The sequence below is a fragment of the Ischnura elegans genome, assembly GCF_921293095.1.
Source record: "Ischnura elegans chromosome 13 unlocalized genomic scaffold, ioIscEleg1.1 SUPER_13_unloc_1, whole genome shotgun sequence".
Taxonomy (NCBI): domain Eukaryota; kingdom Metazoa; phylum Arthropoda; class Insecta; order Odonata; family Coenagrionidae; genus Ischnura; species Ischnura elegans.
In genome coordinates this window covers 12896253-12968341 of record NW_025791657.1, presented here as the reverse complement: position 1 = coordinate 12968341, position 72089 = coordinate 12896253, and the positions used below count along the sequence as shown (strand labels likewise).

Sequence of the window (72089 nt, the reverse complement as noted above, 5' to 3'; positions counted from 1 at the left end):
TTGTACGCCATCCAGGCTGCTTTGTAACTGCTTTAGAATTGGCAATGGAACTGATTTGTACCACTTGCCCACCCGTGGAACTGATTTGTACACCATCCAGACTGCTTTGTAACTGCTTTAGAATTGGCAATGGAACTGATTTGTACCACTCACCCACCCGTAGAACTGATTTGTACACCATTCAGACCGCTTTGTAACTGCTTTAGAATTGGCAATGGAACTGATTTGTACCACTCACCCACCCGTGGAACTGATTTGTACACCATCCAGGCTGCTTTGTAACTGCATTAGAATTAGCAATGGAACTGATTTGTACCACTCACTCACCTGTGGAACTGATTTGTACACCATCCAGGCTGCTTTGTAACTGCTTTAGAATTGGCAATGGAACTGATTTGTACCACTCACCCACCCGTGGAACTGATTTGTGCACCATCCACACTGCGCTGTAACTATTTTGGAATTGGCAAATCGAACTGATTTGTACACCACCCAAACTGCTTTTTAACTACTCTGGAATTGGCAATGAAACTGATTTGCACACCATAAAAACTGCTTTGTGGCAGGTTTGGATGCCTTACGGAGTTGCCTTGGAATCAATGCTGAAAATAATTTCTACATCTATGGAACTCATTTCTGTCTAAATTAACTATATTATTGTACCAGATGTAGAAATAACCTGATAGTATACAATACAAACAATCCACATACAAAGCTATTAACAAATATTCTTACTTCCTATAATACTTTTTTTTAACAAATGGTATTTACAAAGAAATTTGAGATCCTATTTAAAGTCCACACAAGCCAGAGTAAGATTCACCACTCAATCTCTTCCAATGCTAATATTAGAAAGAAATCTGCTAAAGGGCCAAAATGCTTGGATCACTTTATCTTAGGGAAATGGAGCTTGGGTCCTTAATTGATAGCTTTCTCGGTCAAAATTACAAACTAAAAATTCCATTGCATTAGCATAACTATGGGGGGAGGGAAGATAGCTCCCCCACCCCAAAAGCCTCAGAAATTTTAAAAACTATTGCCTGAATTAGACACCCAATAACTGTATCTGCTTTAAGTTAAATTTGAAGTTCCAAAATTATGCAAAAAGCATTTCTAGGCATGTTATTGTTCAAAAATTTTCCTGGACTCCTTGTTGCCTGTGGGGGTAGCCCCGCCAGTTCTCCCCAAAGAATATTCCTATTAACGCCACCTGTCCGTACCTGTGGCATACTGCCGTTGTACTTCAAGAGTTGTCGTGAGAAAAGGAAAGATTCTAAGATGTATCAAGTTGAGTATCATGAACACTTCCAAAGGACACCCAGATATAACTTCATACATTCCCCAATGAACTAAATGTAATACGTCATTTAACCATCTTGCCAAAAATTTACTTGAGACAGCGTTGAGAATAAGGTAAGAATATTCCGTGATTGACCAATGAAAATTTAAAAATATGGATCTAGAAATCGTATCATTGCAACTTTTAAAAATAAGAATCAAATTGGAAAGCACACTTCTCATTTAATACTACAAAAATTAAGCGGTGCTACGATAAAGTTTAGTGAGAAAAGGACAATAAGAAAATTACTTTTGACTAAATTTTTTATTGCCCAAACAGGGAAAAAGTACCAAAAACAACACTCATACTATTTTAAAAACCCTCGCAATGCATTAAAGTAAAGAACAATAATAAACACACACAGAAACCTTCAAAAATAATTACATGCAGTGATATACTGCCCCAGTGGACACATTTTGATACTCATGGCCTCCAACCATAGTTGAGGAAGGCCTTCCGTATGACACGTCACTAATAAGAGGAGTGCTCATGTCCGAGATCATAAAAACAACAAGAAAAGTTATGAATCAAATTTTAAATCACAAAAGGACATTATACCAAGATGACAATAACTAAAACAACATCCAAGATTCAAAGTATGAGAAATCGACTTCCCGATGAGCCTTGCCCAATAGGGAAGGGGGACACTGGCCCCATAATTATGGGGGAATAAAATCAAACACGATCAACAAGTCGATTAAAATCTCAACGCAAGAAAAGCAGCCTCCCGTTAATAAGTCTACGACTTGAGAACGGGAGGGGTGGTGGAGGGTCTGTGGGGGCGTTGCCCCCAAATCCAGTGCTTGGGTCTGGAGGAATAGCCTTTGAAGCAGAGGTTGTAAATTTGTCCCAGTTCACTATTGGGGAGGGTAGAGCCATTGGATACGAGAGAGGTAATGAAATTGAAATTGGGAGATGGTCAGAAGAAAGTTGAGGAAGGGTTGTAGGCAAGAGGAATGGAGAGAGGTTTTTTGTTATAAAGAGATCTAGGATATCAGCTGAATGGTTGGGATCGGCAGATATGTGCGTGGGGTTTGGTGGTGAAAGAATAGTGAACGGGACAGTTAACTCTGCGTGGTGCAGGTCTCGTCCTCTAGAGTTTGTGCTGTTGCATCCCCAGGCAGCTTGCTTGCAATTAAGATCGCCGCCGATGATTGCGGTGTTCTTAAGGACAGTCTGTATGGCATTAAGATCTGTTCGGCTGATGCCGTGCTACTTTGGTGGGAGGTAGGCACTCCATACGTCATTGCTGGTGGTGAACTTCGACCCGACGAGTTCTAGTCTATCGGTGGTGGGGGATTGTAATGGAGTTTCTGGTAAAGTATTTTTGAAGTCGAGCATCTCACCGCCTCCTCCATTCCCTTCGGTTCGTTCCTTTCTTCTGATGATGTAATTCTGGACACTAAAGGCATCTCTCAGCTTGAGCCATGTTTCTTGTACGAGGAAGATGTCAGGTTGATTGCAATGCAGGAGATGTAGAAATTCTTGTATTTACGGCCGAAGACTGCCCGCGTTCCAGGACTGTATTCGTAGATTATGGACGATACTTGATTTATAAACCATTGAGGAGGATCATGGCACCTGCAATGACTTCTTCTATGAATATGTCCATTCTGGACTTGCTCTGCTCTGGGGCAATGATTGTTTTAATGATACCTGAGAGCCAGCCTTTCAGTGGATTTTCCAGGAATACTGGTAGCATTTGGGCCGAAGGCGGCTGGCTGTTTTGTGGCGGTTGTGGGTTGCGGCGGGGAAGATTTGCAGTAGGCGAGGATGTCGATGGTGCTGAGGGCATTGTTGCGGCAGAGGGTGCGGCCAGGGCCTGTGGAACTGTGGGCGGAGTGGTGGCTGGGCGGTTTGTTGTCCGTCGTTGCATCCAGGCATTTGTAGTAGGAGGTGGAGGAAAATTGATTTCGGTGTTAGCCGGAGCTGCAGGGGTTTCTTCGGTCGGAGTACTTTTCAGGTGCATCGCGAGAGCGAGTTCCTTGTATTGTGGGCAGCCTCTGTATCTGGAAATGTGCGCCCCAGCACAGTTTGCATATTTCCCCGGCTGGTCATTTGGCTTAGTGCAAGCTGAGTAGTGGTGCGGGCCTGCGCATTTAAAGCATTTGATGCTGAGTGCACATGCTTTATGTGAATGTCAAAAAGCTTGACATCTTCGGCATTGCATTGGTCCAGGGGCGGCTTTGTAAACTTCCACTTTGGCCGTGAGTCCAAGCATATGATTAATATTTGTTAAATTGGCTCGCTGTTCCGGGTTGTCGAGTCGACCTTTGAACATCGGCAGTGGTTTCATTTGAATTGGCGGCAGTTTGGCATTGGGGTCGTTACGACGCATCTGAGTACGTTGGCGATATTCGTCCGGAGTAAGGTGCGACGTGTGTAGTTGATGCACGTGCTCTATGATGACGCCTTTGGATTTGTGCTCGTGGGCAATCAGATCAGGTGGTGAATCGGCGGGAAGTCCTCTGATTACGAAATGTTGTTTGTTGTCCTGCTTTAGTTGATAAGTAAAGTGTGGGATTTTATGTTCCGCGAGAATTTTGGCCGTGGCTCTGAAGTCGTCCACTCTCTGGCATTTGACCATAATATCCTTACTCCGGAGGGAAGCGACAGGAAGAAACTTGCAAGCCATTTTGGTTGCCATTTGGTCGTATCTGTGATAAATATTGGCGGGATTTTTGATTGGCTATCCCTATTGTTGGCGGCTTCTTCAGTGTCTTCGGTGGCGTCCTCCTCCATGTTGTCGTCTGTCGGGGCGATGGCTGTTAAGGGATTGGCGGTTTCAATGGACGGCTGCTGCGGCGGCGCGGAAACGGGAAGTTCCATTAGCGGAGTATTTCAGCGAACTCGCTTTTTGCCTACAGCGGGCGTTAATTCAGGCGGCGGCGGAGGTAGAGCTTGGGCTGCTTCTATCTGGCTTGCAAATAAAGCACGCAGGTCGGCTCTACGTTCACTAAGGAGCGCCAAAAAGCGCAGGTCCTGATCTATCGGCATAATGGCTACCGCGACGGGAGATTTTGGAGAGTCGAGGGACTCCATATTGTCGTGTTTGTTTGGGTGTTCGAGTGACATGTGTGTGTTACCTATTGCATGAGTGTAGTCCTAGCGAGGGGACCCGGCGGGTCCCCCTAGACGTTCAGTGAGGTTGCCCTCTGCCTTGGGGTTGCCGACCGAGAACGACCATGGTGTAGGAACGGTCAATGCGCCACCTGGGGACTGCACCCGCCTCCCCCAAGATGCCTTTGCCGAGTGTGTACCTGACGTGTGTATATATGTGTGTAAATAGGCCTCTGAGGGAGGCCAATGTTCTTTGTGATCTAGTGGTGAGTAAATTTACGCATAAATTGTGAGAAGGCCCTTAAGAGGGCCGATGAGCTTAAAAAGTTTGTCTTTTTACGAACCAGAAACCACGGAAGCCAGGGCGCTGTGCTTGTCTTCACGTCCGGGTGACGAGGCGATGGTTCCCAAGAAATTTTCAATTTCTTGAGAAAAGGTCCTCTTAGCGGCCTCTGCGGCCAATTTCCGTGAGGGCGCTCGACTCCTCTTGGTGTCCTGATGTCGTGGCGATGGTTTCTTGACTAAGACCAGAAGTCCCAAAATTGGTCCTTTTTAGGTCCTTGAAGGCCCTTTCAGGCTGGCGTCGTTAGTCCTCGGTTGGTGGCAGGAGACGTTCTCGACTGCCGGGGAGTTGGCCGGACAACGCTGTTAGGCGTCCTCAACGGCCGGGGAGTTGGCGCTGGTTGGCGTCGGTGCCGCGCTCAATGCCGCCGCAATGCTGGCTGACGCGGTGCGTCGTTGGCGTGTCAGAGGAATGACCAACTAGGCTATGACCAAGTAACCAGGTAGCTACCCAAGCTCTTATGGTGGAAAGCATTGGAGTCATTCTAGAGCATCGATGTTGAATGAATAGATCACTCACCGCAAGTGAGGATGTATCCGTTCTCCGGGGAACGGATTCGGATTTTCGCCCTTTGGGCTCTCAGCCGCTGTTGCTGGTTTGGATCGCGACTTCCCGCGTTGGTGATTAATTTACTGGGGAATTAATCTTTCTTCGGGGCTGGTGTTCGGCCAGGGTTGTTGATGATATCGGCCGCCGGTAGGTATCCCACCATTGCGGGACGTCGTTTGATAAGCTTTTGGTTGTGTTTACGGTGCTAAGGGCTGCTTTCTCGTAGAATTTGGCTGCTGCATCTTTCATCCTCCAGGTCAGGGTTGGCTCGTCAGTAAGCTCGTAGAGGTATTCATTTCCTAAGCGGAGAGGTATCTTCAAGATGGTTCTCAGTATATTTCGGGTGCGTATTTCACGCTTTTCGTTAGGGAGCCGGACCATATGGGTGAGGCGTAAAGGCTGCGGGGAATGATTATTGCCTTGTATATTTTGAGGCGGTCTTTGAGATTGATGTCCTCCGATGTCAGCAGAGTTCTGAGTTGAATATGGGCTGCATGTGTCTTCTGCAGAATCTTATCGATGTGGCGGTGATATCTGAGTTTCTCCTTTAGCTCGACTCCTAAGTATGAGGCGTGTTTCTTCCATGGGATGTTTTGTTTTAGAAGGCGTAGCTCTGGGACCTTGACGGGCTTCTTCCTTCCGCGGAACAACACTGTTTGCGTCTCTGCCGCGTTCAGTGCCGTTCGCCATTTGTTGCACCAATTTTCGGCCGATTTGAGGGCTGTCTGGAGTCGTTTTGCAGCGCCTGTCATGGGCCATGATTAGCTCAGAATTGCAGTGTCGTCTGCGTATAGGCTGACGGTGGTGTTCCAGCCATGATCTCGGGGGAAGTCTGAGGTGTAAATGGAGTACAGTAGGGGGGCCAGTACGGAGCCCTGTGGGACGCCGGCTTCTATTGGGCGTTCGGATGCTGGTTCTCCTCTCCAGGAGACTCTGAATGTCCGGGAGTCCAGGAAGCTGCGGAGGAGTTTTTGCTGCCAATCAGGGAAGCCGAGGTTCTGAAGCTTCCAAATGAGGCCGCTGTGCTAAACATTGTCAAATGCCTTAGACACATCTAAAAATGCTGCCGCACACACCTGTTTGGTATTTAGAGCGTTAGCAATGAAGGTTGTCGCGTGAAGTAGGGCATGTTGCGTAGAGTGTTCTCTCCTGAACCCAAATTGGAAGGATGGCAGGATGTTTTTATCCGTTAGGAACTTAAGTATATGTGGCAGCATTAGCCTCTCTAGGATTTTTCCCAGATTGTCTAAGAGATATTGGCCTGTAGCTTTCAACTTTTCAGGGCGGCTTTCCGGGTTTAGGCAGACATATAATCTTCGCCTTCTTCCGTGCTGCCGGGATGTAGCCAAGTCGGAGGCAGGCAGCGAATATGACTGCTAAGAAAGATGCGGCGCCGATGGGAAGTTGCTTCAGGTGCTCGTGTCGGATATCGTCCGGTCCTAGCGATTTCTTGGAGAGCAGTGATTTTATGACCGCAATTACTTCCTGAGTGGGGATGGTTGGCGGTTGGTCTTCTGTTGCTGGCGGATGTGGTGTCTGCTCCGTGAGGAGTTGGAGATCCGCTGTATCGGGTGTTTGGGGGTTTGTCTTGAAGGCGTACTCTATGTAGTCCGCCGCTGCATCGGCTTTTTCCGCATCGCTGCAGGCCAGGCCGTTTAGGGTTTTTAATGGTGGAGTCCGGACGTGTTTGCTCTGCAGCGAGCGAGCCATTTTCTTGATGCTGCCATCTACTTGAGTCAGGGACGCAAGTTTGTTGCTTCAGGATTTCTGACGGAATTCACGAACTTCTGCCGCAAACTGTTCTTTTGAGGGATTGGTAGAGGCGTTTGGTGACGGGGTTTTGGTACTTTTGAAAACGCCTCCGGGCTGCGTTTTTCTTGTGGATTAGATTGGTTATGCTGGCGGGCAGGGAGAGGTAGTCGAGGACTTGGTGTCTGGTGAGAGGAATGCAGGTGTTTGCGGCAGAAGTAATGCGGTTGTTATCTGTGTGCCTGCTGCGTCAACTTGATCGGGTTCGTCCAGGTCTGGTTGTGAGGATGATAGTAAGTCGATAATATACTGGTGGTAAGCTGGCCAGTCAGCTTTGCAGAAGCTTCTGTGCATAGGTGGTGGCAGTCGGGTAGGTCTCATATGCAATAGGACCGGGAGATAGTCACTTTCCAGGGCTGTTGCGGTGTGACAGGAGAGGGACTTGTTTGTTTCCGTGAGTAGAAATATGTCCAAGACATCTGATTTTCCATTGGTGTGAAAGTGCGTCGGTTGCCTTGGATCAACCGCCCGGAGTTCCTTTTCATTTAACCAGTCTCGGAGTTTGTCTCCTCTTGCATTTGGAGAAACAGAATGCCAGGAGCCGTGTTTGGCACTGTAGTCGCCTCCAATCAGGGCCGGCATGTTGTTCGGGAATAAGGCCGCTTAGCTTCCTGCTGGGAAGGTTCGTCCTGGTCTGTGGTAGACCGTTGCAATCTGGAAGGGGCCAGACGGCGTGTCAAGTTTCACTGCCGTGACCTCGAGTGGGGCGGTGCCTTTGAGACTGACTTCGTTGCCTTTTAGGCCATCTTTAAGGAGAACGGCCGTTCCCCCTGCTGCGTAATATTCCGGTGGTGTGGGTTATCTGTCGTTCCTGATGGTTTTATATCCTGGAAGGCGCCAGTGTTTCCATGGTTGTAGTTTCGTTTCTGTGAGGAGAACGATGTCTACTGCGTGGGTTTTTAGAAATGTTAGCACGTCTGCGGATTTCCACTGCAAACCTCCATTTGCGTTCCACAGAGCTACTATGAGGCCGCCACCGCCAATTTTTCGAGCATCTTCGTTAGAAGGCTCGTCTGAAGCTGAAGTGGTTGCTGTGTCTGTAAGGATATCGCCAGCAGTTGTTTTAGTATGGAGCCGAGATCCAGGTTGTCTAGATCAGGAGTATTGCTTGTTTGAGGCGGAGGAGGTGCAGAGGCAGATGGTGGTTGGGCTGAGTCCTGGTTTGGGATGTTCACGTACAGTTGTTGGCGCTGGGTGTTTCTAGGGCGAGATGTTGGATTTGGCAGTCCGGTTCCACATGGGTTTTGACGGCCAAGGCTGGGGAATCGTTCCGCTGTCTTCTGCGGCGGGGCCTGTTGTGCATTTTATGTGGGTTTTGGAGCTTGGGGCTGCTCCTGGAGGGTTTTTCGTGGGCCTCGTTGCTTGCGCGTGTATTCGAGGTGCTTTTTGAACACGGGGCATTTACTTGACATGGCCGGGTGGTTGCCTTAACAGTTGCAGCATGTTGCCGGCTCTTCCTTGTCGAGAGTGCATTTTGAGCCATAGTGTTCTCCGGTGCATTTCCAGCATCGTTGAGCCGCCGTGCAGTAAGTGCTTGAGTGCCCGAACCTGTTGCAGTTGAAACACATCTACGGCCGGTCGTGTTGGTAGGGCTTTAGGTAGAATTTGACGAAGCCAATCTTTTTCAGTTTACATATGCGCTTCGCGGGCCACTCTTCAGTAGGACGGACGGTGAGCTGGTGCAGTTCTTTCTCTTCTCCGTTTCGTGCACGGATGGTTCGGTGGGATGTGACTGGGACCCCTTTTGTCTCGAAGAGTTCCCGTAGGTAATCTATGTCGAAGTCGGATTTCTAATGAGGAAGGAAGTTTGCTTTTCCTCCCTCAACTGCCAGCTGCTTGATTCGGATTCCTCCTTTTTAAGCAAGGCCATTACAGCGGCGTGGTCCTCTTGGGCATCGACAAGAATTCTGGTGAAGTTCTTTCTAATGTCTGCCGTGAATTCTCCTTTGATGACCGTTTAATCAGGGCCATTGATTGTCTTTAGTTTGATATACTGTATATCATAATCGCCGGTGGACGGCATCGGGTTGGTTTGCTCTTTGTTTCTGTGGCGGTTTCTGCAATGATTGGCGCTGCACTGTCATCACCTTGAGGCTGTATTGGCGTAAACCTGTTTGTGGTAGTCACAGGATGCTTTGATAGCAGGGTTGGAGGCGAGTTCGCACCCAATTTGCGGGATTTTGGCATGATGAAGGCCCCGGATTGTGGCTGACGGGGGCCTTAAGAGGGCCATTGATGACCCGCTTAGTGTATGGGACTCGTCCTTCTCCATTTCCTCAGTCAGAGAAGCGTTTGTGGCGTTTGAGGTCGTAAAGAGGGCCGATGATGAGGACCGTAAAAGGGCCGTTGAGGTTTCCTCCATTTCTAAGGAGTTTGGTGGGTCGGAGGATCCGAACGATGATGGCGCCGTGGCGCCTTGTCCATGGGGCAGGTTCTTGGCTGCCATTCGGCTGCTGTACATCGTCGGATGGCCGCCAAATGGTGTCTTGGTGTTGTAGCCAGTTGGCCGGGATGCAGCAGTTGTCGAGCCGGTGGATGGTGGGGCCGCCATGGAATCCACGTGGCCAGATGACTCGTTGGGGAGGGCAGGGAGGGCTGTTTGGGGCCTGACACCCTAACGAGGGGACCCGGCCGTGTCCCCCAGGTGTGCAATGAGTTAGACTCTAGTGCCTGGGGTAGCGGCCGAGACAACCTGGGGAGTCGCTATAGTGAAAAGGCACCACCCGGAGGTGATTACCGCAGTGACCGGGTTCGAAGGGTAGGTACGAGCCCAGTCAGCTGCGGCCCCCCGACCGCCCCTTTAGCGACGGGACTGTGTCGCGATGTCTCTGCTCCCGATGGAAGCGAGGTGCTGTGGCGTGGTGTGGTCCGTAAGCCGAAATCGTTGTCCAAGAAGTCAGGGTCAAGTCGGTGGCGAAGGTCCAGACGGGCAGAGTCGTAAGCGGAGGCGAAGTCCAAAGAGATCTGTGGCTTAGAGCAGATTAAGCTTCCAGTCTCTAAACCGTCGAATAGATCACTCGCGCTTTTTCTTCGGCATTTATCAAGTCAAGCCCCCCCTTATCGCGACTAAAATACAACTGTTGCCGTTTCACCTTGCGCAGAATTTTATGCCACACCATCTTATTTGTGAGTGTAACGAGTTGTGCACGGTTTTTTCGTGTAAGTGGCCATATGTGCGCCACGAACCAGATCTTCGGATATAACAAATAATTAATTAATTTAACCCTAGCCGTCAGGGGCAGGGAGACACAAGTATATTTACCAATATTAAACTTTATTGTCTTAAGGACCTCATCCCAATTATGCTCGAGCATGGCGGGGATTGGATTCTCCCACCACATACCGAGGATCTTGACTAGATCCTTCGTCACCATCCAGCAGGGATTAGACGGAGGGTGTCCCTTATAAGACACTTGCCTTAGTTTTCACGTGGTTAATTACCACTCCCCCCGCCGTGTACGCCTCGATTACTTCACGAGCAGTTTCCATCTGCTCGTGGTCGTCGATGAAAATAATAATGTCGTCGGCGTAAACAATTCCGGTAAACTTTGAGCCAAAACGCTCAATGCCAACCCCCGCCAGCTGTAATTAGGTAATTAGCAAGGTAATTAGCTCCTCAAAATTAGGCAAGGTAATTAGTTCCTCAAGTGCCGACCTGTAAAACCGGATGGTTTGATCCTTTTCTCTCCTCCACTGCCGGTATATCTTTTTTTTAAAAGAGTGACTTTTGGTTTAAAATAATTCTCCCACCATAAAACTACATCTTTGTCCGGGACGAAGGCGTCAGCCAGCTGAACAACCTTCGCCCGGATATTCTCATGACACTCGCTTATCGCAAGGAGTCGAGTGTCCGACCGCCAAAGACCTTTGACCTAAGCGACATGATTAGGGGAGGGGGAGGAAAGGGGAGTTCGATGATTAGGGCACAGTGGTCAGAAAGGAACATGGTATTAAAAAGGGGGTTCGGGGAAGAGGTTTGAGGGCTTTGGAAATGAAGATAAAATGTATTCTCGACGTGAGCGCGACGTTGGGCCCATGCGCGTAAATGGCACGTTAGCGGAATTTTTATAATTTAAAAAGGTGTCTCTTAAACATACAGAATCGATAAAAACTTTAAAAGCCCTGCTTGGAGGCTGCATACGAACGCGGGAAGATTGACGATCTTCGCCGCGATAGGTACAGTTAAAATCCCCCGCGAGAGTGGCTTTCCCTGTAAAAAAATGTAAGTACGGCAACAGTGTTTCATTTAAAAACAAATTCCTGTCCGCCCTCCGCTCAACATGCGCAGGAGCGTAGACGTTTACCACATGGACGTCGTGAACCTTAAGGGAGGTAATTCTCCCTGAGGGGTTGAATCTTACATTTAAAACTGGAAGCCCTGATTTAACTAGAATAGTTGTGCTCCGGCCCGGCCGATCACAGTTGGTGAAGGACCGGTAGAGGGGGCCAGGCCAAACGACCCCCTCCATATTCTCTTTCAGACAAGCAACATCTGCATTTTGAGATTTAATGAGATTGAATATTAAATTTATTTTAAGGGGGTTATGAACCCCCGCAATATTTAAAGACATGATGCGCATTTTCGGCTAGTGGGACTTACGTCGTCGGCGAAAGCGCTGATTTACGAACGCCGCTCTTCTTTTGTTTTCCCTCAACCTTCTTTTGGATGATCCCGAGCGGGATCGGCTGCAATGCGAACAATCGCTTGTCAGCCGTTCGTCCGTCTCGTCACCCTCACTCCGGCCCGACGATGGCTCCGCCTCGCCGGCGCTGCAACTTAGCCCCATGCGGCGAGGGTCGGCCACCCGGGACGGCGAGCGGGAGGGGGAAACTTTCAAATTATATGATGCATTTTTAAAAACAGAATAGAGTTTATCTGATAGATTATATGATGATAGCACAAACAGAAATGGTTTTAGTTATAAATTTTGTGAACTAATTAGTAAAAGTTGAAGCAAATATAAAATTTACATTCAAATATAGAAAAATTTTATATAAAAATAGAGTAAGCATTTACAGATAAGATGTATCACATCAAAAATCCTAAATGCTTTCTAATTTTACATCTATGCATGATTATATTTTCTAGGATGATTTTTGCCCACTTAAATTAATTTCTAACAGTTTTCCCATCATGCCTTCATTGTACCCACCATGAAATGCCTTGAATAGAACCAATCAATTTCTGAAACATCGCCAAGACGCTTTACATTATAAATAACCTTAGCCTCATGAGATCATAGGTAAAGGTGAGGTAGAGGCTCCCAACAATAGAAAGATAATATGTTTACGTGCATATGAGACTTGCTGGAGCAAGAATAATTTATTGCAGGTAAAAATAAATAAATTCAATATTCTTACCGTCTGCAAAGGGAAACTCCCTTACCTAAATAACTAATACTTCTCAGGTTATTCATTAAGTAGGGTTCATGGTAAACAGGACCTTGGGGTACTGTTTGATTCACATCTAACATTTCATATGCACATTGATTAGTAAATACAAAAAAAAGTGATTTGTAAAAGGGCTTGTGCCTGTAAAATAAATATTATTATTATTATTATTATTATTTGACAACGCATTCATGCATATACGCATTTTTCTATATTTTTTATAAACAAACTAATTTCCGGGTCTCTGGCACTTCATTCTTTAGCAGCAAATATTCAGGGATTTGTTTCTACACTTGAGGACCTTTCATATCCCCCATTATTGTAGATTAACAAAAGGTATGCTAAATTATCTTTTGATCGTTAATCGAAGGGCCTTTTTAGTTATTACTCGATTTATTGGCCACCGGCTGATATAAAATTTATATATTTCTCCAATTGTGTCACCAAGCGACTAATCTATTACCTAATTGAGTTAATCCTTATGAATTTATGCTATAAATATATCAGTCCACAAACATTTTCTCCCTAGATTCCTGCTGTTGTAGACAAAAGCCAAAGAGTGTCACTTTTAACTCTACAAAACTTAGACTACACCAGTCTTCGAATAAGAAAAATCGAAACGTACACACCTTGCAGCAACTTCTCGGCAAACTTTCTCTAAGAGCTGCGTTTGATTCTGAAAAAATCTTTATGAAAACACTGAATTCCGTCAGTTTCTTCAAACACAGTGGACACACGGTAGTGGGAAGGCCATCTCCCACAGCAATCTGAGATGTTAATAAACAAGTTACAGGTACGTCAACAGAATTCGGCATTATCTTGGAAAAAAATGAAGTAAGCAGCATTGTAAAGAAAATCGATAGCATTTAATGAGTAACTTACATCTTACATCCCGAAACTGTCGTCCGCAAAACATGTATCAACGCGGTGTAAACCCGGAAAACCATCACCAAATAACTAACCGCGGAAGTATCCGTAATAATTTAATCCACCTCTACGGGGAGGATATTTTCAAGAGTAGTAGAAGATTTGAGAAGCTGAGAAAGAAGAAATTCAAACTTCTGTCTTCTTTGGCTTTCCTCGAGAGATGCAGAGACTCGGATACGCTACCATCTTTTCTCAACATCAAGCATCCTATCCAGTCTAAGGAGGCGAAGAGAATTCTCCGCCGTGCGAGCTTTGCTCTACTGAGAGAACGAATGCAGTACACACGCAGTGCTCTCCACTTTTGTTCGACGGAACTCTACCACCTACACCTAGAGCTTAGCAGCAAATTGATACCAGAGGATTGGGAGACATCGGAGAGAATTACCTTCCAATCATCCTCCACCACCTTTACATCAATGAGAGAGAAGCAATTAAAGAAGTTCGAATATTTGGTGGAAAAACAACGTCCTTCACCCGAATCCACCTTCAATAAAACAGATAGTGTGGTTATAAATCTATCTCAAGTGAATCTTAGTGATTCCACAACCTCCATACTATCCAAAGGACTTAAATTTGCCATAGCACCTAGAAGTATACCGATGGAGGAAATAATCACTGGGGTAGAAAATGCTTTACGCAAGCTAAGGAAATCAGAGGCCGATGAAATCAGGGAAGAAGTCAGCCATATCATCAGGAAAGCGAGGCCTCCAAGACCCAATTTGACCAGGGCAGAGAGAGAGGCCATCTGTGAACTCAGGAAAATCGATGATTCACTGATATTGCCAGCTGACAAAGGGAACGCAACTGTGATCATCTCTGAAGAGGACTACCGAAAGAAGGTTTGCGGTTTGCTAGACGACCCCACCTACAAAGAACTTAACTCAGATCCTACGGCAAAAATCCAGAGGAACATCAAGGACCTCATGAAGCATTCGTCAATACCCTAAGAGGAGAGACGATCTCTGATCCAGTCGGCTCCTAAACCTCCACGACTTTATGGCCTGCCTAAGATTCACAAGGATGGGATACCACTCCGGCCTATCGTAAGTGCTATTGACTCACCGACACATAAGCTTGCAAAGTATCTTGCCCATAGCCTTCGGCCATTCTCGGGCCTAACTGCAATCTATGTGAAGAACTCCTTCCATTTCATCAATATTATAAAGGAATATAAGATTACGGAAGAGGATCTCCTTGTTAGTTTTGACGTGGTGTCTTTGTTCACCAAAATACCTATTGAAGATGCCATCGAAGTCATTAAGACTCTGACAGAAAAAGGCCTTCCGAAAGACATTCCGAAAATGGTGGAGTTTTGCCTTCGTAATTGCTTTTTCTCTTGGGGAGGGAAATTATATGAACAAACGGAAGGGGCATCCATGGGTTCTCCTTTATCACCTGTCGTCGAAGATCTTTATATGGAAGAATTTGAACGAAAAGCCCTGGATTCTTTCCCTATGAAGCCGAAACTCTTCGTGAGATATGTTGACGACACCTTCGTCATATGGCCTCATGGGACAGATAAACTGAAAAGATTCCTTGAACATCTTAATAGCCAAAATAATTCCATCCAGTTCACTATGGAAATGGAAGAAAATAACCAACTTCCCTTTTTGGACGTTCTCGTCAAGAAGAAATCAGATGGCACATTGGGACATTCAGTCTATCGTAAGGAAACGCATACTGATCGCTATTTGAATGCCAACTCACACCATCATCCCAGGCAAAAAGCATCAGTTATTAAAACTCTATATCATAGGGCATATTCCATATCGGATACAGATTCGCTCGCTAGAGAGAAACAACACCTCCTTACCACGCTCCAAGAAAATGGTTACGATCGGGTACCGATTCAAAAAATCGCGCGTAGGGAAGAAGAGAAAAGAGATGTGGCCTTGGACATTGCAAAGGAAGACCAGCAAAAGGCAAAGACACATGCTCTTTTGCCATACGTGGCTGGAACGTCGGAAAGAATTGCTAGAGTTCTCGCCAAACATGACGTTCTGACGCGATTTATAAGTTTGAAGAAGACCTCTGACCTCCTCCGGAGTGAAAAAGATCGTCATCCATCAGATATCTATGAAGGAGTGTATGAAGTAACGTGTTCCTGTGGTTTATCATACATCGGGAAAACATCTAGATCCCTCAAATGCAGAATAAATGAACATCTTAAGGCAACCGAAAAGAAAAATTTTCGTCTCTCTGCGGTTGCAGAGCATGCATGGTCGGAACCTGGGCACGTCATACTTTTCAAGGAATCGAAAATCATCGCCAGGGAAAATAAATATTTCCCTAGGCTGATAAGGGAGGCGATTGAAATAGCGAGTCACCCAAATAACTTCAATAGGGAAGACGGCTATCCTTTATCCTCATCTTTCAAACGGCTTTTCCAACAATGGAATTAAAAATCAACATCCGTCTGACTAGCTGTAAATAAATCAGGATCACAGATCTGCAAATCATTTGGACACGAAGACGGGAGCTGGAACGCGCCCGAAACTGTCGTCCGCAAAACATGTATCAACGCGGTGTAAACCCGGAAAACCATCACCAAGTTACCTGTAAAATAAATAGACTGCATGGTAAAGAGTATATTGTTATATATTAATATTTACAGCCAAATTTATTTCAAACGCGATACAATTCGCATGTTACACTTCCATCACTCCATCTTCGAGAGGGAGAGAAAACAAAAAATAATCTACCCAACAGAAAACAAGCAATGCCAACCTTTGCGATATGACAACATCCTCCCTCTAAGATTATAATACCCAGAAAAAGAAAACATAAATAACTTCCTGCTTACAATTCAAAACTTTGTTTTGGCTTCCTTACCCGATTACTTCTTCTGGGTGGTATACAAACATCTTTGTCACTAGGGGGTACAGACATCTCCTTATTGTCCACCTCAATTTTCTTATCAATATTTACATCAGTCACTGGTCTTTCAATTGGGAGAGTTTCATTTTCCCTTACAGCAACAGGGGCTGACATTACTACCATTCTGTCTGGCTCTCAATAGGGTTTTAAGATGATAATAATAATGTATCTATTTGCCCTAAGGACAAGTACTTTTGAAATATGCAAGATGTAAGACACGTCAAAATCATAAGTGTGTACATCCCACTCAGCACAAAGTGAATAATATGCACATATTATTCAAATTTTATGCGAATATTATGCCACCACAATGTTATAAATCGTGCATAAAATGTGCATATAAATGGTATAATGTCCTCATAAATTGCGAGATGTGCGCATAATATGCGGTATATATGCACTGATGACTGGTGATTCTTTTCTCTTTTCTCTCCATTCCGCCTTTTCAGGCACTATGAAGTGGTAGCATTGGTCTTTGTCCTGATTGCCAGGACTGTTGGTTAGCAGTACCAATGTGGCGGCTGGTTTTCTGCATCTCCCTTTGAGGAGATTGGCCTGCAATGGCGATCCCAAGGATTTAGTTTCGCCATTCCAAGAGCATCAATGTCATTAATTTCAGATGTTAAAGTTGACTCGTAGAACTGCTTCGCTGCTTCCTGGAATTTTTCTTCAAGCGGCTTCTCGTTGGTGGCCAGATATAGTAGGTCACTGCCGGCGAACTTGGGGATTCTGGTGATGCTCCGCAGTATTTTCCGGATCGTCTTGTCTAGTTTTCTGATCGGGCCTTAAAATGCCAGCCCGGACCAGATAGGAGAGACGCATGTGATGGCAGGTATTATAACAGCTTTGAAGATGTGCAGTCGCAGATGTTGGGGTATTTCTTTCGAGGTCATGATGGGTCGATGTAGTAAGCTTGTCTTGCTGAGCTTCTTTTGGAGTTCACGCAGATGGGGGCGAAATCGTAGCTGCCGATCCAGGTGAACTCCAAAGTAGGTGGCGTTATCGCTCCATGGTATATTTATACCTCGCAGAGTGAGTGGAACAGCAGGAAGTAGGAACCAGCTATTCCTTTTTTGGAACATGACCGTTTTCGTTTTGGCCGGGTTGAGGTCTATTTTCCATTTGGAGTACCAATCCGGCACTTTGTTTAAGGCTGTTTGAAGGTATTTTGCAGCGTAGTGTGGTCTAGTGAATTTGCAGATTATGGCTGCGTCATCCGCGAAGAGGCAGGCGGTCGTGTTCCAGCAGAACGTTGTTGGAATGTCTGCGGTATAAATGGAGTAGAGCAGTGGTCCTAAGACTGATCCTTGAGGGACTCCGGCAGGATTAGGTCGAACGGTTGATTTGGCTCCATCCCAATGGACTCTGAACTGTTGGTTATTGAGGAGGTTCGATATGGTTTCAATGATCCAGAGCGGGTAGTGGTAGGTTTTTAATTTCCAAATAAGTCCTTCATGCCATGCCTTGTCAAACGCTTTGCTGACGTCTAAAAAGGCAGCAGCACTGCAGCTTTTAGCGTTGAAGGCGCTGGTGATAGAGTTTGTGACACGAAGTAGGGCATGCTGTGTTGAGTGCTTTTTGCGGAATCCGTATTGGAAGACTGGGAGGATCTTCTCTGATTCGGTGTGCTTCAGTAGGTGGCATTGTATTACTCTTTCAAACATTTTTCCAAGACCGTCTAGGAGCGAGATCGGTCTGTAGCTGGATATTACGGACGGAGGTTTGCCTGGTTTTTGCAAACCTATTACCGTTGCTTTCTTCCACGCTCTAGGAAAATAGTTGAGTCGGAGGCTTGCGGTAAAAATGAAGGCCAAAAGAACTCCGGCTGCTCTCGGAAGTTGTTTCAGAACCTCATTTTTAATCCCGTCAGGACCTGGAGCTTTCCTCAGTTTAAGTATACTGAGTTCCTCACCGATGTTTGGCAGTGTGATTTCTGGAGGATTTGCGGCAGATGGTGGCATTGGCGGCTCTTCTTCTTCTTGTTGTTGAGTAATGTTAGCAGTCAAAGGTGTAGGGCTGTTTGGCGTAAAGCAGTCTTGAAAAAAGTCAGCAAAGCAAAAGGCTTTTTCAATGCTGCTGCAGGCTAGTCCGGAATCAGTTCGTATCGGTCGATTTTTGTGAAGGGCTTCCTGAGAGATCTGGCCATTCGCCATATGCTGCCGTCGTCAGTGGATAGCGAGGACAGTTTCTTCTCCCAGGTCGTCTGTTGGAAGTCCAAAACAGTGTCATGTACCTTTCGTTTTAGTACTTGGAAGGCTCTTTTGTCGCGTGGATCTGGTGTTTGTTGAAAGCGTTTACGCGCCTTGTTTTTTCTTTGAACCAGTTCTTTGATACCAGCCGGTAGGTCCAGGTAGTCGGGAGGACTGCGCTTTGCGAGAGGTGTCGCCGTTTCTGCCGCTTTCTGGATGTTATTTGTGAGCGCTGCAACGAGGTTGTCTATGTCTGCGCACGTGTCCGCTGAGTACGAAGCTGGCAGAGATGATGTAAGAGTAGTTCGAAACAAGGGGCAATCGCATTTGGCGAAGTTTCTGTGCTCTGGGAGTGGGAGATAAAGTGATTTGATCCCCAAGTAACAGATCCCTGGGTAGTGATCACTTTCAAGTGCTTGCACGGTGCAACAGGAGACGGATAAATTGATATTTGCAAAAAGGAAGATGTCCAGCACGTCACAGGAGCCGTTGGACGTGTAATGCGTCGGATAATCTGGACCCAAGGCACGGATATTGTTGTCATCCAGCCATTTCCTCAGCTTGCTTCCTCTCGGGTTCGGGACGTTCGACTGCCAGGAATGATGCTTGGCGTTTAGATCACCACCGAGTACTGTTGGTGATCTTCTTTGCAATATCGCTGCATATTTATCAGCACAGAAGTTCTGCTTAGCCCGGTGATAGGCCGAGACAATTGTGAGGTCGCCTGCATTGGTTTCTAGCTGTACCGATGTTGTACTGACATATCCTGACGGAATGTGACCTATATCGGGTATTGCGATATAGGATGAACCTTGTTGGAGGACTAAACGACATGCTTCGTGACGACCCTCAACGTCTTAGTCGGGTAATAAAATTTCTGAAAACTATTGGTCTGCTGAATGAAATCTAACCTCGTTACACAATTTGTATTCACGCTCTCACCTTTCTCACCTATTATTTTATATTCCGAGGAAATAAATATCCAGATTCCTTCAGGTTAAGGTTTATGACGTGATCCTCCCAAAATGAATTTTTACGAATGGAATGATGCGGTGCAAAATGACCTAAGATGTCGACGCACCCTAAAAATAGCAATAACTAACTAACTAACCGATGCTGTTTCAATGGAGGAGTTTTGAGGTACAGGAAGCTGATATCCTTTAAGGCCGTCTTTAAGTAAAACTGCAGTTCCTCCGCTGCCAGGTATCTCAGGGTTTTGTCCGATTCTGTCATCTCGAACTATGGTAAATCCAGGAATTTTCCAATTCTGCGTGGTGTGGAGTCTCGTCTCACTGATAAGCGCATCGTCGACATGAAATTCCTTCAAGAAGGAGAGAAGTTCTGGAGTCTTTCGTCGGAGTCCGCCATTCGCGTTCCAGGTCGCGATGCTGAGGCGTGGTGGCTGCTTCGCGTGCCTAGGGAACGCGGAGGTTTAGCGCTGTGAGCACTTGCGTCATTAGTGCTTGTTGTTGCAAAAGCTGTTGCTGAAGAATTTGCGTTACAGCAACAAGGGATTGTATGGCGGAAGCTATGTCGGAAGCGCCTGAAGAGGGGTCAGGTGCCGGTGGCGCAGAGTTTTTCTTTAAGGAATTCAATTCCGGGAAGTGCACGTCCAGTCGCTGGCGTGGAGTGGTTGACGGTCCTGGATTTGGTGCATTTATACCGGTTCCCCAGGGGTTTTGCCTACCGAGAGTCGGAATTTGAGCAGGAGTCTGCTTCGGCGGTGCGGGTTGCGGCTTCTTCTGGGACGCCCTCTGTTTGTCCAACTGCCTTTTGTAGACGGGGCATTTCCTAGACATCGCAGGATGATCTCCTTCACAATTACAGCATGTGGCAGGAGTCGTCTTTGGAACTGTGCAGTCAGATCCGTGGTGAAGGCCGGAGCATCACCAACAGCGTGGATGCGCCGTGCAATGAACGCTGGAGGGCCCGAACCTGTTGCAACGATAGCACATTTGCGGTCTATCGTGCTTTAATGGTGCTAGGCGAAGGTGAACAGGGCCGACCTTTTAAAGCTGCAATAGCTTTTGGTGTCCGCTCTGCAGTAGTACGGACAGCAATTTGATGTAGATCCTTCTTTTGTTTTTCCCTTGTGAGAAGGGTTCTTGCCGATATTACGGGAATTCCGTCTCCTCCGAAGAGTTCTTTTAGATAATCTAGATCGAAGTCCGCATCTAGTCCTCGCACTAGAAATGACATAGTTCTCTCTTCAGGTAGCGCGTATGAAACTGCTTCAGCCTGTTCCTTGGCCAGCAGTTCTTTGAGGGCAGCATGATCTTCCAGGGTGTCGAGGTGGACTCGCGTGAATTCACGGCGAATATCTAGCTGAACTCTCCCTTAACGACTGATTTAATTAGTTCCACTGACTTTTTGTAGTCAGAGATCCCGTAAATTAGGAATGGCGGTGGCCGTTGGCGTCGTGGGGGACGCTTAGGAGCTTCAGTTACAGGTAGGATGGCTGCATCTGGTGCCGGCTCTTCGGTATTTGCCGATTCTTCTGCATTTGCAAGGGGAGCATACTTATTGTTTGTGACAACCTGCTTGGCGGGTTGCACAGTGGGCGGAGAAGCGCGGCCTCTCTTCCTTTTAGTTTTCTTGGCGGTAAAAAATGCTCCAGAAGGAACATTTCCGAAACGTCCATGCGGTCCTGAAGAGGGCCATTCAGGATCTCGTTAGGGCCTTCTAGAGAATGCTGCATTGTTACAGCTGAAGCAGCAGAAGCGGTAGACGCATTTTTGGCCTCTTGGGAAGAGGTGGAAGGAGATAAGGACCCAAAGAGGGCCGGTGTCAAGGACCTTAGAAGGGCCGTTGACCTTTCCTCGCTGTTGACGGAGGCTGGTGACTCGGGGGAGTCATATGATGGTGGCGCTGTGTTGCTGTGGCCTTGGCGCAGGTCCTTCGCTGCCATTCGACTGCTGTAAAGCGTCGGATGGCCGTGAAATGATGTCTCGGTGTCACAGCCAGTTGACCGAGATGGTGAGCCGGTGGATGCTGTGGCCGCCATGGATTCCATGGCGGCCAGATGATTCGTTGAGGAGGGCAGGGAGGGCTGTTTGGGGCCTAACACCCTAATGAGGGGACCCGGCCGTGTCCCCCAGGCGTGCAATGAGTTAGACTCTAGTGCCTGGGGTAGCGGCCGAGACAACCTGGGAGTGTCGCTTTGGGCAAAGGCACCACCCGGAAGTGATAACCACAGTGACCGGGTTCGAAAGGTAGGTACGAGCCCAGTCAGCTGCGGCCCCAGGGGCGACGGGACTCAGGAGTGATGTCTCTGCTCCCGACGGAAGCGGAGTGCTGTGGCGTGAAGTCCAAAAACGTTGTCCGTGAAGGCAAGGTCAAGCAGGTGGCGAAGGTCCAGGCGAGCAGAGTCGAAAACGGTGGCGTAGTCGCAGGAGAGCGGCGGCAAAGATCAGATTAAGCTGTGGTCTTTAAACCGGCATATGCACTGATGAAATGGCATTGTTTGCATATATACGGAATATATGAGGACATTATACCATTTACATGCTCATTTTATGCACAATTTATACCATAGATGTGGCCTTAAATATATTCGTATATTATGCCCATGTGTACCATTTATATGCCCTTTTATGTACATTTTATCCACTATTTATACCATTGATGTGGCTATAGGTATATATGCACATATTATACCCATATATACCATTTATATGCATCTATTATATTATGCACATTTTAAACCACTGATGTGGGCTACCATATAGTTGCATATTATGCACATATATACCATATCTACGTTCCTTTTATGCACATTTTATACCGTTGATGTGTGCTAATATGCAGTTGCATTATATTTGAAAATTACATAAATAAAAAGAGTGATTTCTGGAAACGAGGAGAAATTTAATGAATCATTCATCTAGAGACAGCATAGGTATATTGCCCTAAAACAGGGCACAATCCTCCTACCTCAGCGTTGTATCACAAACTAACAAATATTCAGTAAGACTCTTATATCATCGCCAATTTGGTAGAAATGACATCTAAAGGCAAACATTCACCCTTCCATTATCGTCACTCATGAAATTGTGATTAGAAAGCACAAAGTATGTCACACGAATTCACAATCACAACACTCGCGATGATTCCTTCCATAACATCCGCATGGGTGAACATCTACGGTCTTTTCTCAACGAAGGTATTATAAATGGTCCAAAATGTGAATCCAAGCCACAAAAAGGTCTTCTAATCGCATAATTATATCTGTGATAGTCATAAAGTTGTGGCGAACAATCGCGCAAACGATGTAAACAAGCCGTTCTTGAAAATGCACTCCTAAAACAATAAAGATAATATTGTCACTAATAATCACAAATTAAAATAATTATATGCACATATGATCAAGTACGTGATATCTTCAAGGTGAAAAAGCAGCTCCCCAGTCAGCACAAAAGATATTTTACCCTATTATTACCCAAATTTTACACGGGTAAAATTGTGGTAAGAGATGGGTAACCTGCATGGTAACGGGTAAAATTAAGTGGTAAAAATTCGGGTAATTTCATGGTAAAACACGGGTAAAATTCGTACTTTTTCCGGGTAAAACTTCCCGATGCGACATCAGAGCCATCTGTGGAGCTTTAAAAGAAATATGATGCCACCCCCTCTGTTGGCGCTATTGTGAACTAACTGTGAATTGCATTAATGCGTTATAGGAATTTTTTATTTTAGTAATTATTGCTCTTCAGCAAGTGGTTATTACCTTTTATAGATGTTGTATTTTATATTTTGTTACTTTTAGTTATCAATATATAGGTATTCTTCAGTGTGAATGTCGACGTTGTTCGTGAAATGAAATTGAATTGAAGAATACCTGTAACTAAATTTATAATTATGACATCTACAGTAGGAAATAACCACTTGCTGAAGAGGAACAAGGTGAAAAACAAACTTTATGTACAACATAGGGAAGTACTTAGGTACCCGTTGAAAGAGGAATGACAGAAATAAATAGAAACGGAATTTTAAATTGACGTTTTAATATTAACAAAATTATTTATTTTAATTTTATACAAGAATAATATTAGACTTGGAGAAAGTTTTCTGTTGAACAGTCGATCACATTATCTTCCACAATATATGCCTCTAGACTCCCTATCCCCTTTCCACCACTCAGCCGCAATCTAGCCAGCCTTAACCATTCCCCAATGCTCTTCTTCACCATTGAAATGTCGATTTCTGGGCCATTTCTGTTTTTATCTTTTACATGAAAATGAAAAACATGAAAATAATGTTAAGAAAATATCTGTAATTAAAAAAAATTAATCTGGTAAATCATCAAGTTTAATGACAATGCTGATGTTCAGCGTCATTAGGCAAATGTGATATGCTTACCAAATATTAATCCGATCAATCCCGAGAATTCCACCTCAAAAGCCACCTTACACAAGGACTTCCCCTTCATACAGAACTTCAAAGCCAGTTCATTTGTCAGCAGTGATGCCAGACAGGAGTACACTGTTTTATTCAGGGCAGAATTGACATTTTTATGGGATAGCCCCGGAATAAAAGCCCAGAAGATTGATCCTTCAATAGCTGGAACTAAGTATTAATGGTTACTTATGCATTAGATGGTTAAATCAATGTCAAGTGATGTGAGAAAGAAAACAAAATATGATAAGTAATAATAGTACAGGGTTACCATATACTTTCTGATTTTTGGAGATGTTAACTCATTTTGTAAAGATTGTAATTCATCTATTGAATTGACCGGAAGAGACTATAGTTCTCTAACATCTTCAGTCTTCACAGTTTCCCGATGATGCATTCAACTTACCTAATTTTATTAAAATTGTATTTATAGCTTCCTCCAAGCAAGAAAGTTTTTGGAGTTCCATTGCCATGTGTTCCACCGCCTTTTCTAAGTTAAGAATGTCATCTGCAAAAATTTAAAATACATAAGAAGAAAGCATTAAAGTTTGAATAAAAAAATTATTTTTCTCAAACTAAACAAACTAGACGCAACATCAGCAAAACAAATGCCAAATCATATTATAAATGCTAAACTCTTGAACCATTATTTTCCCAATCACCTGACTGGTTAAAGGTGCATTTCCTTCTGAGTCTGGGAATGCAGAGGTTCTTTCATTCTTTCTACTCTCTGAACAAGAACTTCTTCATTGGTCTTCTCAGATGTCCTAGAAGTGACCGAAACTGCTTTCCCAGGAATTCTTGGTGACCTCTTTGAGGAAACACCCTGGTGCAATAACTTAACTGCCTGCACCTTTTTCAGGCGGTTTTCATGATATTTATCAATTTTTCTTTCACCATCACAGTAGAGGGATGTAAAAAAATTAATTTTCAATATAAATTAGCTCATCTTTTGAAAATACACAATTCAGAAAATAGAACATAACAATTGCTACATTACAATCGTTATCACTGACCCTTCAAGCCACTATTTTGCCTGGCTTTGCTATGTGGTATTGCCTTGGGAGCTGGGGAAGTCAGTGGTACCTCTCTATGGACAAGAACATCCCCTTGAGAGGTCTTTTTAGATTTTCCAGTAGTAGCCTTTACTGCTCTGCCAGGAATACCTGACAGAAAATTTTTATTGGAAGAAACACCCTCATGGGATGTTTTCATTCTCTGGGAGTTTTTTAGATTCTCGTGAGTTTTTTTCTTTATCATTAATGGGGCATCAGCTGCAATATAAATTTTTGATAGAGATAAATAATCTTTTGAAAATAAAAATGATGAAAAATTAATCTCTTTAAACCTCAAAAAAGAAAAGCATTGCATAATAGGGTATTTGCAGATTTTAGGAAAGCGATCTTTAAAAAAATTAAACGCTAATTATGCCTAATCCCAAGTCTGAGAATAGCGAGGTAATTTTTTAGTGAGCCATCAGTTATTAAACTTTGCAAAATTAATGTTGCCCTGAAATAGCAGGGAGACACATACACCTAACCGCGATTTTTTAAAACCACTTCACCATAAGGTACGGCCACGAAATTCGCGTGAGTAATGCCTTATTACAGCGCCTATGCGCCGCTATGTGGAGAACACAGAATTTGTAATCTATGTGTGAGTAATAGGGGAAAATTAATTGTTCCCGTAAAGCTAGAGAACTGGAATTTTTATTTTGGGTAGGCAAAAAATTGTATGCAGGAAAACCCCTCGAAATTTCACGCAGCTTCCCATAAGACCAGCGGTTAAAATTATTTTTTTTCTGTAAATAGCATGTTTTTTGTTGTTTTCACATACTTCAGCAGTAACTCCGTTCTCCTTTGACTCATCGCTAAGGAATTTATTTGGATGATTGTGACCGTAGCCAGTACACTCATGAAAACACCTGGAAACCCACCGGACCGCCTTCAAAACATCGTCATAGGCTAAAATACCACAATCACGGCTACCATGCGTCGACATTCTGCCACATTATCCCCCGGCAGCCTTTGTAAACGATAGGGGATGACTGGTAGTACGCAATGCTCGGTGAAGAGTGAAAACCCTGGCGGCGAAGCTGCCCCCGCTCCACGAACGACGAAGCCACTCCGAGGAGTCAGAGGCGCGGAAAAACTCCGAGAACCCTCGGGTGGCGAATCCGCTCCAGCACGTGGAGCAGCCGAATGGGCGTCTTACGAGGGGGAAGGGCGCCGAGAACCCTTGGGCGGCGAAGCCGCCCACAGGCGAGGAACGGCGAAGCCCTTCCGAGGAGTCGACGTCTCGGGGGGACATCAGTAAACCTTAGGCGGCGAAGCCGCCCCATCACGAGGAAGGGCGATGCCGTTCTCAGGAGTTGACGCCTCGGGGAGACTCGGATAACCCTTGGGCGGCAAAGCCGCCTTTCAACGGTGAACGGCAAAGCCGTTCCGAGGAACTAGCGCGTCTCTGTCTGAGGGCTGCCTCAATACCTGGGCGGCGAAGCCGACCCCTGACGAGGAACTGCGTAGCCGTTCCGAGGAGTCTCGGGCGGGACGGCGAAGCCGTCCGTTGGGGGCAGCCGGCGAAGCCGAATGCGGGAGGTTTTAGGGGGCGCAGCGCCCTAACGAGCGCGCGCAGCGCAGCGAGTACTCAAATATAGTATGCATATTATTCGAATTTTATGAACAAAATCGACGGAATATTATTTGCATTTTATGCGTATGCGACGAAAATGGCTCGTTTGTCATATGCACCGACTCCCGTAGCTCCTTACAATCCATTTCTGTCTTCTTACCCATGCATCCAGTTGTTCAACACATTCATGCCACGCTGGGAATAAGTGTTTGCTTTCTTTGGGTTCCGGGACATGCGGGGATACGTGGAAACGAAAACGCAGATTTGTTGGCCAAGGAAGCTCTTACTAACGAAGAGATCAAATCAACGCTAGTTCCGTACGAAGACCTAAGAGAGTCACTAAAAAATGTTGTACTTGAACAGTGGAGGGAGTCGTGGAGGAATTTGAATAACAATAAACTGCGAAGCATCAAACATACAACGTCAGCTTGGCCTTCCTCTACCAGGATCAATCGAAGGGAGGAAGTAGTTATCACTCGTTTGAGGATAGGGCACTGCCCTCTTGACTCATGCCTTTCTTTTTACCGAAGAGAAGCAAGCTCCTCAATGTGACGAGTGTAGGTGCCCTTTAAGCATCCGACATATCTTGACAGAGTGCGACAAATACCGTGATGCGCGGACACGGTTCAATCTGGATGGGGACCTAGAATCTATTCTAGGAGACCACCCCACCAATCTAAATAGTACAATTTTGTTTCTCAAGGAAATAGGTCTTTTCAACAAAATTTAAAAGCTTCCCTCTATTTTATGTTAAAAATTGCATAGTAAAGATCCATTTATAATGAGTGTTGAATCAAACGATTGAGTAGTGGTGCAAAATGACCTTGCCGTCGACGCACCCTTTATCTCAATTCTGCTACTACTAAATGTCAAAAACAACGTAATAATATACATATTATGTCAATATTATTAATAGTTTACGGCGGCATAATATTTCAATATAATGTGCTTAATCAACGGAATATTATTTGCATTTTATGCCTATCCATTTGTGCAACTTTTATACTGAATAGATTTTGAGTTTGGTGGGTGGCCGCTAATTAATGATTCTTATAAGAATCATAATTATCGATGAAATGTTACTAACAACGAAATAATATACATATTATGTCAATATTATTAATGGTTTACGGCAGCATAATATTTAAATGTAATGTGCATATTATTTGCATATTCGACGGAATGTTATTTGCAGATTATACCTATCCATTTATGCAACTTTTATACGGTATAAATTTTGAGTGTGCTGTGTGGGATATACAATTTAAAGAGGATATCTGTTCTCAAAATCTATATACAAAGGTTTAAATGCCATTATTAAGGTAATTATCAACAGAGTAATAAATATCGTTCAGTAATAGCCTTTTTAATTTACACTTGAGCAAATTGATGTTCACATTTTTCATACATGTAGGTAGTTTGTTAAACAGCTTGATGCCCATGTCTTTTGGGCCCATTTAATCTACCTTAGTGCGTACTAAATTGTAATGCAAGTCACTTTGTGACCTAGTGGGGTAATTATGAAGAACACTTTTCATGATTAATTATTGAAGTTGTTTTTTACATACATAATAGTAAATAAAATATACACACAAGTAATCGGTAGAATTTGCAATTCCTTGAAGATTGGTCTGCCGGGAGACCTATAACCTTTGTTAGCAATTATTCTCATTGCACATTTCTGGAGACGAAAAATTTTTAAAGCGTGATGGCTAGAGCCCCAGAAAATTATGCTGTAAGTACCATGAGGGTAAAAGTCCCCATAATATAAACTTAGCAATGTAGTCATTCCCAGTTTGGAGCTAAGCTGTCTCAGCCAGTAGCAGGTAGAATTTAATTTACTACTGATGTAATTGATATGGTCGTTCCAGGTCATTTTATAATTCAGAGTTATACCTAGAAATTTACATGTATTAGCTTGCTCAATTGATTTACCTTCCAGTCTTACTAGCATGCTTTCCATTGGCTGGCCACTAGACATAAAATGAATTAGTTTGCTTTTATTTGGGTTTACAATTAAAAAGTTGTCATGGGTCCAATAGCTAATCAAATTACAAAATAACTGAGCGTCTTCGTTCAAAGATTGTTCAGAGTTAGTTGAAACGATTACAATAGTGTCGTCAGCATACAGTACTGGTGAAATATTGTCCTTAACAGATATAGAAAGGGGTAAGTCGTTGACATAATAAAAATAAAAGTGGCCCTCAGGTTGTACCTTGTGGAACACCCAATCATGAATTACATGCAGTAGAAGTATACTTGACTATCAATTGTAATAGTTAACACCTGAGATCTATTGTGAAAATATGATTTTATCCATTGATGTGAGATGCCCCAGTCTATGAAGTTTAAGCAAAAGATGGCCAGGATTGACAAGGTCAAATGCCTTAGAAAAATCATAAAATGCAGCCATTGTTTTATTTTTCTTGCCTATTGAATGCACTATTATTTTGTCAATTGCTTGTGTGATAGCGGTAACTGTAGACTTTCCTTTTGTGAACCCATGCTGATTCCAAGAGAGAGGACTATTTTTCCAGAAATGACAAAATTCTTGTGTATACTATTTTTTCAATTATTTTAGCAAAGAAGTTTTGCAAGGCAATAGGCCTATAGCTACTCAGAACTACCATTTTTTATGCACGGGCACAATCTTTGACAGTTTGAGGGAAGCTGGGCAAATCCCATTCTCAAGGATTCATTAATTAGATATAGAAGTGGAGACTTAATCATATCACAGCTGAGGAATACAATTTTACCAGGGATCTCATCTACACCTGAGCTAAAACAGCATTGACAAGAAGTTGCTGCAACTGATTTTAATTCGAATTCATTAGAGGGCAACAGAAAGATGGATTGAAAACGGTAGAGGTAGAGCCGTAACTTTTAATTGAGGTGTCAGGGCACAAATTAAAATGCTTGTTAAAAACATCAGCCAGATCAGAATAACAGTTAAGCTTGTCATTGGAAGTAGCTAGGATGCTGGGTAAAACAGGTTTTATCCTTATTTCTGGCACTACATATAATTCTCCAAGCAGCCATGGTTTTGTTCGTAGCTTTAGATAAAATATCATCATTATAGAGAAAAGATGTCTGTACTGCTTTTTCATAAGTTTGTAATGTTCCTTGCTTTTAACGCTGACAGATACTTTAGTTTCGTATGTTCAGTTTTTTAAATGTGCTGAATAGAATTTAATATCGTCAGTGATCCAGAACTTTTTCCTTCTGATGAATGGATTTTTCTTGCTTCATTGGGAAATGATACATTGAAATGATGCAGAAAATCTGAATAGAATTTTGGGAAGCTCTCATCGAAAGATTTAGCACTGAAGACATCTGACCAATCCTGGGAGTGGAGAGTGAGTAGGAAATATGAAATATTTTCGTCGGAAAAGTTTCTTTTGGTTACGGTCTTGATTACAGGATTAAGATTAAAACAAATTTTTGTGACTATGGGAAGATGGTCAGAGATATGGTCGTCAGTTACCTGGGTGGTAACATCTTTCAGATCAATATTGGTTAGTATGTTGGTATGTAATGTGACAGGGGAAACAGGCAGCAGTTTCTGACTAATTTTGGGTCGCTGAATCCGAAAATGACCTCCGTTTTTTCTATCACGCTCCATTTTTACGCAACCCCGAAATTGGGGAAAACAACCCCTTATCTAAACTTATCGCTTTTCAAGGAACTTTTACTAATGTTATCAGCTTCTGATAAAAAAAACTGACGTTTTAAGGGTATTATGGTCAAGAGAGCGACAAACATCACTGGGGTTGAAAAGATTTAGGGGGTGAAAATTGAAAAAAAAAACTTTAAAAAACATTACAATAACCATTATTCTTCGTTTTTTTATGACATATGATATGGTTGCTAATGGAAAATTTTTAAGAGATGAATACATTGTTCACCCCCCTATTTTGTAAAGGATTAATATAGCATAAAATATAAGAGGGGAAGGGGGTATAGGAGGGGGTTTTGGAGGTGGTACAAAAAGCTGCCACAAAAATCTGGAATATGGGTTTCCTTTAAAACAGTGGCATATCCAACAGGAACCAAAAGTAAATCGTGGCCGTTGTTCAGTAAAACAACCATTAAACTTGTCTTCTACGAGTAAATGAATAGCCTCCATTAGTCTGGATCATTCTTAATCGCTAATTCCCTCATCAGTCCTTCAATATCAGTGCAGAAAATCAGATGATCATTTTCATCATCCGTTGAAAAAAATTGAGTGAGGGTTGACTGTCTGCCTCTGTAGTAAGAAACATTCACACTATCGGTCAAAAGATTCCACTGCTGCAAATGCGAGCCTAGAAGTTGTGCTTTACTCTTTGGTAAGTCTAAATCTTGTATTAGGTCCCTTAGGTCCTCGTGTTATGGGATGAGGTGCCTTTTTTGACTAGTCTGGGGTTCTTCTATATCAGGGCTGTAATATTTATCCCAATGGATAGGACCTGCTTCCACTTCCGGTGTAGCGTCGTTCACTAAGACATCAGAATCATCAAGTGTGCTAGTAGCTTGAGATTTAGGGATAGGAATAGCATCAGTATGCTTCAACGGGCGAATTGCTGACGGTTAATTCAGATAAGTCATTTAAAGATTGTTTTTTTGAACCCATAGTGTCAGTTTTGCAAAAATAGCAATTTGTTAAATGGCAAGTGGGTTCAACTCAAACCATTGGCACTTCAAAATTTAGGGAACGATTTCCCCAGTTTAGCCATTCAAAAAGACTTCTTTGACAACAACTGCAACAGAATTTAGGGGCCCGCGATTTGTTTTGTTCACCAATTTTACACCTCAAATAAAGTTCATAAGACTTTTGCACAATTGCAGTCAACGCTTTCCTTTGGTCTTTAAACATTAAATCTCCACAGGTGCTACCAAACGAAATGGCAAGATATTTGCAGGATCGCTGAATGATAGTGAGTCGCTCGCAAAATAACATGCTAAACCGAACACATGCTAGAAAAATAAAGAAAGAACTTGTAAGTTAATAACCCGACAGGCAGGAAAGAGCGTGACGTACTGAATAGACCACTGATTTATTTAATAAATGAACATCATCAAGTGCGACTGCCAAGACACATGAAGACACGTTAAAACGTGTATAAGTGTGTCAAAACGTAGTTAATAACTTTTAGTGTATCTCCTAATTTTTCCCAATGTATTTACAATGTATTTCCCAACGTTTTCCAATGTATTTAATGGAAAGGTCTCAGCTCTTATTTAAAAAGTAAGGAGGACAACGATCAAATCATGAGCCCCCAAACGCTGTTACAATAATATTTTGACAAATCTGATTTGTGTTCAGATTTTTTTGACTGATCTTTATACCCCTTCCTAGAGGGGAAGGTGGTATATGAGTGGTATTACTAGTGTATCCCCCACCCCCTCTTATATTTTATGTTATATTAATCCTTTACAAATTCCCTCCTGCTGTCACTTTTCGCATCATCTCCATTGTCGCAGCTCTATGTCGTTCCCATGATTGTCAAACATTCCACTGCCATGGCTCCACATGGGCATGCATTCCAATTGGCTGATAAGAGGTTTCGGCGACGGTTACACCAACGAAAAAAGCACCAAACGAGTGATGAAAAAGGTGATGGCAATCCTCTTCACTGGAGTGATAACAAAAAACAATAGCACACGATGCTCACTTCAGAGTCGCTAGTCGATTCGACAAACAGAGTGATTGATGAAGTGATCACTCGCAATTAACGAAAAATCATCGTGTGATTCATGATTTAATGATATTGGAATAATCCACGGAGGACTGAATTTGTGTGGTAGCAAAACTGCGCAAAAGAAAGCAGAAGTACCTACACCCACCAAGTCATCAGTGGCGGATGGGTCTGACGCATCACTTGAAATTCCGGCTGGATCTGACGTGTAGAGCACAGGAGAGTTCCCGTCACTTAGAGGGTCTTACTTCTCCTCTTTCAGAGCAAACTACAAGATGATGCTGAGTACCAATCAAAAAAGGTCAAATAATAATAAAACATAGCAACAATAATGCAAATGCTTATAAATAATTACAATAAAACTTTCTCTTTCACATTTGATTTATTTCTTTTACCTGTCCCAGATGAGGCCACAATCCGGCCCCTTCTTCCTCTGGACCAGGGAACGTGAGAGCCTAAAGCATGTTGGCACAAGATTTTAGTGACCAATTACCATAAAATGGCTGACACGACCAGTTTATTCGGCACACCTTGGTGTGTAATGATCCTCCATTTGCTAACCACAGTGGAAGTGGGTAAAGTCTTCACCTTCCAACCTAGAGGTTACATGATCGCACTCAAACTTGGTGGTTTTCCACATCCTGGTCTTGGAATACATACCTGTGTGGCATTTTTAGTGTACCTCCCCCAAAATTGGTGGTAACCCCCAGAAATGCCTCCGAACTTATCTGCAGAACTTTGCGCAAAAAGATCTTAGCGGTCCTAAGGTTTTTCGCGCAAAGGCCCTTCGACTCAAAGTCTCGGAGACTCTAAAGTCTCGGAGACTCTAAGTCTCGGAACTCATGACTCCGGAACTCTGCCCTCCGAAACCTGCCAACCGAACCAGCCATACCTGGAGATAGAGAATTATATAGGTAGTACGGCGGAGGAATACTTACTCCTTGGCAATCAAGGGGAAATGGCTGCTGAGGCACAAGTATGCATTTTTGAGTGAGAAGTACTACCGTTGTCCTATCATAATTCTCTCTCCCTCCAACACCCAACCCCACTATGTCTCTCCCCTCCATTTATTCCAATTAATTGCCTCTATCGGCCATCACCCGACTTGGTGATGTCTCCAACCCAGAAGATTGGGGGGGAAATTCCGGCCTGTACGCGGTTCCCCCCTCCCACCCCGGCTGGGATGACGGACGTTTTGCAGTGGTGCCAGTCAACAGGGGCGCCTTCAGTGCAGATTCGCAGCTGATTGAACATCGCCCTATTACCCCTCCACTCCAAAATCCCTCCCCTCCACCCTGACACGTCTCGGAGTACGCAAGCCCTCTCTTTTGCTCGGGCGCTTGTGGTGGACGGATGGTGTGACTGACATGGGTGATTTTAGCAAAATTATACAGCTTGTTCCTAGTTTGGTAATGTTTCCTATGGGATCATTAGTTAATATCGTTGTTTTCTGTAATAATTCTGATTTTGAATATTTCTACTTCTAATAGATATTGATTTAAAATAACTCATAACTTTTTGGACAATTGTTTCTTGAGTGCTGATTTCTTGTTTGTGGAGTCTTTCCCTGAACCAGCTTGTGACCGACGATTGAAGTTCACAATGGCTGGGGCTTACGTGCACAATCTCCAAGATTTAACGACGTAACGCCACAAGGTATATGAATACCTCGGACACGGTGAAAGTGCAGGCACTTAGTTTTCTCGGCCGAGAACCGGAATCCATTTCGCTGAGACCATGAGTACAGCCTGTTAATGGTCATTTGCAATTGCCTTCCTGCAATGGTGACCTCAGACGATCGGCAAAATATCGCCAGATGGTCCACAAATAATCCCAGTACTGGTTCTTTAATACATTCCACTACATCATCAATTGCGATGGCGGAGATACATACGATGCTACATACGATTAGTAGAGCATAGCGCTGCACTGGGACAAGCGAGATGACAAGAGCGTTTTCTGCCCCAGAATTAATTGGTTGCCAAACAATTTCTAAGGGTTTTCAGAGAAATGCAAATATTCCCAGAGTTCCTCAGGACTTTAAACTTCCCTAAGAATTCTTGGTTTTCCAGATTGCTGGATACCCTATTAAAGTAAGTTAGGATCACATTCGCCAACAACAGGCCTGCCAAAGCTGTAATAATTTCGCACTGAGTTGAGATGCAACATTGTCAGTCATAAACCGTGTTAACATTCTTTTTTGTTACATCTGCAAGATGAATCCCCCCTACACGACACTAATTAGTTACCTGTAACATAAATAAAGTACATGGTAAAGAGTAATCCATAAATGAGTTAGACATAGTTTTAGACTACTTTCATACAAACGAGCCTACAGTATTAATTTAATGACTTTTTGGCCAGGTTCAGCCCAAACTTGATGCCACAAAATGATGTTCATGAAGTTTGTAGTGAACTAACAAGTCAAAAAGACATCTCAAGCATGAATATCAAATGAAATATAATGAACTAGGACTTAAAAACAGGCCTACCATATCACTCTTCACCGACTCATTGCCAAGATCTCCATCCCGTTGCTCCGTATCTTCCATCGTCCGCTGTGGAAATTTTTCTGGTATTGCTCGACGTTTTTGTGTGGCAAACCGCATCGAGTATTGCTGGAATTGATTCACTCGTCCGAGCTGTAGTTGTTCGAACACAGCCAATTCTCTCATACCTGTTTCCTATAATGTAGGGAAAAATACATTGTAAATTTCACAATTTAAATACATGATTTCAGGCTTTAATACGAGGTAGGCTCAAATCAATTGACGAATCCGAGTAACTAGCAACAAAATAAGCACCTAGTAACATTCAAATAAGTGATTCAATTTCTGAGGGGGGCCTCTTCGCGGCTGAAGCGATGTTTTTTGCCGGATAGGCCTCTATTGAATATAGATGGTGGGCAATGTCCGCCACCGTCTCTTCATCGTCGGCATATGCAGAGACAGCCGAAGCCGCCACATCCACGAAATGTCAGCCGATTTTGTTTCTCGAGCAGTCTTTCCGAATGTGGCCCTCTTCATGGCAGCGGGCACAGGTCTTCTTTTGTCCTTCATATAAAATAAGAGTACGGTGACCGTTAATTCACATATATGAAGGAATGTTGGTTTTATCACCATTTTTGCAAAGAAGGTTCCAGTTCTCGTGCCCGAAACGAGATCCTTCCCTCTCCACGCCCCTTCCCAGCAGGGTTTTATTTCACCAAAGCGCCCTTATACCTCCAAAACGGCAGCTACCGGTATCTCCAAAGTTTGGCACATAAATTTCAATACCGCCGGAGATTCTTCTCCCGAGTCCATCGTAGCAGTCAATATTTTCCCCACCTGGGTGGGGAAGGGTAGGGACGAACCAGGGGGCGCCCGTGATTTTCCTTAAGGCCTTGTTCTGTAGAACTGTTAGTTTGTGTAAGTGTGTGTGTGTGCTATCAATCCCCATGCCGGGTAGCCATATGTGAGGTACGGCGGGATCATTGCCGTGTAGAGTACTTTTTTGGTGTCCTGCGCCAAGTCGTGGCTTTTTAAAAGTGGATAGATTGCTGCTGTTGCGCCTTTGGCTTTTCTGATGGCTTCAGACGTGTTTGTGCTCCAGGTGAGTTTTTCATCTAGAGTGAAGCCCAGGAATTTAGTAGAGGTTCTTCGGCCGATTCTTTTGTTCCCGTAGTAGATGGGTATTGACAGAGATTTTTTTCTTTTTGCGTGCGAATTGCATGACCTGGCTCATTGATGGATTTAGTTTAAGTTTCCAAGTGTTCATCCAGTCTTCCACGTCGTCAAGATGATCTTGGATGTGGTCAGCGGCCGTGTCTGGATCGAAGGCCTTGTAGAGCATGGCAAGGTCGTCGGCGTATAGGTAAATATCGGTGTTTGGATGGGATGGCAAATCATTGATGTACACATCAAATAGGGTAGGGGAGAGGATTGATCCTTGGGGAACGCCAGAGTTAATAGGGTATAATTTGGATCTTGGATTGGAGAAGGATGAAAAGAAGGTTCGGTCTGATAAATAGGATAAAATAATTTTGGTGAGGTATGAGGAGACGGGGGAGGTGTGGAGTTTGTGAATAAGTCCTTGATGCCAGACACGGTCGAATGCCTTTGACTGATCAAGGAATACGCCAACTATGCATTTCTTCATATTGAACCCCAGCTGGATGTATTCCACCAATCTAGTAATCTGGTGAGTAGTGGAGTGACCAGTGCGGAAACCAGCTTGTTCTCCCCGAATTACGTTGTTGTCGATGAGTTCAGGCAGCAGACGATTTAATATAGTCTTTTCCAGAATTTTCCCAAATGCCGATAAGAGACTAATTGGGCGGTAATTATTCGGATCCAGATGAGACTTTCCCAGCATTTGAATGTGGACGACCTTGGTTGTCTTCCAAGGTTCCAAGGGAAAGTAGGATAGCTTGAATCAGGAGTGTATGAGGTGTCGTAAGAACAGAATACAGTTTGGAGGTAGTTGCTTGATCAGGTGGTTGGAGAAGTGGTCCGGGCCCGGGGCTTTCTTTTTCGGCATCTGTAGGATGATCGATTGTAGCTCTAAAGAAGAGACCGGCGGAAACGGCGGGGTAGGGCAGTGGAGAATGGCGGAGTAAGAATTTTGACATTCTTCTGCCATATCTGAATCTTCGGAGTCCTTGAAGGTTTCAGCAAGTAGTTCTGCGAATTTGTCGGCCTTCTGTTGATCGGTGGCCGCTTGCGAGGCAACGGAATCAACAGGTGGTTTGGGGTTTTTCTATGTCTCAATGAACGAGCCAATTGCCAGACTGAGTGATCCTTGTGGCTGAGAGAATCTATTTTATTGTCCCAAGTATTTTGCCGGTACTCTCTGATGACGCTGGTAAGGTGGTTGCGCAGCGCTTTATAGAGATTGCGCATAGCTGGATCGTGTGTTCTCCTCCAGCATAGCAGTGCATTGTTGCGTCTCTGCATTAGTGGAAGAGCTGATGGCGGTAGAGAGTCGTCAATGAAGGTAGTGGGTTTTGGCGTGAATGATGCATCGGCTTTGCAGTTGCTAAGACTGTTATTGAAGAGAGTGACGTGGTCTTCGAGTTCTTCGGTGGTGTTGCAGCTGCGTGGGTCTGGAAGAATAATCTTCGAGACAGAGGTTGTAAATTTGTCCCATTTCACAATTGGGGAGGGTAGAATCATTGGATACGAGAGAGGTAATGAAATTGAAATCGGGAGATGTTCAGACGAAAGTTGAAGAAGGGTTGTAGGCAAGAGGAATGGAGAAAGGTTTTTTGTTATAAAGAGATCTAGGATATCAGCTGTATGGTTGGGATCGGCAGATATGTGCGTGGGGTTTGGTGGTGAAAGAATAGTGAACGGGACAGTTAACTCTGCGTGGTGCAGATCTCGTCCTCTAGAGTTGCATCCCCTCTGTTGCATCCCCAGGCAGCGTGCTTACAATTAAGATCGCCGCCGATGATTGCGGTGTTCTTAAGGACAGTCTGCATGGCATGAAGATCTGTTCGGCTGATGTCGTGCTGCTTTGGTGGGAGGTAGGCACTCCATACGTCAATGCTGCCATTGCTGGTGGTGAACTTAGACCCGACGAGTTCTAGTCTATCGGTGGAGGGGGATTGTAATGGAGTTTCTGGTAAAGTCTTTTTGAAGTAGAGCATCACACCGCCTCCTCCATTCCCTTCGGTTCGTTCCTTTCTTCTGATGATGTAATTTGGAACACTAAAGGCATCTCTCAGCTTGAGCCATTTTTCTTGGACGAGGAAGATGTCAGGTTGATTTCAATGCAGGAGATGTAGAAATTCCTGTTTTTACGGCCGAGGACTGCCCGCGTTCCAGGACAGTATTCGTAGATCATGGACGATTGTTGATTTATAAGCCATTGAGGAGGATCATGGCGCCTGCAACGACATCTTCGATGAATACGTCCATTCTGGATTTGCCATGCACTGGGCCAATGATTTTTTTTAATGAGACCGGAGTGCCAGCCTTTCAGTTGGCTTTTCCAGGAATCACTAGTAGCATTTAGGCCGATGGCGGCTGGTTGTTTTGTGGCGGTTGTGGGTTGCGGCGTGGGAGATTGGCAGTAGGCGAGGATGTCGATGGTGCTGAGGGCATTGTTGCGGCAGAGGGTGCGGTCAGGGCCTGTGGAACTGTGGGAGGAGTGGTGGCTGGGCGGTTTGTTGTCCGTCGTTGCGTCCAGGCATTTGCAGTAGGAGGCGGAGGAAAATTGATTTCGGTATTAGCCGGAGCTGCGGGGGTTTCTTCAGTCGGAGTATTTTTCAGGCGCATCGCGAGAGCGAGTTCCTTGTATTGTGGGCAGCCTCTGTATGTGGAAATGTTCGCCCCAGCACAGTTTGCATATTTCCCCGGCTGGTCTTTTGGCTTAGTGCAAGCTGAGTGGTGGTGCGGGCCTGCGCATTTAAAGCATTTGATGCTGAGGGCACATGCTTTATGTGAATGTCCAAAAGCTTGACATCTTCGGCATTGTATTGGTCCGGGGGCTGCTTTGTAAACTTCCACTTTGGCCGCGACTCCAAGCATATGATTAATTTTATTTAAGTTGGCTCGCTGTTCCGGGTTGTCAAGTCAAACTTGGAACATCGGCAGCAGTTTCAGATGAATTGGCGGCAGTTCGGCATTGGCGTCGTTACGACGCATCTGATTACGTTGGCGATTTTCCTCTGGAGTAAGGCGTGACGTATGTAGTTGATGCACGTGATCTGTGATGACGCCTTTGAATTTGAGCTCGTGGGCAATCAGATCAGGTGGTGAATCGGCGGGAAGTCCTCTGATTACGAAATGTTGTTTGTTGTCCTGCTTTAGTTGATAAGTATAGAGTGGGATTTTGTTCCGCGAGAATTTTGGTCGTGGTTCTGAAGTCTCTCTCTCTCTAAAGCCTCTCTGGCATTTGACCATAGTGTCCTTACTCCCGAGGGAAGCGACAGGAAGAAACTTGCAAGCCGATTTGATCAGCCGCCATTTTGGTTGCCATTTGGTCGTATCTGTGATAAATATTGGCGGGATTTTTGATTGGCTATCCCTATTGTTGGCTACTTCTTCGGTGTCTTCGGTGGCGTCTTCCTCCATGTCGTCGTCAATCGGGGCGATGGCTGCAATAGGATTGGCGGTTTCAATGGACGGCTGCTGCGGCGGCGGGGAAACGGGCCGCTCCATTGGCGGAGTATTTGAGCGAACTCGCTTTTTGCCTACAGCGGGCGTAAATTCAGGCGGCGGCGGAGGTAGAGCTTTGGCTGCTTCTGTCTGGCTTGCAAAGAAAGCACGCAGGTCTGCACTGCGTGGTTGGGCTGAGTCCTGGTTCGGAATGTTCACGTCAAGTCGTTGGCGCTGGGTGTTTCTAGGGCGAGATGTTGGATTTCACAGTCCGGTTCCTAATGGGTTTTGACGGCCAAGGCTGGGTAATTGTTCCGCTGTCTTCTGCGGCGGGGCCTGTTGTGCATTTTCTGTGGGTGTTGGAGCTTTTTAAGTTATATGCTTTTTCCCAGTTTTTAGTTATTGTTTCCGATGTATATTTTTCCAAATTAAACCAAGTATTTTTATCTCCTCGCATTCTTTCCAAGGAGTGCTTCCTTGTGCAACTGTTTTGTTTGTGAGATTCATGTAACAGGATTTCTTTTGTTTACTACTACATCCACTGATTCGTACTTTTGTAATATATGTTCTAAGTCCATTTGTTCTTGTTTCCTTTTAGGGAATGCGGTAATGTTGTCTGCGTAGACTATTGTTGCGTAGAGAACCCCTAGCCTATATGTGCCAACTTTTTTGGAAAGGGGGCACCCTTGCCTGACGGAGTTCTTGATTGGGAATATTTGGGAGAGCTGGTTGTGAATTTTGATCTTGGCATAAATGTCCTGGTATATGTTTTTGACGGATACTATTTAGCTGTGTGGGAGGTTCATTTTTTTCTTTGTTGCTATTATCAACTCAATTCTGATGTTGTCAAATGCTTTTTTAAGGTCTATTGCGGTTATTGTGTGTTCCTGATCTTTTGGGCCGGGAGCTGTCATGACTATGTATCTGATTGTTAGGATTGCGTCTATTGAGTTTTTGTTTCTCGCACCTGCATGTTCATTTGGGTGTAGGGTATTGGCTATGAGTGGTTCTAGTTTTTCCTTGAGGATGTGGGCGCATATTTGGTAGTCTGTATTCAGTAAGGAGATTGGCCTGTAGTCATGTATTTGTTTCGGTGTTCTGATTTTTGGGATTAGTGTTATTGTGGCTTTTTTCATTTCCTTTGTGGGTCCTGTGTCTTTCATTTGGTTGTAGAGTCTTATTAAGGCTGGTTTTAGTTCATTCCAAAAGGTTATGTAAAATTCGTAGGGCAGTCCGTCCGGCCCGGGTGCCTTCCCCTTTTTTAATTTATCTTTTACTGCGTCTATGTCGTGTTCAGTGATATGGTGTATGTAGTTTCGTTTGCTTTGTTCATCTAGTTTGGGGCCATCTACTATGGTGGGTGCGCGAGATTCGTCCCACGGGGTGTATCTATTGTATTGGTTTTCAAAATGAAGCAAAGCTTCTTTCGTGAATCTTTCTGTGTCGTGATTTCCTGTGTCGTCGTCTGGGCTATGTATGTTCTTCCTTTCAATGAGAGTTTTTAAGGTTGCCAAGGAGACCGGCCCAATTGTCTCCCCGTGTATCTCACGTTGCCATTTTCTTGGGATGTATTTATCGATTTCCCGCTTTCTGATGAGTATTTTTAATTCTTTGACTTTCCTTTCTTTTTCTTTGCTGTGTACTGTTGTTTTTAACAAGTCGTCTAAAACCTCTCTGTAGAAATGTATTGTATCGCGTTGTTCTTAGCTGATTGGTGAGTTTTTTTTAATGTAACCGGCTATTTCTTTTTTAAAGATATGTCCCCACCATGCTTGTAGGTCATTGTCAGCTTTGGGACTGTTTAGTAGTCGTCCGATTTTAATTTGTATTTTTTCTGTCTTTTTTGCTGTCCAGAATGCGGTCATCTAGCCTCCATGTGATGTTATTATTAGCTTGTTTTTTTCTGTTGGGTGGGTTAGTAAGGGTGAGGGCAAATGCGTGATGGTCCGAGGTGGACATTGGTATCGTGTCGAAGGCGGTGTTATGACTAGCTAGGGCTTTTAATGTGTATAGGTAGTGAAGTCTGTTGTTTGATTTAGCTCCATAACGTGTAAACGGGGTGTGCTTTTTTTCAAAAAGAGCTGCGTCCGTTGCCATGATGTTTTTGATTAACAGTTTGAACGCTGTGGTTGTTTGATAACTTAATTCTAGATGTATTTGCACTGCTGTCTTCATTTCTAAATATTACGTTGAGGTCGCCACCCAGATTGGCTTCCTTTTGGAAGCAGCTTACGTAAGGCACAATATCATAATTTAAAAAATTGTCTCTTTCCTCCCTCTTTTCTGCGCCTGAAGGGGCATATGCATTGATTATTGTGGTGTTATTAGCCATGAGGCTGATGATTGGCCCGGATTCGTGTCTACGAATGTTTTTGACTTCAATTGTTTTCCCCGTCATTACAGCTACTCCGAGGGAACCATCACCAAAGGTTGTGAAAGTGTTGTAACTCATTGAAACCCACAAAAAATCTTTTTTCACCTCCTGGAGGAGGATAATTTCAGCACCTATATCTTTAAAAAATCTTATTACTATAGCGATTTTTTGTGGGTTTGTAACCATTGCAGTGTTAAAAGACACTAGCTTCATCGTGTTTGAAAAAGTAACCAATTTCTAAGCTTAACACTATTTTCCCTGTTTTTTTCCCCATCATATTTTACCAAACACAACAAAAAGACATTTGAAACAAATTTACACATTGCAATTTTTCCCTTTTCAACACGTAATTTACGAACTCTAGTCATAAATTCACAAAAAAATATTTTTTCAGAATCCTTCTCATGGATTCAATTGCCCATCCCTGTATGTTCCCGGCACAAATCTGGCGACTTAGCCACTGCGCCACGGGGTAGCCAGTAAAAATTTAATACTAAATCTTCCTCTCATGAACGTTATCGTGCTTGGTTTGACTTTAGATTCACAATAAAGAAGTTTCAAAGAACGACATGATATAAGTTACTTAGTGTAAGCCGATGACAATGTCAACTTTTTCTCTACGTTTATGTAAAAAAATAGGCTGAAAACAGGCTCCGCCATTTTGTTATAAATCTATGGTTGTTGATAAAACAGAATCTATTAGAACCCTTCAAATTGAAGAAAAAGATTTGCCAATTAAGATGGTATAACATTTTTTACGCTAAAACCATTCATAAAATCACTGCACGAGGATAAACTTGGCGATTTTCAGAAAAAATCGAAGGTGGTCATTTTTCGCTAAATTTGCTCAACTTTGACCTAACATATATTGTTAACGTGAAAATACAGGAAAAAAATAATCTGGAAAGCTGTGCACAATTTAGTTGTGAATATGTATGCGAGGTTCCAACTTCCTAGCTTAAAAAAATCTTTTTTGAGGTTTTGGCCAGCTTTTTTCGATTCTAGCCCACTGTGCGGCGTTTAAAATAAAGAAGAAAATTGAAAATTTGGAAAAAGAGCGGCAGGAATTCAGAACTATTAAAAACAAAAGGGATTACCTGGAAGGGGAAAGTAAGGCTTTGTTCCACTTAGTCAAGGAGCAAAAAGACAGAAAAGATACAGAAGTAAAAAGTCTGCTGAGCCCAGACGGGAACATCATTCTAACAGATGAAAATGATATTAAAGAGGCTGTATATAACTATTTTAAAAACACGCTGTCGACGGAAACTAAAATCGTAAAAAAGATTTTACCTCAGAATACAGACTTTCTGAAGAAGGAATGAGAAAAATAGGAGATTTCACATTAGGTGAATTAAAGGGTGCAATTTCAGAATTACACGCAGGGAAAGCTGCAGGGACCGATGGCCTTGGAACTGAATTTTATACTACATTCGGTAATCGAATAGAAAATAATCTTTTTGAGGCCTTCACTCATAACATAAAAAACGGTATTTTATCAAACTCCCAGAGGGAGGGGAGGGTTATACTAATCCCAAAGTGCAAAAACCCGACAAGCATAAAAGAGTATCGCCCCATTACAGTGTTAAACACAGATTACAAAATACTGGCAAAAATGATTAAAAATAGGCTGATGATTGTAAGTAAAGAATACAATCTGTACAATTCGCGATAAAGGCAGACGGGGCAAATATTATAACAGCGACGGGCATCATCAGGGACTTAATAACATCCAAAGACACCCTAGACGAAAAAAATCTGCAGCTGATAGCTGTAGATTTCGAAAATGCGTTCGATAGAGTGAATATGAAATTTCTGTATGAGGTCATGGGAAAAATGAAATTTGCAAGTGACATAATAAACTTGGTTAAAACATTATACAATGATACAAGAGTGAAAGTTAAAATATATTCATCGGTATATATGAACTGGATACCGGTGGAAAAATCCTTAAGGGAAGGATGCTCCTTGTCGATGCTGTTGTTTTGTATCCAGTTACATCCCCTCTTAGATATGCTGACTCAAAAAGGATTAGGAATAAAGGTTGAAAACACAATTCTGCCGGCCATTGCCTATGCAGACGACGTGACCATTTTGACACGTGAAGAACATCAACATAATACTGTAAATGAGGTCCTGGAATCTTGTAGTGCGATTGGTGGGATGAGGATAAATATAGATAAGACCTATTTTTTTAATCTAAAAAGCGAAGGCACTTTCAATACAAATTTATGGAATGAAAAAGAAACGGTAAAAATTTTGGGGATTCACTGGGATAAGGATATTGTAATTACAGGGAGGGAAAATTGGGAATCTCTGAAAAACAAAATGGTGGGAGAATGTATCCGTCTGAATGACAGGCAATAAAACCTACTAAAAAGGGTGGTTTTATTTAATTTAATTATTTCGAGCAAAATATGGTACGTCGGCCATGTTATACCACCCCCGAATGACATTGCAGCTAAAATTGTGAAACATATAAATTTCTTCATCTGTAAACAATAAATCTTTAAATTATCAAAAGAAAGAGCAATGCAAAAATGGGGAGAGGGGGGAATAGGTCTAGTGGATTTTCCAAGCAAGGCAAAAGCCCTATTCTATGCCTCTATTGTAAAAGCCACAGATGGGCCAAATGATTGGAAAAAGGCTCAACTTAAAAATGCCCTAAACACTATGGAATCAGCGGAAATTTTTAAAATACATTTTGAAGGCTTAAAAGCGCTCATACCAAATATGGAAATGGCTGATTTAGTAGTAACCAAAAAAGTTTATAAATACTTAGTTAGCCAAAGGGTTTATCGGCAGCCAGATAGGGAAAATATTAATTCAAAACGGAACTCTCACAAAAAAACGTGGAAAAATCTAAACAGCCCCTGGATTATAAACTAGCTATATTCAATGTGGTAAACGACTTGGTTAATACCAAGGAAAAATTGAAAAAATACGATTAGATCCAACAGGGAGGTGCCTTCAGTGCAATATGCCTGAAGACATAAGGCACAAGTTTACGAAATGCCAAAATGTAAAAGACGAGTGGCAAAAAATAAAAAGGGTTTATAAGAACATTAACTTATTTGGGGATGGGGACAAAGAAAATTTAAATCTTTTAATGTTGGACTTTAACGTGTTCCCCTCTTATAAGAACGAACCGATGGTCTTTATAGTAGTAGTAGTATTTGGATTTAGGGTGCGTCGACGGCAAGGTCATTTTGCACCACTACTGTGCTATTTAATTACAAAAGTTATGTATAAGGTAATCTACTGCATCTGATGTCTTCGTTGAAAGTGTACATAATTAGACTTTATTAAAAATGTTTATTTCTCTGAGGTACCGAAATGTACAGATTAAGTTGGTAGGGTGGTCTCCTAAAAGGGTTTTTAGGTCTCCCCCTAGATTATTTCGTCTTCGCGCTTCGCGGTACTTAACACAATCTAGCATGATGTGTCTTATACTTAATGGACATTTACAATCCCCACATTGGGGAGGTTCCTTCTCTTCAGTAAAGAGATACGCATGGGTCAGGGGGCTGTGCCCTATCCTCAATCGTGTAAGTACTACTTCCTCTCTCCGATTACTACGAGCTGAGGAGGGCCACGCTGCTACCATGTCCTTGATGCCACGGAGCTTGTTGTTATTTAGATTCCTCCATGACTCCCTCCATTTTCCAAATACCACGTTTCTTAGAGATGCTCGTAAGTCCTCGTGGGGAACCAGCGTTGAGACAAGAACTTCGTTATTCAGAGCTTCCTTGGCCATAGCGTCTGCTATCTCATTCCCGGCTATCCCCTCATGTCCCGGTACCCACAGAAAATGGATATTCAAACCCTTTCTCGAAAGGGTCAGCAGGAGAGAGTGTATTTCTTGCACGATCGGGTGCACGGGTGAGAAGCCAGAGATGGCTTGTAGCGAGCTCCTGGAGTCAGTGCATATGACAAAGGAGCCGCCGTGGTCACCTAGGGCTTCTAGAGCTGTCCTTATGGAATAAAGCTCCGCCGTGTACACACTGCACATCGGGTGAAGCTTTGCTCTGATGTTCCCGTGGATAGGGGAGAACACTGCACATGCACAAGCAGAGTTATCTTTCGAACCGTCAGTGTAAACGGGGGTAAGGTTGGGGTGATTCCATCGGAACATGGCAAACAAACGCTGGTACTCCGAGGGAGTTATGGAAGACTTCGGTCGACATCGTGAAAGAATATTCACCACCGGAGTGGGAGTGATCCAAGGGGGGTGTTCCGAGAATGAAACAGGATACACTTCAGGTAGCGTGAATTCGCATCCGCGAATAAAATCGTTAAAACGAACGCTTACTGGTCTGGTTGCTTTAGTCCTTCGGTTAAAAACATTAATAAAACGGGGTTTAAAAAGTAAACTATAACATGGGTGACTCGTCATTGCTAAAATTTTGGAAACGTAGCTACAAAGAAGCCAGGTCCTTCGGTAGCATAGAGGAGGCTCGCCTGCGTCGGTATATATACTGGGAATCGGGCTGGTCCTAAACGCCCCAGTGCATAGTCGCAGACCTGCGTTGTGCACTGAATTAAGTGCTTTCAAATACGTCTCGCGAGCGGACGCATACACGAATGAGCCGTAGTCTAATTTCGACCGCACCAGTGTGCGGTAAAGTAAAATTAAGGTGGTGCGGTCTGCTCCCCAAGATGCGTGGCTTAAAAACTTTAAAATGTTCAAAGACTTCAAACAGTTTACCTTGACAGAATTAATGTGCTCCTTCCAGTTGAGTTTGTGGTCGAGGGTCATCCCCAGAAAACGGACTGATTCCACAAATGGGAGGTTTCTACCACCTAGGTGTAACGTGGGATTTACATGGACGCCCCGAGTGCGAGAAAAGTGAACGCACTTTGTTTTCTCCAAAGAGAAAAGGAAGCCGTTATTTTGGGTCCATTTGTGAAGTTTATTGATGGTGAGTTGCGCCATACGCGATGCATTCACGACCCTAGATGATCTGCAGAAAATCGCGAGATCATCCACAAACAGTGACCCTAACACTGGCTCCTTGATGCAGTGAGCTATGTCGTTGATCGCAATAGCGAACAACGTCACGCTCAGAACGGAGCCTTGGGGAACTCCGTTGTCAAGAGGGTAAAAATTTGACAACAACTGTCCCGTCCTTACTTTAAAAACACGGTTGGTTAAAAAATTTTGTATAAAATGGGCAAACAGCCTCTAAAACCCCACTCGCGTAATACGCGTAGAATCTTACGTCGCCAGACCCGGTCGTAAGCCTTCTCTAAGTCGAAAAATACACCGACTACGTGTTGGCGGAGAAGAAAGGCTTCTTGGATGAAATTTTCAATTCTAAACAAGTGGTCCATTGTGGAACGGTTCCGTCTGAATCCGCATTGTATCCTAGAGAGGAGTTTTCGACGCTCCAGCCACCAAATGAGACGTCGATTTACCATTCGCTCCATTAACTTGCACAGGCAGCTGGTGAGAGAAATCGGCCGGTAAGAATTCGGATCAGCTCGGCCTTTTCCATGTTTTGGGATGGGAACAATGACGGACTCCCGCCAGGACGGAGGAAAATCCCCATTGGCCCAGAGCTGATTAAAAGTTTCAAGGATTTCCAGCAACGCCGATTCCGATAGATTTCGGAGGAAGGCATTGTGGATCTCGTCGGGTCCTGGGGACGTGTCGTGTGAGTCTTGGATGGCAGATTTCAGCTCCCAAATGGTAAATGGCATATTGTAGTCTGCCGTTGTTTTAGGCTCCATAAAGGATATAGGGACGTTCTCGAGCCTTTTCTTGAGGATCGCAAAAGAAGGTTCATAGCATTCGTCGCTGCTCACTTTGGCGAGTAATTGGGCGAATACGTTCCCTATCGCAGCTAGAGAAGTGATAACCTTTCCTTCGACTTCTAGGAAGGATATACCTAGATGCTGGCTGCTACCCGATATGCTCCTCACCTTACGCCATACCTGTGCAAGTGGAGTCCTGTGGTTGATGGAGGATACATAATTTATCCAGGAGGCCTTCTTTGACTCCTTTATAATTAGTCGAGCCTTTGCTCTGAGTCATCGAAATGAGGCAAGATTAGAGGCAGTTGGAAATTTATTAAAAATACGGAGGGCACGTTTCCGTTTCTTAATAGCTTCGGCGCATTCCTCATTCCACCATGGTACCGCTGGTCGACGGATTGCGCCCTTAGATAAGGGGACACTACGTTTCGCTGCGTCCACTATGCTAGCGGTTAGCACCTCAACGTTCTTTGTTCCGCCCCGAAGAGCATCGTACGTGAAATTAAAAGAATTTTTAAAAATAGACCAGTCGGCTTTGTGGACAATCCAGTTGCCCTCGCGGATAAAATTCGTATTGTTAATCTCGTCAGATTTGATTAAAATCGGGAAGTGGTCACTACCACAGAGATCCGTATGGACAGACAGTTTCAGTCTTGTAAAAATGCTGCTCGTGCATAAGCACAAATCAATGGAGGAATATTCTCCGTTAAAGGAGTTAAAGCGTGTCCTCTCGCCATTGTTCAATAAAAAGAGGTTAAAATCTCGGAAAAAACTGCTTAAAATCCGTCCCCTTCTGTTGCGTTGGGCAGAATGGCCGCCCCACAGAGGATCGTGAGCGTTAACCCTCTCCGTATTGAAGTTTAAATGCCTCATTCTCCGCTCCGTCCTAACCCGGCCGAAACCGGCCGCCGCCATTTAAGTCGCTCCTTCATAAACCGGCCGAATCCGCCCGGCTTGGTCTGCTCTGTTTGGGGCAGCCTTTTAAGCTTCATAGGCATCTGTTTTATCTTGAGAGTGTTTATCTTTGCTAGCACAAGCATCCTTCCTATCTCTCGTTTCATTAAGAAGAAGCAGAACGTCGTCACCATAAGCTAAAATCCCGAGACAATAAGGTGCTTTGTTCCAGCGTGGCACATTAACTGAGAAGTTTTTTAAGCTCTTACGATGGGAGTTTTAGGAGGGCCAGTTTTGAAATGGTGTGATACGAAAACCCTAGGCCTGCCCTGTGTTATTTAGAGTGACTGTCACATCTAATGACGATATTTTTTTCTGTGTGGTCACACACAAGCTCACGCTTTTCCTATCTCACATGGCAAGGAGGCGAAGCTCAGCTAGTCAGCTCAAATGAAAAGAAAATTAATCCCCCTCAGTTCTGTTTGCGGGTGGTCACAGGCACTCTCACACTTTTCCTATCTCATATGGCGAGGAGGCAAAGCTCAGCTCAAAAGAAAAGAAACCTAATGCCCCTCAGTTCTGACCATGGCTTGGTTAAGTGAGGATACTATCGCAGAAGAAGTGAACAGAAGCGAATTTTCGAGTGATTCAGATGGTTCTAGTTGTTTGAATGGAGAAGAAGGATACAGTGATAGTGTCAGATCAGGTGATGTACCACTGGAGGATGACGTTACCCCAAGCACGAGTGATTTAAAAGATGATGATCAGGAGCATGACTCTTGGAGAGACACCCTGATTTTTGAAGAACCGTCGGAGTTCAAAGTAGAGAGAGGGCCTATTCATAATTTGGCGATAGGTGAAAATGAATTTTCCTTCCTAAAATATATGCTAGAGGGCGAAGTTTTTTTTCACAACATTGTCAAGAACACAAACAAATATGCAGAACATCTTCAACATTCCTCAGGAAAGGCTGACAAAGACTGGGTAGATGGTACGTGCGATGAAATGGTGGCATACATTGGGGCGCTAGTATACATGGGAATATTCGATTTGCCAGAAAGCAAGGATTACTGGCATAGCCAAGATATTGACTGCTCAATTGTTCGTGACTGTATGACCTTTGGAAGATGGATAAACATTTCAAAATATTTCCATATTAGTGATATAACTCAGGAAAAAAAACAGGGAGAGGAGGGTTTTGATGTATTGCATAAAATTAGGCCGGTTCTTGATGTAATGGAAACTTTTCAGCAAAAGTATAAACCGGTAGAGAATTAAGTGTTGACGAGGCGATGGTTGCTTTTAAAGGACGTCATAAAATTAAACAATACATCCAAGGGAAGCCAACGAAGTGGGGATTTAAAGTTTGGGTTTTAGCAAGCTCCCATGGCTACGTTCTGCAGGTAAATGTGTACTTAGGGAAAAAAGATAAAAGAAATCGTAAAATGTTTCTTGGGACGCAAGTTGTAATGAATTTAATGAAAAACTATTTAGGGAAAAATCATCATTTGTACTTTGATAGCTTTTTTTCGAGTTTGTCTCTCATGAAATTACTACTTATGAATAACACATACGCATGCGCTACTACAAGATCATCTCGTATAGAATGGCCTCAAATACTAGGCATGGAGTAACAAAGAAGAACTTTCGTTTAGCACTTTACAGGCAGATGATAGGGAAATTCTCCTCGCGTAAAGTAGTGGGACGTAAAAGAATCCTTCCGATCGGCACATTTTCATAGAGACAGCAACACTCTTTTGTAAAAATCGTGGGGAGAAAAAAAGTGTGCGCCTATTGCAGCTCAAAGAAAAGAAAAACTCCTGCTGGTCGGAACATAGAAACGTCATGGAAATGCATCGGATGCGATTTACCTCTTTGCAAAATAGGATGTTATCATCAATATCACCAAGAAAATGGATTTGAAGGAGGGAATTAAATTCAATATAAGGTAAGACCAACTTCTTTCAATAAATTAATATATTCTTAACACGTATACAAATTTTAAAACAAATCACTTAAATATATTTCAAGTTATTGTGAGTTAATTAAAGTAACCTGCGTCAGTTCCTCATCGCGGAGAAAAATAGGTCTACCAGTGGGGAAAATGGGTATTTAAACTTCGTGCATGACGGGGAAATGTTTACGGCCGGTTTCGGGCGGTTTAGGAAGGAGAGGGTTAAAGTCGCCCAATAAAATATAGGGTCGCGGCAATTGACGTATGAGGGCTTCAAGGTTATTGTCATTTACCGGAGCATCTTCCGGGAGGTACACGTTGCACAGCGTTACCTCCATGGGTGCATGGACGGTGACGGCCACAGCCTGGAATGGGGTGGTTAGCCGCACACGGAAGGTGTGTAGGGTATCCCGGACCGCTATTGCTACACCACCTTGGGCTCTTCGCCCACTCAAGTCATCCAATCTAGTCACACTATATCCCTTTAAAATTCCCTTGTCTGTCGATTTAAAATGCGTTTCTTGTAGACATATTCATAAAGGGTTAAAATCATTTATTAAAACAGCCAGCTCCTCCTTATGCCGATAAAATCCATTACAATTCCATTGTAATATAAAAGCCATAAAAAGGTTTAAAAAGGGTGAAAGATAAAAAAAGAAAAAAAGGATGTAAATATTTAAACTTGGAGCAGCATTAGCCCGGAAATCTGTGGAATCATCGCTTCAAGCGACTTTTCCTTCCCTTATTCCTGACTTTTTCGATCTCTGTGTCCGAAATACAGAGATCTTCGTCTATGTCCTCCTGCATCGGTTCCATACCTTTGCCGGAGGGACCAGGAGAGGGAGTTTTCTCTCGCTGGTCAGGTTTTCTGGTTGTTTTCTTTGCTGTATTTTTGGGAGACACTACGGAGGTGTTAGGGGTGTTTTTTTTATTGTTGCTACTGTTACTCGCATTCGTTTTTTTTAATACATCTATTTGCTTTTCAGGTTCCGTCTGTGTAGAAATGGTGCACTTCTTAACTGGAGCGGAGGCGATTGCGGCAAAGGAACGCGAGAAAGAGGGGGCACTAAGGGCTTTGAACTTTTTCCTTGCCTCTAGGTAAGATATTTTATCCACAGTTTTAATTTCCATAATCTTCCGTTCCTCTTTCATTTTCGGGCAATCGCGAGAATAAGCCGCGTGCGTACCCTCGCAATTCACGCAGCAGGCCGCTTCAGCACATTTGTCCCCATCGTGCTTGTCCTTGCCGCAGCGCGGGCAGGTGGCCTTGCCCTCACATCGCGTTGCGATGTGGCCGAATTTTTGGCACTGGAAACAGCGCATCGGGGCTGGTATGAATGGTCGCACGGGAACTGATTCATACCCTATGAACACTTTGTCAGGGAGCCGGTCACACGTAAATGTAAGCACTACAGAGGTGGTGTTTACTATTTCTCCATTCCGTTTCGTTGTCATCCGACGAGCGTCGCACACTCCCTGGGATGCCATCTCTTGTTTGATTTCGTCAGCGTCCACATATAGTAGGTCGAAGTGGCTTATGACTCCCCGACAAGTGTTCAGGGTTCGGTGAACCTCCACTGTCACTGGGATGTCGTGCATCAGTTTCATGTTGAGAACCTTCTCACTTTGCGCCTGGTTTGCCGTTTCGATCAAAAGGGATCCATCCCGTAACTTTTTGGCCGATTTTATATCACCTGGGACCGTAGCAGAGAGGACTTTACGAATTAAGAAAGGGGACACTTTTTTTAGTGTTTCCCCTTCTTTCTGACATTTCATTATAAGAAATTTATTGATTTTCATTTCTCCCCCATTCGTTTCCGGACGGGATCTTTTTGTTGGAGGTAAGAAGTTATTATCCATACGCTCGTACAAAATTCGTCCCCTGAGCTCCCCACCCACCACGGAGCCACACATTTGGGACGCCACCCGCAAGCCGGAATGGACGTCAGGGCTACCCAAGGGATATAGGAACCTTTGACAGGGGATCCCTTTCGGGTTAGAACCTCCAGCGCAGGGGCCCTCCGATCCCACACGCCTTCGGCCGCCCTACGGAGACCCCCATATCTCCAGCACTAACCCGTCATGGCGTACGCTCGGAAGGAGCCGCCAAGCTCCCCAGCCGCCAGGAGCCGATTGACCGAGCTGGGCTCTTCTCGGCCGCCCGTTTTTCGGGGAATCCAGGGCCGAAGTGGGGTATTGAATTCCGGCCCATACCGGGTTTCCGACGCCCAGCTGGGTGCCGGAGAACTCACCCACCAGGATCTCCTTCTCCCCCTTGTACGGGTCTCCACGCACGGCAAACACGTGAGTGATTCTGGACGCCAGATGTTACGGCTACTCAGAACAGCAGAGTCACATGCTGTCTGGACACTATCCGAGCGAACGACGGGGTTTTTTAACGAGCTTGTCTCCTCGGTGGGCTCGGGTCCGTGGGGGCGCGGCTCCCCAAAGGAAGAGATTACTCTCTTCCCCCCGTGCGGGGGATGGTCTTTATTATTGGCAAATATGTTCATGACATTCTAAGAGGGAGTGAAGTACTAAACAGAAACATAATGGAAAAAGAAATAAAATTTTTAAATAGGGATGCTAGAACTCTCCTAACACAGATAATACAGGTTGATCTGTAATGTTTTTGTATTTTAAATTAGAAAACATATTGTTTATAAGTGTATTACTACTGTACAAACTTGGTTTTGGTCATTCTTTTTAAAATAAAAATTTCTTTATGTGTATATTTGTTTAACAAGTGCCATGTTCTCTCACTTCTATAGTTGATTTATTTTGTATTTTATTTATGTGCGCATAAAAAGATAAATGAAATACAAGGTCTGTATACGCATGTAGTGAGCAGTTCTCCTGTATTTGAAATGAGTCTGTGGTGGCCTGGTGGATAGACGCCCGACCAGTGAAGTGGGAGTGGTCGGGTCGGGCGTTCGAGTCCCCAGGCCTCCAACTAAATTTTATTGTATTTAAATTGATGCTAAAAGGCTCAATTTTCTATTCATTAACTTTGTCAAAATATGTTTCATTGTGTCAATCTGTGTATTTTATATATTGACAAGTGTACGGAGTTTTCCTTCGTTAATAACAGTTAAATTTTAGTTTTGCTTTGACCATATAGGACATATGTAAAGCTCTTAGTGCGTGTTTTTGTGCAAATGTGCATCAAGCAACGGTGGCCTGGTGGATCGACGTCCGGCCAGTGAGCAGAGGAGTGTAGTGGTTGAGGCCGGGCGTTCCAATCCCCAGGCCTTCAAATCCAAGGATGATGGAAGAAAGAAAAGGGAAAGAGTATGGTCATTATCTGGTTGTAAAAATTTTCTCCTTTCTATTTTTGTAAAAAAAATTAAAAACGGATTGGACTGATGAATGTATTATTTTCCTGTTATATTTTGGCAATAAATATATTTGAAAAAAATACCACGTTGAATACTCGACCGGAGCGGACGTGTGTGAGCGGAGCTCCCGAGCGATTGGACCTTCAACTGTTTTTGAGTTGACGAGTGGACTTTCTTTCTCCCCGATGATCTTGACTTGGATCGTTTCGGGGGGGCTTTTGTGGACAAGCCGGGCACGCGTGCGTGTGTATGCACGGCACGACGTGCTCGAACTTTGAACTTGAGTGAAAATTTACAACTTTTTCGTAGTTTTTTTACAGCTCCCGGGATGTCGGTTGAGCGTAAGAACACGATAAGGATCACCTTTAACGGGTTGACATCACCGCCGACGCCAGTGGAGCTCCATCAATTCATCCATGTAGAGCTGAAGCTGGCTACAGAAGACGTAGAAGGCCTGCAGTTCGGAAAATTCCGGAAGGAGGTCTTCCTGAAAACCACGACGGAAGACATCATGGATAAAATTCTGGCGGACCACCGGGGAGAAATGGCCTTCCCGTCGAGGACCAACAGAAGAGGACGTGCCATCATGGAGAACGCGTCGAAAAAAACGCACATAATCAAGGTATGTCTCCTACCTTTTGATATCTCACAGGAAGATTTGGTGCGTGAACTCTCCAAATATGGACAAGTACTGGCGTACAAAGAATCAAAGTGGGGTGGGGACTTAAAATATAAAGTAAAAAATGGGACAATTAAAATGACTCTTGACAAAGACATCCCCAACCAGATAGTAATCAAGTAACACCATGCGGTCGTGCATTACGACGGACAGAAAATCCTATGCTCAAAGTGTGGTAGCCCTGACCACCTTAGGGTACAGTGCCCGAATTAAACAAGGAAAACGGGGTACTCGGACGCAGCACGTCGAGAGGGGTCCGAGAGGGGCACCCTAGATGATATCGTAGACCTCATCCGTCTTGAGGAAGCCCCGGGGGAGTTGGAGACCCCCGAAAATTCTACACCGCAAACAAATACGGGCAGTGTAATCACTATCGATCTTACTCAGGCTCCCACTGACACTGAAACGCCAGGACCAAAGACAGACACCATCCCCTCAACTACACCACAGGAAGATGCGTGTTTACTAACTGAAAACACGACAGAAGAAGCGGAAGAAGAGGTTGGAGAGGGCAAAGAGGAAAAAGTGAAAAAGAAGCGAGTGCGTCGTAGAAAGAAAAAAACAAAGGGCGACGACACACAGAATGAAACAAAGATTGAAAATGATAATAGTTCGGGGATAGACGGTACTTCGCTGCCGATGGAGGGAGTGGAGATGGGCAGCACGGGGACGGACACACTGGGCGAGAACTTAACAGATAATTTCACACAGGGGAGAGATATAACAAGTGATAATACAGAGGACATGGACGACGATGGTTCAAATCTTTCCTGTGAAGCCAGCTCGTCTAAAGGTTACGAGTATGTGAACCCTAGGCCAAAAGTGTCAAAACACATTCAAGGTGAACGGCCTTCGTTACCATACAGACAAAAAGGCAAATATATCCTTTATATGCTTTATGCCCCCGACCCTTAGTAGCCCTCAGGAGGAATGGACCAGCATAGTCCAGTCCAGTAGATAAGAATCGTCTTTGGGGTTTAACCCTTTCTTCTGGAAGATCACCCATGCGTTGCACCGGAGTCTCTCCATGAAACCGGGCGCAGGTCACACAGGTCCTGATTTCTCGCTTTACCACCACCTGGCTGCGGATGATCCAGTACCGTTGCGCTAGGTACGCTGCTGTAGCTTGCAGTCCGCCATGAAGGGTGACTGCGTGTGCGTGACGCACCAGCAGCACGGTGAAATGGTGATCCTTTGGAATGATGATGGGATGTTTCTCTTCATAGTCCAGCACTGCATTTCTTAGCCGACCACCCACGCGAAGTAGTCCATCCGCATCGCAAAAAGGTCGAAGAGGTAGTAGGGGTGAGGACCTTTTCAGGGATTTCCCAGACGTCAAGGCTGCAAGTTCGTTTCGGAATGCTGTGGACTGCGTGCTCCTGATTACAGCAGTCAGAGCTTGGGCACGCTCCTCGGGGGAGACAAACCCCGAGTGTTTGTGGCTTTTATCCCTGAAATTGTGTAACCATCTTAGGCACAGAGACATGACGTTTAGCAGGCGCAGGTATGATGAAAATCTTTGGAATACATCACCTGAGTTATGAAGGGAAGTAGCAGAGTGGTTTACGGCAATCCGCATCTCCGAATCCTCAGCACCTAATGATTCGGGTTTCCCACAGCTCCACCCCTCTTCCCGGCCGGCAAGCCATGGGGGTCCACTCCACCAGAGAGAGGAGTCCATCAGTTCGTCAGGGCTGATCCCACGGGTTGCGGCATCAGCTGGGTTGAGCTTGGTGGTGACGTAGCTCCACTGGGCCCCCAGAAGCGACGTCTGGATCTCCGCGACGCGATGAGCCACGAAGGTCTTCCACCTTGAGGGGTGGCCACGGATCCAGGACAAAGAAACTGCTGAATCTGTCCAGCAGAATACTGGCACAGACACGAACTGAAGGCCCTCCACTATTTTTACGAGGAAGCGAGTTAAAAGTACAGCTGCACACAATTCAAGGCGAGGCACACTAACAAGCTTTAACGGGGCGATTTTCGTTTTAGCGGCCAACAGGCTAACATAGCCATCCTCCCCCTCCCCAGCAACACGCAAATACACTGCTGCTGCGTATGCTGTCTCAGAGGCATCGCAGAAACCATGGAGGGAAATGAAAGACACATTTGCCTCTTTAGTACCTATCCATCTAGGGATACTGATTTGCTCTAACTTGGACAGTGAAGACCTAAAACTCTGCCAACGTTCAGTAAGTTCCAAAGATAGAACTTCATCCCATCCTACCTTGGACAGCCACAATTCTTGCAATATAATTTTGGCCACAATTAGTACAGGCACCATCCAACCTAATGGATCAAATAATCGGGCTATCTCCGAAAGCACAGTTCTCTTAGTCACTACTGCCTCTCGGCCGGTCGGATGAGCAACCCTCGCACTAAATGTATCTAACACTGGTGACCATCTTACTCCCAAGGTAGCAACCACTTCTGAGTCAGAAAATACTTTCGACGGATTTTTATCATCCGAACAAAGACTAGGTTCGTTAGATGCCCACTTACTTAATGGAAATCCTCCCCTCGCTAGCAATTCAATTAACTGTCTCTTAACGTCCATAGCATCAATTACATTAGCTGCACCACAAAGAATGTCATCCACGTAAGAATGCCGTGCCACCGCTTTAGCTCCCAAAGGGAATGAATGACCCTGTCAAATACCAATTACCGGAGTACTCTGATAGCTAGGATAGGGGGATGGAGCCGTACCGTAAGTAACCGTAGTCAGCTTATAATCTGAGATTATTTCGGAAGGATCCTTACGCCAAATAACACGTTGAAAGTCTGAGTCGTCGTCATGCAATCGAATGTGGCGGAACATTTTCACTATGTCCGAAGTAAAAACCACTCGAAAAAAACGCCAACGCGTTAGAATCAACCACAAATCCGGTTGCTGACGAGGTTCACTCAACAATAAATCATTTAAAGAATTACCAGAGGCACTCTTAAAAGATGCATTAAATACAATTCGAACTTTACGCGTTTCGTCATTTTCTTTCGAAACAGCATGGTGTGGCAAGTAATATAATTGATCGCTCGTACTAGTAAGTTCCATGTGACCTAGATTTAAGTATTCCGTCATAAATGCGGCATACTTCTCCCTCAAAACCGGTTGATTTTTGAGTCGATTCTCGTTTTTCAAAAATAATTTCATAGCTGACTCCCGAGAAGGATACAATTTCAGCGAAGTGTTTGGCCTGAATGGCAAACGTACTACATATCTCCCATCAGAGTCCCTGCGGTGAGTCGTTTTAAAATGATTTTCACAATAAGAATCCTCTTCTGACGGCGGTGTTACCGTGGAAACTTCCTCAAGGGACCAAAATTTCTGAATCTCATCCATAACCCTTTCATATGCTTGCACATGCATAGCGGTAGCACAGTCATTTTGAAATTGCATATCCTTCGCACGCGAAACAGGTCCCATTAACACCCATCCAAAAGGAGTTAAACGAGCAGTAGGACTTCCTACAGGCCCTTCGCGAACTTCACTTAAAAGTATTTCCCCGCAGACATCGGCGCCCAAGATGAGGTCAACTGATGAAGGATGAGTTGGATCCGCAAAGGTCAACCCCTCCAGATGAGACCATGGGTGCAATTTTGCATAGTGGGAGGGCGTAAGAGCGGTTAGCCTTTTAAGCACCAAGGCTTGAAGATCTAGTTTAAAGTTTCTGTCGAAGGAACATGTAACTGTCACGTTTACCATGCTTAAAGCAGTACCCACTTCATGACCTTGTATGCCCATGATCGGAACGCTGACCTTAGATCCCCGAAGTCCCAGAGTTTGCGCCAACCATTCCGTAACAAAAGACGTATCAGACCCAGTGTCTATGAGTCCTCTCACTGCGATACATTTTCCCGTAAGTGATTCAACCTGGGCATAAAAAGTCACTAAGAGAACCACTAGACTTGAAGAGCTTGCGCGACATAACACTGCGCCGGGGGAAGTTGAAGGGGAAATCGTGGGCGACTTTAATGGTATGGCATGAGACGATTGAGGATTATCCGCGAGTCTCGGAAATGCTTCATGCAGTAGCGTATGGTGCTTGCTACCACACGCTAGACACCGACCTGATGATCGACACCGACTTGCTTCGTGATTACGAGAAAGGCAACTTAGGCAAAGAGAAAGCTTGATGACTTCTTCTCTTCGTTCCTCAGGTTTAAGAGCCTTAAAACCCAAGCAATAGCTCAAAAAATGACCCCTTGAACAGAGCGGACAAGCGGCATTATTTCTTCTCGAAGACTTTGACGACACTGCATTCAACATTTTACTCGACTGATTCGGTGATTTCACTGAGTTATTTCGACCCCTTTTTGACTCTGAATTTGAAGCCGAATAGGAAGAAGCTACTTCTCTTAAAGCGTCCAAGGCACGAATTCGGTTTTCAAGGAAATCAAACAAACTCAAAAAGGACGGCACCACACTCATTTCTGAGTGAGATAATTCGCTTCAGTTCAAGGGAAGTCGCCTTTTGCATATTTGGTAGTTCAAACAAACTCTTCATATGGAAATTTGAAAGAACTCTAGCGCTGCCATACCGCTTCTCTAAGTCACTCCATGCCCCTTGGTAATTCGCCCCAGAGATAGGCAAGTTCTGTATTACTTCAGCGGCAGGCCCACGTAGGTGAGTTTTAAGATACAAAAGTTTGCGCACATTTGATAAGTCTGGCGCCTCGTCCACTAGCTTTTGGAATTGCTCTTTGAAACTTTCCCATTCTAACAAGTCACCAGAAAAAACAGGTAATTCTATTTACGGAAGATTAGAATTAACTGAGGCGCTACGTGATACTTCATTTTCACATGAATTCGATCGTTTTAATTGAGACACGTAATCAGATATGTTAGACAGAGCGTCGATATGAAGCTCCTCCACTCGCGAGAAGTGATCATTTTTCACGTACTCTGTCTTAGCGGCTCCATTACGAATCAAGCAAGTCCTTACGTTTCTCGAGTAAGTTAGCGGTTAGTCTGTCCTTGCCCAATTTCATCGTATTTGACCAAAAACGAGAAATCGGTTCACTTTTACTCATTTGAGTTTGCACGAGGCTTTCTAGATCCTTCGACATACTTCAGTTTCGACATACGACGAGTTTCAGCAGTCAAGTCAATCTCACCAAAAACCAGATGAAGTTGAGGCAGGCCGTGTAGAGCAGAAACTTCTTCAAAGTCCTAGGGAAGCATACACCCTGGCAGATGGAGTCGTAGAAAACCCATCACAATTGAAGAAAGATGTCCGAACCACGTGGCTTCTAGAAATTTCCACCGGAATAGATCCGGCCCGAAGGACCAAATTTTTATGTTGAAATGAAGTGAAATCTGTATATTCAGCTGAACTTCTTTAATAGTGGATAAGAATGCACGCCAAATTTACAAGGTGCGGTTCGGCGTAAGAGTGAGCGAGAATGCCCGGCGAGACGAAACTCCTGGTCGGCCCAGCGCATGCGCACTAGACCTCTCCCTCCCCCTCCATCGCCACCTGGAGGGAATTCAAAAAGCCTAAACAATTGGGTGGCGACTTTAATTCCATATACCGAAAACATGATAGTAACGCGAACCAAAACTCGATAAAATATCCAATCTCAAAATCCTTTCAGTTATTAGTAAACAGCATACAACCAACAGACACCGGTTTATCAATAGGGAACAAGACACAACTTTACACAAGATTTGGTTTACACACAAGCAATAGACTGGATTACCTCTTCGTTTCAACAGCCTTGAAAAAACACGTAAATTTATTTCAAAACCTCCCGATGTCATTATCAGACCACAATGCAATAAACATAAATATAGACGCACACACACACAAAGGGGCACAGAAAAGAAACTGGAAATTCGATGAAAGCATTCTTGACAACAAAGAGGCACACACACGAATACATCAAAAAATAAAAGAATTACTAAACCACCCTGCAATAGGAAATGATATTGGTAAATGGTGGGAGGAAATTTTTAAACCAAGGGTAGTTAAAACAATAAAACAAATCAAAAGAGAGAAGCAAAAAGAGCAAACCGAGACTATAAACTTTTACAGGGAAGTGTTAAGGGGTATGATGTAAAAAACAAACCGGACCCAAACAGAGGAAAAACAAGTAAAGGACATGAAACAACACGTAAGGGAATTAGAAATGAAAAAATATGCGCCAAAAAAATGGCAAAGAGAAATCTATAAAGATAACTGGGGTCAGATAAGCCTAGCAACATTAAAAAAGACTATTGAATTGAAAGCTAAGGTAGCGCTCGAGGAAGTGTGTGCAGGCGAGGAGGATGAAGGGGCGCTTCTGCAAAAGTTACACACACTTTATCATAATTTATACAATAAATATGGGAAATGGGAGGAACAGTCCTCCCCACCTCTAACAAACACAAAAAACTAGACAATGACACGAAAAATACTTACAGACAGGAAATAACTGACGACCATTTGGATATCGTTAAAGGGAAACTAAAAAAAAAGGAAAATCACCCGGGGCAGACGGGCTAAGTTATGAATTTTACATTGCAATCTGGAACACGATCAAACATACTTTAAAACTACTTTTTAATTACATACAGAAAAACGAACTAACAGAGCAAATGAAAACAGCAATAATACACCCGATCCCAAAAATAGCCTAACCTTCCAGAATAGAACATTATAGACCCATTACACTACTAAATACCGATTATAAAATATATACACACATACTGAAAAAAAACTGGAAGAAATAGTCACCCCACTAATACACAAACAGCAGTGTGCAGGAACAAAGGACAGAAACGCAATAGATGCAGTAACCACAATTAGAGATATAATAATTTCAACCCCCGGCCCTGGCGACACCTTCCCTCTTCTAATTGAAATTCATCTGGAAAATTCATCTTCATCATTTGACCTGATAAGGATACAATGGATAGTAAAAATAATGAAACATATGAATATACCAGAAAGCCTAGTAAAAGCGATAAATAATATTCACAAGGACAATAAAGGGAAGATAAAATTTAGAAATATGACATCAAATAATTTTAGCATCACAAACTCAGTAAGACAGGGCTGTCCCCTATCCATGCTCTTGTTTGCAATAGCTCTAGACCCAATATTGAGGGATTTAGAAGGAAATGGAGTCAGAACATATTTCCTTGAGAAACAAAATTGTACTACTTAGATTGGTGGGGTGGTCTCCTAGAATAGATTCTAGGTCCCCATCCAGATTGAACCGTGTCCGCGCATCACGGTATTTGTCGCACTCTGTCAAGATATGTCGGATGCTTAAAGGGCACCTACACTCGTCACATTGAGGAGCTTGCTTCTCTTCGGTAAAAAGAAAGGCATGAGTCAGAGGGCAGTGCCCTATCCTCAAACGAGTGATAACTACTTCCTCCCTTCGATTGATCCTGGTAGAGGAAGGCCAAGCTGACGTTGTATGTTTGATGCTTCGCAGTTTATTGTTATTCAAAGTCCTCCACGACTCCCTCCACTGTTCAAGTACAACATTTTTTAGTGACCCTCTTAGGTCTTCGTACGGAACTAGCGTTGATTTAATCTCTTCGTTAGTAAGAGCTTCCTTGGCCAACAAATCTGCTTTTTCGTTTCCACGTATCCCCGCATGTCCCGGAACCCAAAGAAAGCAAACACTTATTCCCTTGTTCATGAGAGTCAGCAGCGTGGCATGAATGTGTTGAACAACTGGATGCATGAGTAAGAAGCCAGAAATGGATTGTAAGGAGCTAAGGGAGTCGGTGCATATGACAAACGAGCCATTTTCGTCACTCAAGGCTTCCAAAGCCATTTTAATTGCGAAGAGTTCCGCCGTATAAATGCTGCACAGCGGATGCAGCTTCGCCTTAATGGCTCCATGTAGAGGAGAGAACGCTGCACATGCACAGGCAGAGTTACATTTCGATCCGTCCGTGTAAATGGGGATTAAATTGGAGTGGTTCCACCGAAACTTAAAATACTCACGTTGGTATTCCAAGGGAGTAGTGGGGGATTTTGGCCGAGATAGTAAAGACATATTAACTGTAGGAGTGGGAGTCAACCAAGGTGCGTAAGTTGAGTACGCAACAGGGTATACGTCTGGTAGTTTAAAATCACATCCGAGAATAAAATCATTAAAACGAATACTTACAGGTCTCGTTGCCCTAGACCTTCGGTTAAAAACATTTAAAAGCCGAGGTTTAAAAAGTATGTCGCAGCATGGGTGACTCGTCATAGATAAAATTTTGGATACGTAACTGCAAAGCAGCCAAGTCCTACGGTAGTAAAAAGGAGGTTCTCCTGCGTCAGAGTGGATGCTTGGAACTGGGCTGGTTCGAAAGGCCCCAGTGCAGAGTCGTAGCGCGGCGTTGTGCAAAGAATTTAACGCTCGTAGATACGATGGGCGGGCAGATGCATAAACAAAGGAGCCGTAGTCTATTCTAGACCGCACCAATGTGCGATATAGTAGGAGTAGGGTGGTACGGTCTGCTCCCCACGATATGTGATTCAAAAACTTTAAAATATTTATAGACTTAGAACAACTTGCCTTCAGATTATTGATGTGATCTCGCCAGTTGAGTCTTTGATCCAATGTTAGCCCCAGAAAACGGATTGACTCCACAAATGGGAGATTTCTTCCGCTAAGACGAAGTGTAGGAGGAAGGTGGACGCCTCTGACACGGTGGAAGTGAACGCATTTGGTTTTCTCAGTTGAAAATCTAAAACCGCTACTATGGGTCCATTGGTCTAATTTGTTTAACGTGAGTTGGATCAATCTCGATATGTTGGTCACTCTAGATGACCTGCAGAATATCGCCAGGTCATCAACGAATAGAGTGGCCATTATCGGCGTCTGGATGTATTTAGCTACGTCGTTGATCGCAATAGCGAAAAGCGTCACGCTCAAGACGGACCCCTGGGGGACTCCGTTGTCAAGAGGGTAGGGACGCGTTAGGAACTGCCCCGTCCTTAAAGGTAGAATGATTTTGAAACTTGATAATTTATACTAATCTCGTTTGCACTACTGTCTTGTTTCCTATCGATAGCATTAAAGTCTCCCCCATTACTGCCTTTACGTGGAAACAATTTACGTAAGGAATAATGTCGTTATAAAATAGTTTGTCTCTGTCCTTTCTACCTAACGCCCCTGAAGGAACGTACACATTCAACATATTTATACCCTCCAGTTGTGAAGTAAGTATTCTGGCAGACACGTTTCCGACAGTTGTTAGTTATTAATCCTGTTTACACACAAATAATTATACCTAGGTTAGTATCAGCAAAAGTGTCATAGTTATATTACTATCCTCAATTCTTCATGTGCAGTGTCTATGTTATGATTTCAAAGTATTCTTTGAAGTTTTTTTTCATGTAAATTTCATGAAAATAACCTAACACATTTAGAATATTTACCTACCCATAGTTAAGTGTTGTGTGCACATATTAGTAGCGTATGCAATTGTATTAGAAACTTGAAGTCATTATTTTGTCATTCAAGGGTTTACTCCGTCAATATTTTATGTACCACATCACACACCCCAGGGACTTCTCCGGGTTCATGAACTGCTTATAAATTCTTTCATATGACTTTACGCCATACCTGATCTAGTGGTGTCCTAATATTAATACTAGAGACGTATTTCATCCAAGAGTTCTTCTTTGCCTCTTTCACAACTTGGCGGGCTTTCGCTCTTAGGCGTCGGAAAGCGGACAGGTTATTAGCCGTGGGATACTTGTTGAAAATTCTCAACGCTTTCTTACGAAGACGGATAGCCTTGGCGCAGTCATCGTTCCACCATGGAACGGCAGGCCTCGACGTAATGCCCCGAGACCGTGGAACACTTATGTCCGCCGCGTTGAAGATAGCTGCCGTTTAACATTTGACATTGGAGACGCTATCGCGGTTTTTATCACATATATACTTAAAATTTTCTTTAAAACTATACCAGTCGGCTTTCTGGATAACCCAGCTGCCCGGTCTGATAAAATCAGGGTTAAAATTTCGGTCCTTGGAGAGTAAAATAGGGAAATGGTCGCTTCCACTAAGGCCGTGGTGAACGCGAAATGAAATTTTGTTGACCAAATTAGTCGATAAAATACACAAGTCAATGGAGGAGAAATCGCCGCTAAAAGAGTTAAAACGGGTTTTCTCGCCGTTATTGAGTAAAAATAGGTTAAAATCACTAATAAAACTTGATAAAATACGTCCCCTGCGGTTGCACTGTCCCGCGGTGCTTCCCCATAGACGATCGTGAGCATTTAAATCTCCGAGTAAAATAAAAGGCTGAGGTAGCTGGTGAACAAGGGATTCTAGATTAAAACAGGTGACGGGTGCACCCTCCGGCAGGTAAACGTTGCACACCGTTATCGCCTCGGGAGCGTGCACCGTCACCGCTACCGCTTGGAACGGTGTGTTAAGATTTATTCGGGAGGTGTAAAGAGCCTCCCGGACAAAAACCGAAACTCCACCATGGGCTCGTTGGCCACTAGTATCGTCCAGTCTAAAAGCGTTAAAATGTTTTAAATATCCCTTGTCTGTATCTTTAAAACGCGTTTCCTGCAAACATATACAGGAAGGGTTAAAATCTCTTATTGAAATTTCAAGTTCCTCCTTATGCTTATAAAAACCGTTGCAGTTCCACTGCACGATAAAAGCCATGATTAAAATATAAAAGAGAATTAAAACTAAAAGGAGCAGTTGAGTCGCGAAGGGCGCTTGAGGCGCTTGTCGTGACTCTTCTTCCCTTTGCTCTCAATTTTTAAAATATCCGTATCGGATAGGTATTCCAACTCCATTAAATTGGTTTGGCTCTTTGGAGCCTTATCAGAGGGGCCGGGGGACTGAGAGTTCCCGCGTTTGGTTTGTGTAGCCCCGGCGTTGTTTTTGTTGGGTTTCTTATTTGGAGATTTCGTTCCCACGACTTTATCCTTGTTTGCCGGATCTGTGGCCTTAGCCGGCGCGGCCGATTTTTGTTCTCCAGCCTTCTTGTTCAAATTTTCTTCCGTCTGAGTCGAGATGGTGATTTTGGCGATAGGAGCGGAAGCTATTTGGGCGAAAGATCTGGAAAAAGTAGGAGCTACTTGAGCTCTGTACTTTTTCCTCGCCTCAAAGTACGGGATCTTTTCTACCGTCTTGATCTCCATTATTTTCCGCTCTTCTATCAGCTTCGGGCATTTGCGGGAGTACACGGGATGAGCACCCTCGCAGTTGACGCAACGCTGGTCACCATTGCACTCACCCTCATGCTTGTCCAGGCCGCATCGTGGGCTGGTTGCTTTGCCTTGGCACCACGTGGCCATATGACCGAACTGCTGGCACTGGAAACATCTCAGGGGTGCCGGTATGAATGGTCGCACTGGGACCGATTCGTATCCGATAAACACTCTGTCAGGGAGTTTGTCACGCGCGAACGTGAGTACGACTGATGTCGAGTCGATTTTCTCTCCGTTGCGCCTTGTAGTGAGTCGACGAGCATCAGAGACTCCTTGGGAGGCCATCTCACGTTTGATCTCGTCGATCTCAACGTACAGCAGATCAAAGTGGCTTATAACTCGCCGACAGGTGTTTAGGGTGGAGTGCACCTCGACCCTGACGGGAATATCATGCAGCTTATTAACATTAAGTAACTTTTCGCCCTGGGCTTTATTTTCAGTTTCAATGAGCAGTGTGCCATCGCGAAGCTTTTTAGCTGATTTCAGCTCCCCGAGAACCAAACCCGATAAAACTTTGCGAATAAGGAAGGGGGACACCTCTTTCAGGTTGTCCCCTTCCTTCTGGCACCTCATTACTAGGTAGCGCTGACTAGCGCCGTGAACTTTAACTCTCCCGTCGTCTGGACGGGATCTTTTGGTTGGAGGTAGAGTTTCTTCAGCCATCCAAGTATATAGAATTCATCCCCTGGGCTCCCCACCCACCACGGAGCCACACATTTGGGACGCCACCCGCAAGCCGGAATGGACGTCAGGGCTACCCAAGGGATATAGGAACCTTTGACAGGGGATCCCTTTCGGGTTAGAACCTCCAGCGCAGGGGCCCTCCGAACCCACACGCCTTCGGCCGCCCTACGGAGACCCCCATATCTCCAGCACTAACCTGTCATGGCGTACGCTCGGAAGGAGCCGCCAAGCTCCCCAGCGGCCAGGAGCCGATTGACCGAGCTGGGCTCTTCTCGGCCGCCCGTTTTTCGGGGAATCCAGGGCCGAAGTGGGGTATTGAACTCCGGCCCATACCGGGTTTCCGACGCCCAGCTGGGTGCCGGAAAACTCACCCACCAGGATCCCCTTCTCCCCCTTGTACGGGTCTCCACGCACGGCAAACACGTGGGTGATTCTGGACGCCAGATGTTACGGCTACTCAGAACAGCAGAGTCACATGCTGTCTGGACACTATCCGAGCGAGCGACGGGGTTTTTTTAACGAGCTTGTCTCCTCGGTGGGCTCGGGTCCGTGGGGGCGCGGCTCCCCAAAGGAAGAGATTACTCTCTTCGCCCCGTGCGGGGTTTAATATTATTATAATCTGGGTATACCATAGTTGAAACAAGTTACGATCCTAGAGGCAATTCTACAACTGGCATTGATGAGACTACATAGCCACTAACCACTTTCAGCAATTGCCTAGAGATGTTACAGCATTTTGCATCCTCTTATGAATGGGAGCGGTAGGAATGGAAGTGGACGAACGAGGGACTGTTCAGGCCTACTGAGGGTACATTTTACTAGAGGTTATATAGGTAAAATTCCAATGCAACAACACCACCTTAGTATTTACCACATGTGTACTAACTGAGAATCATTGCATATACAAGATGGTTGGTGGAGCTACGGCAGCTGCAGGATGGAGAATGAAATGTGCGGACAAAGAGATTCAATGTTTATGTACCCTTCTCGCCCCCCCCCCTCCTCCACTTTCACCCTTAATGGTCCACCCCTCCACCCACAGTGATGCCAAACCCAGCTCCAACCCCAACTCTTACCTCTCCCTAACCAACGGCTCCCGGTATTCTGCTATATACACCGTCAATGTACATGAACTTTCACCTGGATAATGTTACTCTGTAATGAAACCATGGTCGGTGTTAATAAATTACTACGTGGAAACCGCAAAGTTGTTGATCCTTCTGTTCCTGCGATTATGGATTTCCACCCAGTTACGCCCGCTACGATTAATTATATTAAGTGCGCCAGCAACGCAATTAGGGCAAGTCTCTACAGGAAATTGGCAATCAAGTTCCATATTGCGTCACTGAACATCATCTTCAATAGTCGCTGCCTCTCTCTGATAATCATTCCTAAGTACGTGAATGTCAAGACTAAGTCAACATCTTCAGCCGGGAACTACGCCATTGAATCTGCCAACATTAGGTGGATCAAACAGGAACTTCACAAATGGTATGTGAAAAGAGCGGCTATGTCTACCTGCTATTACTCTACACCGAACTGACAGCTTCGCTTCTTATATGCCATGACCCATGTTACATTCAATGATACTATCCTTAAAAATACATTAATCCTAGTAGTTTTTTCAAATAAAATATTGTCTAACCCATATAAAAAAATGTCCTATGGGGTGTCAGGAGCACCCCATGCGAATAACCTCGATCGGGATTCTCGCACGAGTAACATCGGGTTAAGAAGTCACTGACCAGAGAATCTTGCTCAACTCCAGCATCAAGCAGCTGTTTTTCCATGGCCTGCTTACTCTCCAATGATAACTATAGCTGGAAGGTGGAGCGTTACTCGAGACACTGGGTATCCTGAAGACAGTAGTCCTAGAAGATACTGTTTTACCTCAGCTTGTCCAGACAGACAAAACAGATGCATCTGGGGAAGCCATCTGACTGAGCAACCTACAAATCGAAAGGAGAGAAAATTTTCAAAATAATAAGAGGTCCAATGAAATCATTTCTTCACATTTACCTCAGTCGAAAATGCGATCTTTGAACAATGATGCCAAGTCATGAAAATTATCGACTATCGACGATATTTATCCAATGTACAGTAGACATTTTTAACATCTCTTTAAGCAACAAGTTTCATTTCTAAGTACAGCTAGATTTGGGTTGAAGTACGAAAAATACTTCCATCAAGTTTCGGGCCCCACTGTGACAATATCTCTAATTTTTTCCAACGATAACACCGCAACAATTACCATCATTTTCAACACATTAAAAGAATAAAGAAGTAATCTACTTAATTCAACTTAAAATAAGTCACATGTCATTTCTGCAGCCAACAAGCCACGCCTTGCGTTGATATCAAAGATATCAACAAGATTATCATAGTTGTGGATGCAAAACCTCCATAATTTATACACATGCCTCTCTCCCATAATGGTAACTACTTCAACTAAACAGAAAAAATTTATAAACGAAGAACGGTTGTAAACTGCAATAAAAAACAAACACAAAATTTTTGAGTGTACACAACGTTCTTCTGTATAGTAACAATATAAAATATTAACCACAATAACAAAAATTCCTTTCACAACAGCGAAGGATTGGTCCACGAACGCATATCTTCGAATGTAGATGGCATGGCGCTGCCCTTCGTGGAATTTTGCCAATTAACAACGTACGACGTAACTGCATGAGGAAATCGGTATCCAGGGTTAAGTTGTGGACGAGGTTATTAACGTTATAATGAGCTGAAGTAAAACCATTCCGAACTGTCTCTGAAAACTCAAGGAATTTATATTTCACGGCATTGTTGCCACTTTATGTGCACTTTGCTTGGAAAAGCTCATCAAATTCAATGAATTCAGAAATATTTGTCATGAATCGGACGCAGAACTGAGAACATTTTAATCTAGAAATTGCTTCAGGGTGAGTGTTTCTTATTTTTTTCATTGTAATCCTCGTGTAACTTTCAAATAATGTGAACTCACTCACGCTCTGTTACGGCAAGTTCTCCGAGGAATGCGTAATTTAAATTTAAAATAACAGTTAGTTTCACGGAAATATGAGGACCTAGCTTTGAAAGTGGCCATCGATCGCGCCACAACGGCAGAACAAGCCAGATGTTATATCACTCAATCAGAGAATGGTGGGTCGCATAACGACCAAGGAAGTGTTCTTATGGTGTCCTCCCATAGATCGGGTGCGTGTGGGAGTGCTTCGTCGTCCATTAGCTACAAAGGGCCGTCTTCGGTTCGCTCAAGGATGTCCACGGCTAATCCTGAATCTGCCAAAGGCTGCCATCGTTGCGGCTCCCCCGAACAACATGACTGCCCAGTAAAGAACGCCATATGCCACTATTGCAATAAAAAAGGTCACATAGCTAAAGTATGTTATTCGAAGCAACGCCGGTCAGCATTTCAAGGCTACGGCCGCCAATCAACCGAGCGAGGGAGCAGGCCAGGCCAGGGGGTGACTACCCATCATCGGGGTCCAGCAGGCACCTCACATTTCCGCAGCTAGGAGGTGGCAGCACCACATCACGGCTCGACTGTGTCCTTCCAGCATCGACTCCCTCAGCAGCGGCGTGGGCCTCAGGTGCCCATTTCTGGGACAACGAAGACGCACGATGTCTCCTCATCAGTGGAGTCTGACCTTGAGCCGCAGTTTCCTGCAGCAACTTCATCGGTGGAGTCTGGATCCAATTTCTTCCAATCGCTGCTGTTCCACACTCCTTCTTCACCTGCTCCCCCTCCAATCAAGGTTTGTGTAGAGTTAGACAATATTCCAGTTTTGATGGAAGTGGATAGTGGGGCGGGCCACACCATAATTGGTCGCGCCTTGTACGAGGGTAAATTTGCTCACATTGAACTGACCCGACCCCTATAATGCTGTGCACCTGGTCTGATCAGAGATTAGAAGTCCTTGGACAATGCATGATTAAGGCCTCCTACCATGGGAAGTGTGCACACTTATTGTTTCTAGTTGCAGTCTTTTCAGGTCCTCCTTTGCTGGGTCGCTCATGGTTTGAGCCATTACAAATTAAGGTTGGGGGGGTACACTCTATGACCTCTGCTATGAAACTTCCACCTGAACTGACTCATTTTTCTGATGTGTTCACACCGGGTTTAGGAAAATATAATGGCCCTCCTGCTCACATTTATCAAAAAGACAATGCAAACCCTGTTTTTAAAAGGGCTCGACCCGCGCCTTACGCTCTCTTGCCTAAACTCAATGCTGAACTCGATAGGATGGTGAAAGAAAACATTTTAGTGCCGGTCAAGGCATCAGAGTGGGGCACACCTATTGTGTGTGTGCAGAAAAGGGATGGTTCTCTTAGGATTTATGGAGATTATTCGGGAACAGTGAACCCCAATTGCATTCGCGATGTTTATCCATTACCTACTATTGACGAAGTGCTGGCAAAACTAGCAGGTGGGAAGTACTTTTCAAGGTTTGACCTATCTCTAGCTTTTTTGCAATTGACTGTTGATGATGAAACTGCTAAGGTGTTAACTCTGAACACACATAAGGGACTGTTTGAGGTTCGTCGCCTCAGTCAAGGGTTGAGTGCTCCTCCGGGTATATTTCAAAGGACCATAGAGTCTGTGTTAGTAGGGTTGGAAGGAGTTCTTGGGTATCTGGATGACATTCTGATCCCGGCTTCATCCAGGCATTTGCTGTGTTCTCGTGTGCGAGCAGTCCTCTCAAGCCTGGCCTCCACCAGGCTGCACCTTCGTCTTGAGAAGTGTAAATTTGGAGTCCAAAGCATTGATTTTGTGGGATACCACATTAGTGACCGTGGTTTTTCACCAACTGCAGCAAAGGTCCAGGCAATAATGAGTGCTTCCAAGCCACATGATGTTAATAGCCTTCGTGTGTATTTAGGCTTCGTAAACTAATATGATAGGTTTTTCCCTAATAAGGCTGCTAATTTCAGTGTATTGTATGACTTACTTAAAGACGGAGCACAATGTCACTGGTCAGAGGTTCATGACAGGTGCATCGATTATGTGAAACAGGTTGTGAGTAATGCAATGTTGGTTCATTTCAACCCTAAGTTGCCCATATTACTTGCATGTGATGCTTCACCTCATGGGGTGGGTGCAGTGATTTCTCATGTCCTGTCCGATGGCACTGAGCGCCCAATTGCTTTTGGGTCACGCACACTTAAACCTGCTGAGAGAAATTATTCGCATGTTGACAAGGAAGCATTGGCGATTATCTTTGAAGTGCAAAAATTTTATATGTACTTATGGGAGAGCTCATTTGTTATTTATACTGATAGTAAACCTGTTGTCAGCATTTTTAATTGCAATAGGAAACAACCTCCTGATGTCATGTCTCCCCGTGTTCTCCGTTGGTGATTATATTTGGCTAATTTTGACTGCACCATTTTTTATAAGAAAGGATCTTCTCATGGAAATACAGACTTCCTTAGTAGGTAGCCGATTGTAGAAGACATGGATGATGGAGATACTGACTGCTTTCCTGACCCCGCTGGTGTCTTGTTATTAGAGGAAGCTCCATCTCTGTCACCGTTAACTTCTGCATCTATTTCAGACCACACCAAACGTGACCCCATTCTCTTCAAGGTCCCCCAGTGTGTGCTTCAATGACAGCAATATTCAGATGATCCAGGAGTTCAACGGTACTGGCGGGGACCAGTGGGTTCCCTTTCAACCATGGGTGGCTGCCTTTTGCGTGGCTGTCGAGTTGTGATACCAGACAGGTTACTGCGACCTCAGGTATTGCAGTTGCTCCATAAGGGTCATAAAGGGATTGTGCGCACAAAAATGTTGGCTCGAAGTTACGCTTGGTGGCCTAACATTGATAAAGACATCAAATGCATTGTTAGAACATGTGAAAACTGTGCTCTTGCTCAAAATAGTCCGCGAAAAGCTCCGAATATTCCATGGAATATCCCAAAAAACAGTGGTCTAGGTTGCATATAGATTTTTCTGGCCCTTTTCA

At 44.1% G+C, this 72089-nt stretch overlaps 3 protein-coding genes across 3 annotated transcripts; 1 reads left to right on the top strand and 2 right to left on the bottom strand.

Annotated features, from left to right (window-relative positions):
* Positions 1 to 14017: 14017 nt before the first annotated feature.
* On the top strand, positions 14018 to 14365 carry LOC124172079. The gene has a single exon (XM_046551487.1). The coding sequence runs from the start codon at positions 14018 to 14020 to the stop codon at positions 14363 to 14365; it is 348 nt and encodes a 115-aa protein (XP_046407443.1).
* A 23815-nt stretch (positions 14366 to 38180) lies between these two features.
* Positions 38181 to 51853, bottom strand: LOC124172078 (proline-rich protein 36-like). The gene is made up of 3 exons (XM_046551486.1): positions 51609 to 51853; positions 39086 to 39513; positions 38181 to 38569 (listed from the first exon to the last, which is right to left on the bottom strand). Exons 1-3 carry the CDS (start codon positions 51851 to 51853, stop codon positions 38181 to 38183), a joined length of 1062 nt encoding a protein of 353 aa, XP_046407442.1.
* A 3320-nt stretch (positions 51854 to 55173) lies between these two features.
* On the bottom strand, positions 55174 to 56546 carry LOC124172077. Its single transcript, XM_046551484.1, has 2 exons — positions 55335 to 56546; positions 55174 to 55182 (listed from the first exon to the last, which is right to left on the bottom strand). The coding sequence occupies exons 1-2, from the start codon at positions 56544 to 56546 to the stop codon at positions 55174 to 55176; spliced, it is 1221 nt and encodes a 406-aa protein (XP_046407440.1).
* Positions 56547 to 72089: the final 15543 nt, after the last annotated feature.

Coding starts and splice junctions, on each gene's coding strand:
- LOC124172079 (XM_046551487.1), top strand. CDS start 14,018: ATGGAGGAAATAATCACTGGGGTAGAAAATGCTTTACGCAAGCTAAGG.
- LOC124172078 (XM_046551486.1), bottom strand. CDS start 51,853: ATGAAACTGATGCACGACATCCCAGTGACAGTGGAGGTTCACCGAACC. Junction 39,514..51,608: donor CCTGACAAAGTGTTCATAGG/GTATGAATCAGT, acceptor ATCTCGCCCTAG/AAACACCCAGCGCCAACGAC. Junction 38,570..39,085: donor TCCTGTCGCTTCCCTCGGGA/GTAAGGACACTA, acceptor TTAAATGCGCAG/GCCCGCACCACCACTCAGCT.
- LOC124172077 (XM_046551484.1), bottom strand. CDS start 56,546: ATGGTGCCTGTACTAATTGTGGCCAAAATTATATTGCAAGAATTGTGG.